Source organism: Gossypium arboreum, chromosome 3 (genome assembly GCF_025698485.1).
Source record: "Gossypium arboreum isolate Shixiya-1 chromosome 3, ASM2569848v2, whole genome shotgun sequence".
In the NCBI taxonomy this organism is placed as follows: Eukaryota; Viridiplantae; Streptophyta; class Magnoliopsida; order Malvales; family Malvaceae; genus Gossypium; species Gossypium arboreum.
Genome location: NC_069072.1, coordinates 19,904,661 through 19,976,749, shown reverse-complemented (window position 1 = coordinate 19,976,749; position 72,089 = coordinate 19,904,661). Strand labels below are relative to the sequence as shown.

At 32.8% G+C, this 72,089-nt stretch overlaps 3 long non-coding RNA genes across 6 annotated transcripts; 2 read left to right on the top strand and 1 right to left on the bottom strand.

Moving 5' to 3' along the window:
* Positions 1-27,363: 27,363 nt before the first annotated feature.
* On the top strand, positions 27,364-34,163 carry LOC108464829 (uncharacterized). The gene is made up of 5 exons (XR_001868357.2): positions 27,364-27,626; positions 27,903-28,254; positions 28,337-28,698; positions 28,822-28,909; positions 32,723-34,163. It is a non-coding gene; the product is annotated as an uncharacterized LOC108464829 (long non-coding RNA).
* A 4,805-nt stretch (positions 34,164-38,968) lies between these two features.
* LOC108464836 (uncharacterized) lies at positions 38,969-40,387 on the bottom strand. Of its 4 annotated transcripts, none has more exons than XR_008279979.1 (4): positions 40,071-40,387; positions 39,657-39,884; positions 39,448-39,504; positions 38,969-39,359 (listed from the first exon to the last, which is right to left on the bottom strand). It is a non-coding gene; the product is annotated as an uncharacterized LOC108464836 (long non-coding RNA). The 4 variants fall into 4 exon arrangements; XR_008279980.1 differs by having other exon boundaries at positions 39,657-39,880; XR_001868360.2 differs by having other exon boundaries at positions 39,442-39,504; positions 39,657-40,387.
* A 10,725-nt stretch (positions 40,388-51,112) lies between these two features.
* On the top strand, positions 51,113-52,204 carry LOC108464830 (uncharacterized). Its single transcript, XR_001868358.2, has 2 exons — positions 51,113-51,517; positions 51,936-52,204. It is a non-coding gene; the product is annotated as an uncharacterized LOC108464830 (long non-coding RNA).
* Positions 52,205-72,089: the final 19,885 nt, after the last annotated feature.

Here is a 72,089-nt window from a genome sequence, read left to right as displayed (position 1 = left end):
GGAATATATTTCCAAGTTTCATGTACATTTAATCACATGTTACAACATTCACATCGACTGTCATATTTGTAATTCATTTGCCTCATCAAATATCTAATAATACACACCTTTCACATTTGGTCGTTCGCCACAATATCCTTTATCGCCTACATATTTCACACTAGCCATTCGGCTTTACCACATATATGCATGTTCATATTCACCACATTGGCCATTCGGCCTTATCACACATATGCATGCTCACGTTCATCACATTGGCCATCCGGCCTTATCACATATATGCATGTTCACGTTCATCACATAGGCCATTCGGCCTTATCACATATATGCATGTTCACATTCATCACATAGGCCATTCGGCCTTATCACATATATGCATGTTCACATTCATCACATAAAATCCTAAATCAAAATATAAATTTTCATGTATTCCCATCACAATTATCCAAATATACTTCACATAACACATATACTATCATGTATACACTTTGTCTTGGCCGAATCTACATCAATCATTTTCCAATGAATAATTCAATTTTACGCCATACTATCATTTCATATTCGAATACTCATAAACTTACAATTTCACAAATTTTAATATCGAAGATCCGTCTAACACTCATATATCGTTTTACAATATCACGATTTAGAATTCACGTATGGGTTTAATCAATAGCTTATGAGCAACTAAAACAAGTTTTATCCATGTTTACAACAAAATCACATATTCACTACGAGCTGTTTTCCTGAGCAATAGTCACTAAATTATTTATAACTGGAGCTACAAAACTCCAAATCACTTGCCGTTAATTTTCCCTGAATATAGACTCGTATATCTTCCATCCATAAAATTTCCAGAATTTTAGGTTTGGCCAATCAGTACCAGATTTTTCTTAAAGTTTCCCTTGTTTCACTGTTTGACTAATCTGACCACTCTTCACTACGAATCAAATTTTTCATTGTACAGAATTCATAATGTGTTATATTTGATTTCATTTGAAACTAGACTCATTAAGGAGTCTAAACATATAAATCTTATCTTATAACCATTTTTGTACAAATTATAATGATTTTCCAAAAACAGAACAGGGGATTTCGGAGTCATTCTGACACTGTCCCACACAACTTTAAATATCTCTTTATAGGAAATTTCTTTGCTTCCACGGTCTCTTTTATAAGAAACTAGACCAACTAAGCTTTGATTACATATTTTATTCAGCCTATAATTCCACACCAACAATTTATAGTGATTTTCTAAAATCACATTACTGCTGCTGTCCAAGCAAATTATTACAATTTGCTCTTAAATTTCCAAGTCCAAACACTTATGAACTTACCATTTGAGTTTAAGACATATCATGGCCACATCATATCTTATTAAATCAACTCATTATGTCCTATTATGATTGAATTTACTCAACGTTTAATCACTTAAAACTTACCTTGGAAGTGGTCGACGACTAGATACCCACGGCTATTCATTTACTTTCTCTCTTCCCTTATCCGACTTTGATCCTCTAAGCTCTTGAGCTAAATCAAACAATTTACTTCCCAATCAAACACAATCACACGGCATCCATATACATTTTAGAACCATTCTTAACATATTTACTACTCATTTACAAACAAAATACTCATATCACATTTATAAAACTACCTTTCATAAACACTATGTATAAATATGCATTTCTTCACTATTTACTAAGTCAAGCCAAACCACATGATTTATTAATCGTTAATATATATATACAGCATTAACAACTTCACTTAAGCTTAAGTATAAAATTTGGTCTTACCAAATTTTGCACATTTTACCAAAATAATAACTACCAATTTTACACATAAGTGCGAATCAAATCATACCATAGTTACAATATCACTTGACTAATGAAATATCCAAAATATCAATCTATCATTTACCAAATTCATAAACCACATATAAGGCACATTTTAAACTCAAGCATGTAACTTAACAACTTAACCATTAGTTACCGAACCACAAACAAAACATATTCATACGTTAACATCTCAAACCTTACTTTAACAACCAATATGCAAGATATCACATATACATAACTTAGCTTATAAAAGCATATGTATTATATCATAAACACATCTTTTACCAATTACCTCACTTAAGCCAAATTTTATAATCAACCACAAAAAAATATACCACAAATCATACTTCCAAAATGAGCTACTTCCATGGCCGATTATATTTCATCATTAACATATCTCATTTTGAATCATATAATCAATATCACATACACATCACCCAAACACAAATCATACCTATCATATAACAAGCATAACAAAATAAACCAACCATGTCAAATATAACCATAATTTGATCAAACCTTGAAACCGAACTTAACAAAATAAACAAGCCATTGAATGATTAGAACTTGAACTAACCACCTTCTTTATACATAATTTTCCAAGAATTTCAAGGTACTTACCTCTTCCAAACCTCAAAATTCTAAGTTTAATCTATGGGATAAGTAGAGTTTGAACTAATCATCTCAAACATGCATAGATTTTCAAGAATCATTCAATACATACCTCATTCTAGCCATCTTCTAAGCCAAAAATCAAGGCAACCAAACTTTCTTCTCCCTCCCTTTAGGCTACGGCAATGGAGGACAAGGATCAACCAACTTTTGATTCAATTTTCTTTATGACCGAATGCACATACCTCAAATTTTTAGCTTGCTATCTTGCCGAAATCCTCAAAACATATTTCTTCTTTCTTTCATTTTTTTTTTCGGTCAAGAAGAACAAAGAGGATGAAGCCCTTTTTTTTTTTTCATCATTTTCCCTTCCATTATTTTATTACCATGCTCCTTATTTTATCATTCCTCCCATGAAACACCAACATAACATGTTATGACATGTTTTGCCCATCACACTTTGTCCACCCTATTTGTCATGGCCGGCCACTACTAATTAGGGGGGAAATTGACATGCAAGTCCACCCTTTTTATTACATGCACTAATAGATCCTTATGTTTTGACCTATCACTTTTCAAAAGTGTCACACATAAGTCCTATTGACTAAATTCACATGCAATTTACTAAATCAAAGCTTAAAACTTTCACACATTCATATTCACATATAATAAACATAAAATATGACGGCTAATTATTTTTATGACTCGATTTTGTGGTCCCGAAATCACTTTTCGACTAGGGTCAAATTAGGGGTGTCACAAGAAATCATGGTTGATAACCTACTTTGTATCATACGGAGCTTATGGGAGGCCCACATTTGACTCGTACAACGAATATGTCCCTAGGGAAATATTTCAACATTTGGGCCCACACGGGCTACTTGGCTAGCCCATGTGGCCCACACAACTTGGCACACGGTCTCACACATGCCCATGTGGCCCACAAAGCCAAATTGGCCCAAATCGTGTGTGGCTCACACGGTCTGGCACACGGCCTACACATCCGTGTGGCGTCGACAGTCCCAAATTTTGACTTTCACCTTTCGTTATTTTCTCAGATTTTTGTTACACACCTTATCTCATTTTGATACGAAACCATCCACAAAACTTCCAGAACCTAAACACGACATATAATACGTTTACTCAGTAATGATTTTCCCAAAATTAAACCTTTTTCTCAACCACAAACTTTAATCAATAAACCCAAGCTACTAATTAACTTCAATATTGGTATCAATTACTTACCTAAAACGAATCAACAACCTCCACAAAAAACTAACTTGCTGTAGGATTGTTAGTCTCAAAATCCTCACTTAAATCCAAAAGAGTTCTCAATTAAACAACCCTATTACATAAAAAAATAACAAAAACAAATACTTAATCCATCATCAAAACTTTCCATAACTTAATATTGAACACTTACGCGTATTGTTCGAAAGATTGATAGCACGATAAAACTTAAAAAACAGAAATGAAAGGAAAAATTATGGTAAAAGTCACCAACGATTGGAATTGGAATAACAAAACAAGAGAAAAGAAGAGGAAAATGCCAGAAAATTTTGGGAAAAAAAAAAAGAAGGAAAATTAGATGATAGGAGTAGTTGAACATCATAAAACTAGTATATTTTTAGGGATTTTTTTTTACAAATTATTATTATTATTTTGATAGGATTCTAACTCAACCAACTATCTAACCATTTATCAGAATCTGAATCTAGCCCAAACACTACCACTTGGGTAAGCACACAGTAAATTTAGCAAAAATATTATCACTTTGCTCACACAAGGATTTGAACACATGACCATAGGATAAGTTAATATCTTACCACTGAACCAACAAGTTCATTCTTGCCAAACTTACGCAAGAATTAAATTTAAGTCAGACGTTCATAGATAAAAATAGGGACAAAAATAACAAAAATTTCAAAGGGATGGATTTAAACACAAGTCCTCAAACACACATTCAGAGCACTTAACCACTAAACCAAATTGAATCACTTGACAAATTTTTTCACAATCTTAACTAAAAATTCAAAACGTGATCACTCTTGGTTTCAGCAACCCAATTTCTTCTAACCCAGTTTTTGGGATGTGATAGTATCGGTACAAAGAAAGCTATTAGACCAGTTGACCTAAGAACCGAGAGGTTGAATCAATTTATTTTATTTTTTAGAACTTTTTATTTTTGATGTTTTGTTTAATTGAACTGGACAAACCAGTTGAATTAGTAAACCGATAGCTTGATTGGTTCAACCACCTATTTGGTTCTAAAAACGTTGGTTAGAACATTTCATTCTGACATATGCAAATAGTTGGATAATTAAATTTTATTTGATAGTATCTAACTATATCAAAAACACTTTATACCATACACTTAGCAAACAATTTGCAACTTTTCAAGGTCCAAACTACTGTAGTACTATACTTCAAAAAATGGAGATAAAAAATTTTAAAATAGAAATAATAATTTATAAAAAAAAGGGGGAGGCTCTCACAATTATTGTTTTATTTGTGGAATATTGAGAAATTTTTATTTAACATGAAAATGACCCTAACGAATTGATGACTATTCTCATTATCAAACAGTTGGTGTTATGTCATGTGTTCATTATAATTTAGGAGTTTAAATTTTAATTTTATATTGATGAATGTCTTATTGTTTTAATCCATAGCTAATGTCGACCCAAATCCCTCGAAAAACAAAGGAAAAGATAAAGTTGTCGACAAATAACTTGGAGTTCACGATTTGTATTTCTATAATCCGAGCTATTTAAATTGTTGTATATAAACATTGCTTTATATGGTAAGCTTATAAGGTGAGTTAGTTCTTTGGAAATCTGTGTGAAATGCTAATTGAATTGAATGGATGTGATTGAATGTTTAGTTGTGAAATTAGACTTAATTTGATAGTTATGTAAATAATGTACATTGAATTATATACTGAACTGAATTGATTTAAGAAATGAACAATGTTGACAGATGCATGATAATAGATTGATGGAAACTTGACTTTTGATAGTGAGGATTTGGTATGTTGAATCAAATTGAGAAATAGGTTACCTTATTAACTGTTCGGGTAGGGTCAGGTATAAATGGCATACCATAGGATAGGAAGAGTTCAGGGTTATACGGCTATGTGTCGAGGATTGCTGGGCATTCTATTTGTTGGTTATACAAACCAGTGCTGGGCACATTTATTTGTCGGTCTTAACCGGCCAGTGCAAGGCACAATTTATTATTACGAATTTATCCGTCATGCATTGGGTTCCAAATTGGTGTGTTGGTTAGATTTGCGTATCCGTCCAAGTCTGAGTCAAGTTAATAGGGAATTAAAAATGAAAATCGGAACCACGATGGTGGAACATTTAAGTTAAGGATGGTTATGAACTTTGAATGTATTCAATGGTAAACTTTTAGATGGAATGTGTTAGCATATGGTCTAGTTAGCAAATGATATATGAACTGAATATGACATATTCTAGTATTAGTAAATATGTGATAGTTTTGAGAAATAAATAAGTGAATTGGTATATGGTAATGTCTATATTGCATTTTATTATTTATGTTAACTTATACATCATTATATGTTAGATTAGTTATTAATATTCGAATTATAGAAATACCACTAAGTTACTCAACATAAGGTTTTGTTTTCCATGCGCATGTTAGGTACTTAAGGATTTGATCATCATTATAGCATCCAATGACAATCCCGAACTCAAGTGTTGGTGAACGATTCTTTTTAGTCTTGGCATGTACCTAGGATGTTTATATATATAAAATGGTTGTTGTGGCTTGTTCATATTTGAAGATTATGTATATATGTATAGATGTAATGGCTTTAGTCATATTGTTGATGGCTTGTTTGGTTGCTTGGATTATATGTCTAGTCTCCTTATAATTGAGGAAGCACTATACTATATAACATGTTTTGGTTGATGCTTGGATGTGGAATGATGCCTAACATGCATAGGTTATGTTTAGGTGCTATGTGGTAGATTTAATGCTTAAATCATGAAATTAATTTTAAGATTATTTATGTTTAAGTCAATGATAGTAGATGTGTCATTAAATGTTTAATGAAATGGTATATGAATGTTGTATGATTGATATGGAGCAAAATATGATATTTTCGAAATGGATGAATGAATGCTTGTTTGTTTGATTGTTTTGAGGTGTCATTGGAGGTATAATGTATGACTAAATATGATAATTTAGTTAGTTTTGATTTGTTGTTTGAGGTGCCAATTGTGGCATATTGGTTAGGCATTTAGGATGGTTGTTGAAAAATGATGTTTTTGACTTGAATTAGATGAATTTGAATAGGTTGAAATGTGGTTTAGTTGATAGCTTGTGGCATAGGTTTTTTTTTTTTTTGATTGAATAGCTTGTTTAAAAAAAACATTTTCCAGGTACACACAACTGTATGACCCCTGTATGCTAATTTTTCCTACCTTTTTAAATTTGTTTCAATTTGGTCCCTAATGATTGCCTGCTTAGTTCTAACCTTTAGGAAACTGGATATTAAATTTAAATTGAGATTTTTAATTATATATATTGTTGTAATTGTTTGGTATTTATTCGTAGCATCCTATTGCTCGGGTCCAGCGACAGGATTGGGTGAAGGGTATTACATTCACAATAGCATGATAAAGACCATATGAACTAGTTCATACAAGCTTAAAGGGTTGATATGAATATATAGCGAATCAATAGGTTCAATACGGAAACGGGAATATTATACATTAAAATGGCTTGAATTCAAATAAAATTGAATGTGTTAATGCTAATAAAAAGTAAAAGGTTGATATGTTTTATTGATATGATTAATTGGTGACACTTGAGATGGAAATATATGTATGATTGATAATAAGTTGATAACATGATGTGTAACAGCCTGATTTTGGGCCTAGCCAGAACAGTGGATTTAGAACCAAAAATTCGAGGTTAATAAATTATTTTAATATTATTTTATGTATTATAGCATGATTATATGAGTGCATGAAAATTTTGCTGAATTAATTTTAGTGTTTGTGAGCTTAATTGCGAAAAAAGACTAAATCGCATAAAGGGAAAAAATTTTGTTTTACTACCCAAATATGTTATACAGATAGAGAACCAAAATTTTGGGTGTTTAAAGTGCAAATAGACCCTAAAAAGGGTGCTTGGCCGGCCATAGATAGAAAGAAATTGAAAACTCAAAATTGGTGGGTATTAGGTAGCTTATTTGGTAATAAAATAAAACAAAAAGAAAAAGATGCCATCTTTTCATCTTTCTTCCTTCCTCCACCAAAAATACAAGCAAAATAGGGGTTTTAAGAGCTTAAAATTTCAGCAACTTCTAACCCTCACAAGTAAGTGGTTTTGATGACTTTTCTTAATGATTTTTACATTTTTGAGACCCTTGTAGCATGAGCTAGCTAATGGGGGGACTATTTTGCAAAATGGTTGAAAGTCTAGGGTTTTCCCATGAAAACATTTATGTTGTTTTCTAAATTTTTATGGAAGAAAATGAGTTTTGGTTGTGTAATAAACAACTTTTGCGAAAGGATTTTCATGAAAACACCTAATATGGACTACTTTGTAAAGTTTGTTAAATGGATGGGAATTGTGTGAAATAATTGGAATTGTGGGCTATTTTAGTATAAAAAGAATTCGGCTAGGCTTGGGTAGTGAGGAAATTCGATAAAAATCGATTTACAAGCCTAGGGGTAAAATCGTAATTTTTGTGAAAGTCTAGGCGTAATCGAAATTAAATTATGGAATGTTTTAATTAATGTAATGATTAAATGAGTGAATTTCATCATGTTAGATCAATAAAATCAAGATTTGAGCTTAAATCAAGAAAGTACGTGGTTAAGGGCAAAAAGAGAATAATTAGCTGAAATTGCATTCGGGGTAAGTCTATATGATAATAATAGTGCAATGTTATGTTTGAATTATAATTCTTTGCTATTATTTCATATATTGTATGATTTAATATATTGGGAAAGTTGATGAAATGGTGTATATGATGTGGATATATGACATGGAAAAATATTACATGAAAGGCAAGAAAATGATGATCCATGACAAGTGATATATGCAATATGTGATATATGTTATGTAAAGTCTTAAAAGCTTATTTTCTGTTTGAGTTATGTCATATTATGCTATGAATGGGCAATTGATACTATGATAGTGATATCGACACTTCGAGTAAGCTCAACAGAGATAGGGTATTGAAAATACCATCTGAACCTTAGGAATAGTCTATGGTACAAGTGACAGGTCACTAGGAATTAATAAATCAAAACTTGTCGAGTTCGTCCAAGTTCGTGATATATATGAGGCATCTAAGCTCGTTGATTTGGTTCGAGTTCACTATAGATGCGAGCATCCGAACTCGTTGAATTGGTCCGAGTTCATAATGGATGCGATACATGTAATTGGGTTCCAGGTAATGGTCTTGTGTGTTCCGCCGAATGCTAGGTGATCCTTGAATTGGTCAGATACCTGATAGCTTGTGTGAGCAGTCCGTGTGGCTACACCTTGACCAATATCTTTTATAGCCAAACCCGTGAGTAGCTCCATTGTGAGCGTTACATGGTATGAGGTAGCTTTGGCCACTTATGTATATGTAGCACTTATGTGCAAGTTTTTCACGTATCCAATAGTATTCCGAGGGTTCAACGGGTAATACAATAGATGTGATGAAAATTCTGAGGAGGGCATGTTAAAGATGTATAGTTATATGATATATTACGATGAGTATAGGTATATACACTATGCTTATGGTTATTGAGACTTTGAAATGTCGAGACATCTGTGAGCTAAGATATATGAATTATGATTATAAATTTTGTTGCAATATCATGTTAACTTATATTTTGTATTTGAACATGGAATTCATGAAATGGTGAGTTCATGATTAGTCGAAAGTGAACTTATGATAGATATTATTATATTGCAGTAAAATAGTGTTGGACAATAATAGTTGGATGAATTTGAAAATCCACCAAAAATTGTGGAAAAGAGTTAGAAGCTAAATAAAATATGAGATTAAAGTTTCATGAGTCTAGCTTCGTATAGAAGAAATGATGTAAGCAAAAGAGTTTCAGATTATATATTTAAATTATGGTGAGACAGAGTTAGAATGATTTTTAAATCCCCTGTTTCGATTTGAGAAAATCATTGAAAATTGTACAAAAATGGTTATGGGTTATAATTTATATGCTTAGAATTCTTAATGAGTATTTTTAAGATTAATAGATGGGAATGTCATCCGAGTCCCTCATTACGAGATAATTAAATTTTAATGAGGATGGGTTGGAACTGTCCGATAGTGAAAAAGGGGTAACTTTAAGGAATAAAATGTACTTATTGGCTAGACCAAAAATTCTGAAAATTTTATGGTAAGAAGATATGTGAGTTTAGTTTTAGGGAAAATTAACGGATCTTAATCTAGAGTTTCGTAGCTCCAGATATAAATTATTTAGTAACTATAACTCGGGAAAATAGCTTGGCTGAACATAAGTAAAAATGCAAATATGGTTGTATTACCTTGAGAAGCATGCTGGCATATTGTTTATTATTTTCATATGGACTTACTGAGCTTTAAGCTTACTCCCTACTCTTCATTTCTTTAGTGCTGTCAAGTTGGCTCGAGGTTGGAGATTGTCGGATGCAGCATCACACTATCAAGTCACTACTTTTGGAATAATGAAGCATATGTTACAAATTTTCAAGTGAGTGGCATGTATAGGGATCTAGTTTCATGGTATGCGTTATTATGGTTTTGGCTAAATGTATTGGCTCATATTAACTTACATGTATATAGCCATGAGAGGTGGCTCATATTGGTTTTGGTTTGTAAATCTAGCTATTCATGTTATGTCTAATGTTTATGATGTGACAATGTTTGGTTGCCATGCATAGTTGATAATATGATATGTTTGTTGGATGTATGCTCTATGACCAATTGAGGTGGTCACGGCCATGTAGTAATTGCATGTTATAAAATCAATGTGATAATGGTTGAACATGAGTGCTAGGTGGATAAGTGGATAACCATAATATAATGGTAAGTGATCATCAAAATGACAAGTCTTATGAATGTGAATGAAGGAATCTAGACTTGATATTGTATGAGTAGATGCATTGCTTGTAAGAGGAAATGTTAATGTGATGAATATATTTTATTAAAGAGTGCTTAATCACTAAAATGATGCCATGATTTGTGGTTTTAATATGTATAAGGTTGTAAGGGTTTATTAGTAACATGAAGGCTTGAAAAATAGTCGAAGTGTTGGCCACACGGGCTGAGACACGGCCATGTGTCTTAACCTTGTAAGGGGCACAGCCTGGAGACACAAGCATGTGGCCCGGCTGTGTGGTTCGATTTGCATGCTGACATTACAAATAGAGAGTTACACGGCCTGAGGACACGGGAGTGTCAAAGACACATGAGAGTGTCTCTATGTCCACACGGGTGTGTGACCCTGTTTCTTGGGAAAATTTTTCAAGTTTTCCTGAAACTTTTCAAAGCTCTCAGTTTAGTCCCAAATCAATACTGATATATGTATTGGGCTTCGTAGACCCAATTAAGGGATGACATACATGTGTTTGAAAAGTTTGAATTAAAAAAATTTTATGGCCCGGTTTTTGCATGTATTTATATGTTTAAGTTTGATAATGCCTCGTACCATGTCCCGGTATCAGACACAGGTAAAGGGTGTTACATTTAGTGGTATCAGAGCTATGGTTTAGCCTGTTCTCAGACTAACCTAGCATGTATAATAGTCTAGCTATGCATGCCACAAATTTGCGATAGTGTGATGTCTCCCGACGCGAATGAGGTCTATCTCGCTTAGACAGAGATACTCTTCAACCGAGTTACATTCGACCATGTTGGAAATGATGCTAAAGTATCTTAGTTTAGTGCACTTATGATGAAATGAGACTTACGAAGGTATGAATAAAAATCTACGATTAGTATATGATGATGTACAAAATGAAATTTAGTATGTGATGAACTCATTCGTAATTGTTTGACATTCTTATGCTGCTCTGTGCCTGACGTATTTTGATTAAGTGAATGTGATGAATAAATTGACCCGAATTTTATAAAATGTATATATTAGTGCACTTGTGTGGATGAGATAATCAGAAAGTTTATATTACATAAATATGCATGTTAATCAACCTAAAATGCATAGTATAATTGTAATGACATTGCTATGATAATGATGAATGTTAATCTACAAACGTGTAATACGAAAGTCGAGTTAGAGGTTTTACGACCTCACCCCCTTACCAATGAGGTGTCCCATAGTGAAATTTCATGAGATACTATTGAATAAGTTCCCAAATGTGAAACCGAAAAGTTCAGTGGTGGTATAATTATAAATGTGATCCAAGATAGAAAATGGGTTGTTTAATAAAGATAGTATTAAAAGAGATAACATATTGTTTGAAAGATTATTCGGACTATGCCATGTCACAGTTAAGAAAGAAGCGATTAACCGATCAGGTCAGGTATGTTATTATAGGGATGAATTACTTGGAATCTCTACTGAAATAATTTTCAGTAATGAATGGAATGATGCCGAGTTAGTGATAACAGGAATAGTTGAGGGAACAATGTTTGAATGGTAAAGATGTCTGAATATGACAGTTCAGTTAAACAGATTTTAACGATCTCTTCTGAGGTATTCATGTGGCTATCCATGTTCCGATAAAATTCTTATCGTACGAGAAAGTTGTTTAATCATGATGATAGTCAAAAGCGTTGTCCATTTGATTGGTTTATCATCTGCATCGTTCTATTTCTCTCTAGTGTCCTATTTTATTCTGTCTGATGAAAGTTGATAAGGGATTGTGTGTGATGCTATGACTCTGTTTCTTCTAATTGGTACTCTGTTCCGGTATGTATATACATATAAATAGTGCGTGGTCCTTGTTGTGTTTGATTCTAGTGGGTCTGTATGGTATCTTCTTCTGGATTTCTTTTCCCTGGGGGATTGTTAAGCTCTTTATTATTCCACCTGGGTTATGATCTCGAAAATTCTGTATGTCTTTATATCTTGAATGTAAATGTCTCGGCTCTCTTGTTATTCTTATTGTTAATATGTATCAGACATGGTTCATTGTATAGGATATTCTTGGGTCAGAGCTAAAAGTGTCTATTATGATTATATCTTTAGTCTGATCACGAAAACATGGTGATATTGATGTGACGTTTTCTAGTTTTTAAAAAGGTGTGAAATTGGTCAGAGTATGGATTGTGGTAGCCTAAATCCAGATGGTGTTTTGGGTTTTATTTACTGATAACATTGCTTTTCTATTGGAATTAGCAAGAGACCATATGATCTGGTTAGACTAAAACAGTTTATAGTGAATGTTGGAAGACATTGTTATGAGTTAATGTTGTCCTAATTGATAGAATTATCGCCTTTGTGAAAGTTGGCCTGGTCAACTACATGTTAGCAAGGTTTTGAATAATCGAGAACATTGTTAACCGTTAGATTTGGCTTGGCCTACAACGGGCAAAAGATTCATGATTTCCAGTGATGTGTTATTAAGTGGAATAACATGTGTTTTAAGACTATAAGGTAATGTGATAGCTTAAAGTGTCCGATGTCATATAAAGATCTGAGTCTGAGGTAGGGTAGATGACTGGGACGGTTGCCAAACTACGAGATAGTTATTGTCTGATCTTTGAGTAAAGCGAAAGGCAACTACCAATACTTGGGTAGAAAATCCTCAATTTCATTGAGAATAATGGTTATACGGTCTTGTCTATTGACGGTTTGGTCTTACTTGAGTACAAGGCTGAAACTGAAGTTTTATTGTAAGTCTGTGCAACAGAGAAAGGTTATGTGATTTGTTGTCATATGTTTGGCGAAACTGAAAATCGTTGTGGTAGGTACAGAACTCTTACTTGACGAGTAAATGGAAATTATGTGTCTTCGAGGTGGCCAGACTTCTTTGAATGTTAGTCTTCATTAACCGGATTGAGATTTGAGGTTTATATCATGACCTCTTGGGAAAGCTAAAGGAAGCTCTGAAAATTTACATGCAACTGAGAAATCGAATTTGCAAACTATTGGACTGTATGAAATTATAGAGAGTATAAGGTTGAATTTGAAAAGATTCAAGTGTGTTATGTGTATACATGCTATAACGGTGTAAAATGTACCCTTTGTGTATATGAGTTGTCCGATATAGGTCAAGATCCAGTTAATGTGTTGTATGATGAAGAATCGCTCATGACTTTGGTACGAGAGATTGAAGTGTTAAGAACTAAAAGCTCAATCTTAGTAGAGGTTTCCAAAAAAATGTTGTGACTAATGGAGCCTATGCGAATACTACCTCATTTTTCGATAAGACTTTTAGGGATGAAAGTCCCTAAGGGGGGGAGAGTTGTAACAGCCTGATTTTGGGCCTAATCGAAACAGTGGTTTTGGAACCACAAATCCAAGGTTAATAAATTAATTTAATATTATTTTATGTATTATAGCACGATTATATGAGTGCATGAAAATTTTGGTGAATTAACTTTAACGTTTGTGAGCTTAATTGCAAAAAAGGACTAAATCGCATAAAGGGCAAAAGTTTTATTTTACTATCCAAATATGTTAAATAGTTAGAGAACCAAAATTTGGGGTGTTTGAAGTGCAAATAGACCCTAAAAAGGGTGCTTGGCCAGCCATAGATAGAAAGAAATTGAAAAGTCAAAATTAATGGGTATTAGGTAGCTTATTTGGTAATAAAATAAAACAAAAAAAAAGATGTCATCTTTTCAGCTTTCTTCCTTCCTCCACAGAAAATACCAGCAAAATAGGGGTTTTGAGAGCTCAAAATTTCAGCAAATTCTAACCCTCACAAGTAAGTGATTTTGATTACTTTTCTTAATGATTTATACATTTTTGAGACCCTTGTAACATGAGCTAGCTAATGGGGGGACTATTTTGCAAAATGGTTGAAAGTATAGGGTTTTTCCATGAAAGCATTTATGTTTTTTTCTGAATTTTTATGGAAGAAAATGAGTCTTAGTTGTGTAATAAACAACTTTTGTGAAAGGATTTTCATGAAAACACCTAATATGGACTACTTTGTAAAGTTTGTTAAATGGATGGGAATTGTGTGAAATAATTGGAATTGTAGGCTGTTTCTAGTATAAAAAGAATTCGGCTAGGCTTGAGTAGTGAGGAAATTCGATAAAAAATCGATTTACGAGCCTAGGGGTAAAATCGTAATTTTTATGAAAGTCTAGAGGCAAAATGGTCTTTTTGCTGAAATATAAATTATGGAATATTTTAATTAATGTAATGATTAAATGAGTAAATTTCATCATGTTAGATCAAGAAAATCGAGATTTGAGCCTAAATCAAGAAAGTACGTGGTTAAGGGCAAAAAGAGAATAATTAGCTAAAATTGCATTCGAGGTAAGTCTATATGATAATAATAGTGCAATGTTATGTTTGAATTATAATTCTTTGCTATTATTGCATATATTGTATGATTTAATATATATTGGGAAAGTTGATGAAATGGTGTATATGAAGTGGATATATGACATGGAAGAATATTACATGAAAGGCAAGAAAATGGTGATCCATGACAAGTGATATATGCAATATGTGATATATGTTATGTAAATTATTAAAAGCTTATTTTCAATTTGAGTTATGCTTTATTATGCTATGAATGGGCAATTGATACTATGGATAGTGAGATCGACACTTCGAGTAAGCCCGACAAAGATGGGGTATCGAAAATACCGTCTGAACCTTAGGAATAGTCTAGGGTACAAGTGACAAGTCACTAGGGATTAAAAAATCTGAACTTGTTGAGATAGTCCAAGTTCGCGATATATATAAGGCATCTAAGCTCGTTGAGTTGGTTCGAGTTTACTGTGGATGCGAGCATCCGAACTCGTTGAATTGGTCCAAGTTCATAATGGGTGCGATACATGTAATTGGGTTCTGAGTAATGGTCTTGTGTGTTCCGCCGGTGGCTAGGTGATCTTTGAATTGGTCAGATACCTGACAGCTTGTGTGAGCAGCCCATATGGCTATAGCTTGACCGATAGCTTTTATGCGCAAACCCGTGAGTAGCTCCATTGTGAGCGTTACATGTTATGAGGTAGCTTTGGCTACATATGTATATGTGGAACTTATGTGAAATTTTTTCACGTATCCAATAGTATTCCGAGGGTTCAACGGGTAATGCAATAAATGTGATGAAAATCCCGAGAAGGGCATCTTAAAGAGGTATGGTTATATGATATATTACGATGAGTGCAGGTATGTACTCTAAGCTTATGGTCATTGAGACTTTGAAATGTCGAGACATCAGTAAGCTAAGATATATGAATTATGATTATAAATTTTGTTGCATGTTAACTTATATTTTGTATTTAATGGTGAGTTCATGATTAGTCGAAAGTGAACTTATGATAGATATTATTATATTGCACTAAAAGAGTGTTGGACAGCAGCAGTCGAATGAATTTGAAAATCCACCAAAAATTATAGAAATTGAGTTAGAAGCTGAATAAAATATGAAGTTAAATTTTCACGAGTCTAGTTTCGTATAGAAGAAACGGTGTAAGCAAAAGAGTTTCATATTATGAAATATTTAAATTTTGGTGAGACAGAGTTAGAATGATTTCTAAATCCCCTGTTTCGATTTGAGAAAATCATTGAAAATTGTACAAAAATATTTATGGGTTATAATTTATATTCTTAAAATTCTTAATGAGTCTATTTTTAAGAGAAATAGATGGGAACGTCATTCGAGTCTCGCATTACGAGATAATTAATTTTTAATGAGGATGGGTTGGAACTGTTCGATAGTGAAAAAAAGGGTAAATTTAAGGAATAAACTGTACTTATTGGCTAGACCAAAAATTATGAAAATTTTATTGTGAGAAGATATATAAGTCTGGTTTTAGGGAAAATTAATGGATCTTAATTTGGAATTCTATAGCTCCAGAAATAAATTATTTAGTAACTATGACTCGAGAAAACAGCTTGGCTGGAACATAAATAAGAATGCAAATATGATTGTATTACCTTGAGAAGCATGTTGGCATATTGTTTATTATTTTCATATGGACTTACTAAGCTTTAAGCTTACTCCCTCCTCTTCATTTCTTTAGTGTTTTCAGGACGGCTCGGGGTTGGAGATCGTCGGAGGCTCATCACACTATCAAGTCACTACCTTTGGAATAATGAAGCATATGTTAGAAATTTTTAAGTGAGTGGCATGTATAGGGACCTAGATTCATGGTATGTGTTATTATGATTTCTTCCAAATGTATTGGCTCATATTAACTTATATGTATATGGCCATGAGATGTGGCTCATATTGGTTTCGGTTTGTAAATCTAGCTATTCATGTTATGTCTAATGTTTATGATGTGATTATGTTTGGTTGCCATGCATGGTTGGTAATACGACATGTGTGTTGGGTGTATACTCTATGACCAATTGAGGTGGTCATGGCCATGTAGTAATTGCACGTTATAAAATTAATGTGATAATGGTTGAACATGAGTGCTAGGTGGATAAATGGATAACCATAGTATAATGGTAAAAGTGATCATCAAAATGACAAGTCTTATGAATGTGAATTAAGGAATCTAGACTTGATATTGCATGAATAGATGCATTGCTTGTAAGAGGACATGTTAATGTTATGAATATATCTTATTAAAGAGTGCTTAATCACTAAAATGATGCCATGATTGGTGGTTTTAATATGTATAACGTTGTAAGGGTTTATAAGTAACATGAAGGCTTGGAAAATAGTCTAAGTGTTAGCCACACAGGCTGAGACATGGCTGTGTGTCTCAACCGTGTGAGGGACACGGCCTGGAGCCACGGGCATGTGGCTAGACCGTATGGTTCGATTTGCATGTTGACGTCATAAACAGAGGGTTACAAGCCCTGAGGACACGGGCGTGTCAAATACACACAGGCGTGTCCCTATATCCACACTGGCATGTGACCCTGTTTCTTGGGAAAATTTTCCAAGTTTTCCTGAAACTTCTTAGAGCTCTCGGTTTAGTCCCAAATCAATACTAATGTATGTATTGGGCTTCGTAGACCCAATTAAGGGACGACATGCATGTGTTTGAAAAGTTTGAATTAAAAAAAATTTTATGGCCCAGTTTTTGCATGTATGTGTATGTTTAAGTCCAGTAATGCCTCGTACCATGTGTCGGCAGTGGACACGGGTAAGGGGTGTTACATGATATGTTACATTAACTGATTTAATTCAATAACTTTTATTTACTCAGCCTCTTCGATCCATATGTAACTTATAATTATTTTATTTTAAAATATTTATTAACTCGACTCAATTAATTCAGTTTGAAACCAAATTTTATGACACCATCAAAACCCAAATCATTACAACTATTGACTTTTGAGCAGAGATTATTGAACACATAATTAGCACCTACATTATGCATATATATATATATATTGACTTAAATATTTTTATTAAAATATGTAAGAGATTTTTAGATTATTTTAATAAAAAATATATTAAAGAAACTACTTCCTTCGAAGGAAGTTAAGTAAAAATTATTTAGGCTCCATTTGTTTCACTGAAAATGACTTTTAGAAAATGATTTCTAGAAAATGATTTATTTTTCCTAAAAAGCTAATATTTTCTAGTGTTTGGATGAATCTGTGAAAATATTTTTGTTGTTTGGTAGATTTCTTAAAATATTTCATAAAATAGTTTTCAATTAAACAAGCATACATTTGAGATTTTCTTATTTTTCATTGTTTAATTGAATTTATTTTTATCTATAATTTTATATTTTATATTGTTTTTGCATATATTAAAAATATTATGTTAAATTAAGATTCATTACAACGTCATTTTTTAATTACATGACTACTAAGTGAGTATTTTTATTTAAAAATGTGATATCAACAAAATTGACAAAAAAAATTAACGATGTCAACAATTGGACTTGATTTTCAAATTTAAAAAGTAAATGGGCTAAATTCTTTAAAATAAAAGTACAAAGACTAAATTACAAATCAGAAAGTGTACATAGACTTATGACATATTTTAACTTTTATACTACAAAGCATTTATTATTAATATATTTATAATTGTAATAAATATTTATTATTAAAATATTAATATTGAATATTTTCAATAATATGTGAATAATAATTATTTTTAAAATTTATTATTAAATAAAATTGAAATATTAAATAAGTTATTAAAATAATAAATTATATTTATTATATGACTAAATATAAATAATTAAATATTCATGTTTAATAATAATAAAAAATATAATATTTTAAGTATTTTTAAAAATAAAAATAAAATTTATTATCAATATAATAATATTAAGCTTGATTTAAGTTAATTTTTATAAAAAATAAAATTATCTATAAATGAGTTCTTTTCCAGAAAATGGCTTACGCTTTTCAAAAAGGTAAGTCATTTTATAGGAAAAAGGACTTATTTTACCTTGACCTGTAAGTCATTTTCCGTTAATAAAGTTATTTTCTATGAAACAAACACAGAGAAATATAAAAAACATTTTCCGTAAAACCTAATATTAACTTACAATTTTCTTCAAAGGAAGTTAAAAGAAGTTACTTCCATCCCGTAGTATAAAAAGAGGTTCATCATCTCTATTTTATTATCTATTTTTAAAAGCAAAACCTTTTAAAAAATTAACTTTAATTGTTTTAGTTGAAGAGTATTATTGTGGAGAGAAAAATTAAGTTAAATTCTATAAATTCGTAGGACTTCAATAGGTATGCGATTCTTTATGATGGTACTGTTGAAGTCATGAAAGGTAATTGCATCAAAATCGTGTGCATTAAGTGACGAACAATTTTACCTTAAGAGCAAAGGGTTTAATCCTTGACAACATTGTTAAGCTACTCATAATTCAAATCTATTTTCGATAATTCCAAGTAAATTTATTATTATGCTTATTTAATTTTTACAAAAATTTATATTTATGATTAAAATACTCCTAAGGGAGCAAAATTGAAATAAATATAAAGGAATAGAAATAGATGCAAGAGGTGGAAAAATTCTCTCATCATACATAAAAGTTGTCAATGTGTGAAATTGTATTGAAAAGGTGGAAAAATTGTTTAGTGGTACATAGAGATCCCAACTGAATTCCAATATATTTCTCAACTCCTAGAATTCTCGAAAACCACCGCTAGTGTGTATGAAAAACAAAATGCTGAATGGGAGTACCAAGTGGTGAGTTGTAATGAGAGTCTCTGAATGTCGACATTTGGTGGGAGGCTTAGCTAACATTTAACCCAAAATCTACGAGACTTTCAAGGACAAAAAAACAATCAATTGAGCGGCTTGGCGTACACGATGACCACATTCTTGCACCTAAACTTCTTGCACCCATTTAATTACATGGAAATGGTCCCTCACTTCAATTGCATATCTTTATGGATCCCAACCTTTTTCATCTCTAATATTTTATAAACCGAGGCACACAAGCTTAGGATTCGTCTTTACATTTTCTTCATCCATCATTATATATAAATTACTTCTTACAATACACACTTTCATATATATATATATATATATATATATATATATATATATACATTTAAATCTAACACTCACCAAAAATAAATTTTATTTTGATAATAAGATTATCGGTGTGAAAAATTATATTTGGTTAATTTTATTATTTATTTAACGGAATTAAAAACAATTTATTAATTATTTATTGTTATAAAATTTGTTTTCCTGTATAAGTAAAAAGTTAAATTTATTAGAATGCAAATTATTATTTCACCGTCAATGGATTTTATAACTTATAATAAAATTAGCAAGGTAGCATATATCTCTCAAGCTGAATTTATAGTTATGATATTAAAAAATGTATATATATTCTTAATGCAAATGTGAAACTATATATCCTACTAAGAAGTAAAATCTTTCGGTAAAGTCTATTCAATCCAAAGATAATAAAAGTCATTTTAAAAATATCATTCAAATTTAAAATTGCATTATTTAAATTTTTGACCAACAAGAACAGTCTTTGATCATTACTATGCTAACATGGTTGTTAATGACAGAATGACTCAATTGTTATGATGCTAACATGACCTTTCATGTCAATAATGGTTGCCAACATGAACACGTCATTGCCATGTTGATAAAAAATTCAAAAATATCAAATATAAAAATTTTCAAAATTATTAAAAATTTAAAATTCAAAAATTTAAAAATTATAAAATAATTAAAATATTATTAAAATTCAAAAATAAAAATTTAAAAATTATTAAAATATAAATATTTCTTAATTATTATAAAATTTTATTAAAATTTGTGAAATAATAAATAAAAATAAATTTATAAAAAGTCAAAACAATTATAAATTGTTTTTAACCCAAAAATAAAAAAAAATGAAAGTTATTGGTTAGATTTTTTATAACACCCCAAAATATTTAGGGTTGGATGAATTAATTAATTAAGAAATGAGCTTTAATCTTGATGGTTAAGAGCTTAGCATATTTTTTAAAGAACTAAGGTTTAAGTTACGCCACACTCTCTCCCCATTTTTTTTTTTTTGGACGGCAAGAAAAGTTATTTACCCAATCAGCCCCTTAAATTTAGAAAACTCTAAGTGTTTAATCTCCTCTCCAAATCAAAATAGAACTCTAATCTATTTTCCAATTGAACCAAAATTTTACTTTCTTTTCCATTCTCATCTTTGCAAAATTTTTCTTCCATTACTAAAAATTTGTTCTTGAATAGCTCAAATTAAATCAACTCGTGATTAAACCCGTTTCTTCACCAATTGTTGAATTTATTATCGATACCATTCGAAATCTCATCAAATATTGGTAAGGTTTCTTGTTTCCAATTAGTTGAACCCATAAAATCTGGAACAACATCTTTCTTGTTAATCTTCCAACTCGAATACAAATCTTTTACGCATTTTCCCAAAAATCTTGATAATTTTGATAAATCTTGAAAACTATTGTTGATTCTTGCATAAATCCCGTTTGAAAGACCCATTTTAAGTACCTCGGACCAGATCTAGGCACAAGGAACAACGTTTGAGATTCTAGCGATAGGTGTGTGTTCTTTCATGAGTAAATAGGGTGAAAATCGAGTCTAGAATAGGGCCACATGGCTAGCCACATGGTCGTGTAGGGCACCCATGTGGACCACACGACCCTATACACGGCCATGCCACCCTTGAGACCCTAGGATGTTCAACTTTCACATGGCCTAGGACCCTCTACACGACCTCTCACACGGCCATGACTCCCCTGTAAATTGATTTTTCAAACATCACACGACTATAGTCTCTCACACGGCCTGTACCCCCTACACACGGTCTAGGGCTTCCTACACAGTTCGATCACACGACCGTGTGTCTCTTGGAACCAAGAATTATAGTTTTGACCCAGAATTTTATGTTTTGACCAAATTAGTCCTTGAATAAGTTCGAACTAGTTTTAATGAATTAAATTATGCAATTAGTCCTTAATAATATGAAATATGTTAAAAACCTTAATTGATCGAATTAATGTGATATTTATTTGATTATATATATATATATATATATATATATATATATATATATATATTTGTATCAATCATGAACAATATATGTTACTATTTTATCCATATACTTGCAATCGTATGAACGACATGCCCTATATAATTGTTAATATGAATACATGAAAAGCATGATTTTGTTACCGATTTGTCATATGTTAGTACATTAAATGCTACCATATGTGATTTGTTTTAAATATGTCCCATTGCATTGCATGGGATGGGATGATATGGTCAGAGGAAGTCTGGCAGTTTATCTGTATTAATTAGTTTTGTTGTGCACCCACAGACGAAGCCAGAGTCCATATCCAGGTACTATTTTGTATACATAGCCGAAAGCATATTCCAATTACAGGTTTATACTATATAATTTACAGCCAAAAAATAGGTTTTATCTGCAGGACTTACTGTTGTGAACCCAAAAACGAAAGCATATTCCAACTACAAGGACTTGTTATGTGTCCACAACCAAATGATAGTTATTATTTATGAACCAGTAATGGTTTATCCATATTCTACTGTGTTGGAGAATGGAATTCTAGTATACTCTCATTATAGTGCGTAGCGGTGGGGTAGGATCTATTCTATTAAAAATCCAAAACTGTATGGCATCTTTCAAATCATGTAACACCCCAAAACTAGGCCCAGAAGTTTCGACCGAATTCCAGAGGTTACATTGGCCACCGAAATGGCCCTAAATCAAATTCTGATACAGCTTGTCAAAAACCTTTCAAAAATCCATATTTGTTCATTCTTGACTGAAACCATAATTAAGCTTTGCTTCTAATTTTGCAGAAATATAAAATTTTTACCACTTAAAGTTAGTTTAAAATCAAAATTCAATTTATTTGTAATAATCTTGAAAACAAGTCAGTTTAATAATTTTGTTAACTGAGTTTGAACAAAAATAGTAATACTTTAGAAAATCCGCCATTTACTTCTAAACTAGAACCGTAAGTCATTTCTTAAAAAAAATAGTGTAATCATAAAAAAAAGGGTAGTAAATTGATTAGCTAAAAACCATGCATGGAAATCACAATTTAAATCAATACTAAAACTGAAACTTACTGAGAGTCCAAAATAAATTCCATACCACAGTCCATTTAAACTTACTTACAAATCCAATGAAAAATAATTTATGTAAAACTTAGGAAGATTCTGTTAAATCAAACCAAAGTGCTTAACTCTGAGACCACTGGTTCAACGAGTCTATGCCTAATCTCATGGATTACTTGAAATGGGAAAAAAAAAACTAAGGAGTGAGCTACGAAAGCTCAGTGTGAGTCTTAAACAAATGCAAAAAAAAATGGGTAGTGACAGAACGACATAACATAAAAAAACTAATTAATCGTATAAACTTTCAATAGCAAAATTTGAAACACATTCTGATAACATATCAGAGTAATGCATAGCATTAATATGACTTTTAACAGATATGCACAACAAGTTCTGATTAAATGTGGTACAAATCCCACCTAGCCAACCTCTACACATTAGCTCTGCAAATCCTACAAACACACCATTAAGGGTATAGTAAACCCTTTCCAACCTATACATACCAATATTGGTTTATGGTGAACCCATCCAATCGATACACACTATAAAGTGGTCGTATTCCACATGATTGTAAAGCACTCAAGATGCTTACAATATTGCGATTTTAACAACAAATCATAACAATGCATTTAAACTACTTAAAAACAAATTTCTTTCTCTTCATCATTAAATCCCAACCCAAAATGCATATGCAAAATCCTCAATACAAATACGTTTATCAAATTAGAATTTCACATAATCAATTATAAAATAGCATAATCAGTATGCAAAATTTTATGATCATCATGCACAAACACTTACATATACCAAAATATTCATATTATATACATCTTTCCAATCCATACGAATAACAGAACTAAACCTTACAAATATTTATTAATAAATTATTCTAGCAGTATTACACCAACCGTAATCATAACCAATGCTCCAAACATCTCTACAGAGGCTTAAACATGTACGAAATCAACCAGAGATCAAAATGAATCATTTTACAAAAATAATGCAAAAATAGGACTACACAACTATGTGAGAGGGTCCAGACCATGTGACAGGGATACACGGCCGTGTGGCTGAGAAAAATGCCCGTGTGATTGAGATATATAGCCGTGTGGACAGACTGTATGTCTAAGTTTCATAATTTAGGAGCAGGGGAAACACGATCATGTGGCTGAATATCATGCCCGTGTGACAAAGGCATACGATTGTGTGACTAAAAGACACACTTGTGTGCGATCGATAAATATTTCCCTACAGAGGTCACATGGTCGTGTGGTCAATCCGTGTAACACACCCTAGGCTATTTTACTCGCAAATTTACCTAATTTCTAAGTGACACACGGTCGTGTGAGCCGCCTGTGTATAGCACATACCCGTGTGGTTCGTAAACCATCCCAAAATCTATTGTGATTCACAAATTTCGAAACCAAAATGATCCCTAAATTACATAAGTTTAAGAAGCACACCTTAAATTGTGATTCAAAGCACCAACAAATGATCGAAACGTCTCAACTCCACCAATTCTGAAACTCAATTACAATTACACACCAACCTATAAGTAATTAACCAAACTGGTACAAAAGAGTCGACTAAAACTGATCTTAACCTCAGGAAACACAATACTCACACTACTCCCATTTCAATTCTTTGTTGAGTGTAAACCCAAAAGACAGACAAACTCTAAAGAACCAGCAAAGATGAAATCTTAAAACACAGAGAGAGAACGAAATGCCACAAGAATTTCTAAGATCTTAGGAGCATCAATTGTCAAAGGAAAGAAAGAAAAATTGAAGAAGAGGAACGAAAGAGAAAACAAAACAAAACTGCACATCAAAAAGAGTGGAAAAAAAAGAATGATTTGTAGGAGAATTTTAGGGATTCTTTTATTCAAAAGGAAAAAATAAAACAAATAAAATAAAACACGATTCAAGAATATTTAAACCAATCAATTTTTTTTCTTAGAGTTGGAACCAAAAATTAAAACAAAATTTTCACTTCACTCACACTAGAACTCAAACACAAGACCAAGGGTAAGTAGAATAACTAACCACTGAACCACTAGGCTCATCGTTGTCTCTCAAACACACAAGAAAACATAAGAATCTAACCGAATCCACTTAACTCACCCACTAAACCTTAATAATTCTAACCCTAATTTTAGGTTGTGACAAATCATGTGCACGTGAAACCTGAAAATAACCTAAAAATTTTGTTATGATATGAATATGCATGGATAAATGTATATTGTGGGGAAAAAAATCTGAAATTTTGGTTATCTTGATATCTACCATTGTGAGTTCCGATACATGTTAATATTGGTTGCGTTGAGATACGATACTCCAAATGTTGTCTAAATTATGGCTAATTTGTGAAATTTATTTAACATAATTATCAACCTTTGCACTGGTTTCCTTGTGATGGAACTCACACTGAGTATCATAGCTCACTTCCCCTTAAATTTTCATCCTTACAGATAACCTACAAGGTTAGGACGCGGACATGGCATCCGAAGGGTCTTTGTTCGAAAGGATTTATTTTATTAAAGAATTTTAAGTTTATTGTTTTATTCGAAGATTGTATTATTTTATTTTCGAACCATGGCATAAGACTTAAGTTTTGAGATTGATTTATTTGCATGACATTTAAATTAAATTATTAGGATATTATATTATGATTATTAGACAATATGCTTGAACCTCTAATTTTTCTTAAAACCAATAAATATCATCTTTCAGCTGTTAAATTAAAATTAAGGTTTTAAAGAATAAAAGAATGGTTTGCAACTAAGTTTCCTACCAAATTAATAAATTTTTAAATTAACTATTTTCAAAAACTATGATAACCCTACAAGGCCAATTCGGTGGCTAATGTAATTTTCTGAATTTAGATCTAATGTCTAGGTCAGGCTGGGGAGGTTACAGTTTTTTTTTTTTTAGGTTTTCAAGGTATCTACTAGAGCGAGTTTAGTAACTAATCATTCGCATTTGATAGGCCCATTAAAAGGTAGATGCTGGCCATTAGTTTTAAAACTGCTCCATACCCAAGATAAAGATCAAACCCTCTACCATTAATTAAAGTAAGAGAAATCTTTATCAACTTATCTAACTTTTATATTTTAACAATAATACAAATGAAAGTTACGGGTTAAATTTTGGCGTAAATTAATAAAATAGAAAATGTCTATCATAGGGCTAAAACCGACAATAATAATTTAAAAAACCTTATGCTTTTATCATTAAATCTAGACAAGCTTGTTATATAACTTGTTTTCTCATCTATATGGTTTAAGGGGAAAACAGCTCATATAAAGTTCATCCAGTAGAGACGGGACAACTCATAGCTTTTACTCATGTGGGCCTAGATTTGAGGCTACAAGAAAGGATAAAATTGTCATAAAATCAGCATTACTATGGAATCTTACATCATCTAGGAATACTGGCTCAAAATCATTTGTGAAATCTAAATAGAATAATATAACTCCAAAATGTAAAATAATACATTGAAACTTATAACATACAATAAGCATAGTAACTTATTAGTTTGGTGTTAGTCATACATATAAAACCCACAAGTTAAGTCTTGAAAACAATGGGAAAGTCTGGAATTCTTATGTCTCCAATAATTCAGGTGTAGTATTGATAAATCTTAGCCAGCATGATTTTCTAAACTTGGACCTATTCTATCAATACCTCAATTTTTAAAATTTTAGGGTTATTTTACATGATTAAATTTAAACATTTTTAGACACTAAGGATGAATTTGAGTTTCATGGAAAATTTAAATCACAAATCAACTCACCAAATCTTAAGAAATTTTAATAATAATTTTTAAAATTTAATTATTATAAATATAAATGTATATTTAAATAATTATAATATTGAATTAAACTAAAAGACTCATGTATCGTAAATTATGAATGATGTAACGAATACTCAATTTCATTTGGTGAAATGGCATAGCGCCCAGCTATGATTAGAAATCAGCATAATGGACAACTCATAATTCGTTGGAATATAAAGCATTTAAACATCACTCTCTGGCAAAAAGAATGTTTTCTTGTTTATTTTTAAATGAAATTTATGTTATGAATGGCTTGGAGGGAAAATAACAAGTATTTATTTATTTTATTTTATTTTTTTGAATGGCAACTGGGCTTTTATTATTAAGATCATAAAAACAAAAACCCAAAATTTTCATGTCCAATTGGAAACATAAATAAACAGAAATGGACATACCTTTTAACTCTGGTAAGGAGCCCATTCTTGAAAAAAACAGAAAATTTAATGCAGAAACTAAATAATTGAAAAAAGGAAACCTAATTGATAATCCCAATCAAATCGAATAGCTTGGCCAACATTAATCCAAACGTCTTTTCATGTCAATAGTTACGCCTGTTTCGAGATAGCTTTTCTCAAAGATTTTCCATGTATATGCTATATTGACTTCTCATTTCTCTATCCCGAAGTAATTTCAGTCCGGATTTTCTCTCCATCTTCTTTCCGGATCTGTTACACTGCGGATCATCGCTTCCCCCACCAGGTATGATACTTCTCTTTTCTCAAGTGCTTCTTTTGCTAGATTATGGGCTTGAGCATTCTCCGTTCTATGAATAAACTCGAAGGTAACATCTTAAAGACTTTTTCTTTTATTCTGAATATCCTGAATAATCGCTCCAAGAACTGATTTGTCCACTTCTGTCGATTGACATTTCTTAATAACTATTTTTAAGTCTCCCTTTATTGTTGCTGAAGATAATCCCATTGATATTACTAACTTGATGGCATCTAACCCTGCATGAGCTTCTGCTACGAACAGGGATGAGATATTTTCATGGAGAATCTTCTTTAAGGCTTTTAACACACCCATCTGGTCCTGAACCACTAAATTCGAGGCCAATCTAAAATTTCTTTTGTCGAAGGCTGCATCAAACTGTACCATTAAACTCGTTATCGCCCCTGTTTGGTTATGGGTTCTATCAGTAAAAGAGGTAAGTTTCTTTTCTCGAATCCCTTCCAGTTCTGCTATATATCTTCTAATTTTCTTTACCAAATCCCTATCTGAAATGGTTGTTCTTTCATGGACATACTGGTTTCATGAGCTCCATATGAACCATAAGCCATAGCAAAAAATCCAGCACTGTTCCTTAGTACTTTTTTCAAAAACCCAGGTTAGCCATTCTCAAATGTTTTGATTCATATGAGTTGTAACCCAAGAGAGATTAAGACTCTGTCACATTTCACTGATTGCAGGACATTGTCTAAAGACATGGTGATTATCCTTTTCTCTAGAGCTACAGCGTGGACTACTGACGTTAATGGCCACTCTCTTGTATCTAAGATTGACTAGTTTAAGGATGTAGTTCCTGGAGATCCGCCATATTGTTAATGTAATTTTTTATGGTAGTTGAAAATCCCATAGTCTCCTATAGAAACATTTAGTTTCGGTCTATAATAAGTAACTATTAAGATCCATGCTAGCAAATTGTAATAGTTTGTAGGCGCTTCGTACTGAGAAATCTCCAAAAAGTTCTTCTTTCCACACTTGAAAATCTTCATGGTCTACTTCTGCCAAAGGGATCTGCAAGATCTTTTGGGCAGTTTCCGATTGAAAGGTACTACTGACTAACTCCCTTTTCCATTGTCTATTTATGTTATTAATTAGATCCGAGACTAACTGCAAATCACCATTTCCTTCTCTGTTTTGCCAACCAACTGCTACACTCCCTGGAATCCAGCAATCATTAGTACCTCTTCCAACTCTTCAGCCAAGTCTATCTGGAAGGAGCCTCTTTGCTGCCCAAATGCTCTTCTAGTTAAATAAAGGTAAATTTCTCAACTGTGCATTTAAAAAATTTGAGTGTGGAAAATTTTTTTCTTTAAGAACTCTGGCTAATAAAGAATTTGGACAACTAAAAATACGCTCTACTTGGCTAATAACAAAATATTAAATTGACAAAAAATTTGGAAACCCAAACCTCCTTTTTCTTTTAAAAAACACATGTTTTTCCAAGAACACCAATGCATTACCTTCTTACCACGTCCCTTTTCCCACAAAAATTTTGCAATAATACCTTCTATTTCATCACATAATGATTTTGGTAATAAAAAAGGCCATTGAATATGTTGGTATAGCTTGCGAAACAGCCTTAATAAATACCTCTTTTTCACCTTGAGACAGAAATCTGATACTCTAGCTATCAATACGCTGCGTTAGTCGATCTTTCAAAACTTGAAAAGATTCCTTCTTTCTTCTACCTACTAAGCTCTACAGCCCTAAATACCGTTCCAGATCATTTAAGCTTCAAACTCCCACTTGATTTACCACCAATTGTCTATCTTCCTCCGGTGAATTTCTACTAAAAAAGACAGCTAATTTATCAAAATTTACACATTGACCCAAACCTTTTTTATATTCTCGTAGAATCTCATTGATTACGCAAACTCCCCTTCTTGTTGCCTCTTCGAACAATATGCAGTCATTTGCAAATAATAAATGAGACACCATTTCTACTAACCTTGACACTTTTAAGATCTTTTCTATTATTGCTAATTTCATTAGGAATAAAAACGGGCTCAATAGATCGCCTTGTTAAAGACCCTTGTTTGGATAAAGGATTTCTCCAATATTTCCATTAACCACAGTCGAATAAGAAACAATAGACATACACTTCATAATGGATTCTATCCATTTTTGAGAAAATCCCATTTGGCTTATAATTTCCCCAACAAAGTTCTATTCCACTCTATCATAAGCCTTACTCATATCTAGCTTGATTGCCATGAATCTATTTTTCCCCAATCTCTTCTGTTTTAGCGAATGTAGTATTTCATATGCTAACAATACATTATCCAAAATAAGTCTTCCTAGCACAAAAGCACTCTGTGCTTCATCAATACAATTATCAATAACTCATCTAAGTCTGTTAACAATAGCCTATGCCAGTATTTTATAAATAACATTGCATAAGCTAATTGGTCGAAATTGTGTCATATTAGAAGGGTTGGTGATTTTTGGGATAAACACAATGCGTGTTGAATTTTTTGAACTAACCTCCATATCTCCAGTCAAAAGGTGTAGACAAAAATAAACATCATTTCCAACGATATGCCAGCGTATTTGATAAAATAGGGCTGGAAATTCGTCTTCTCCTGATGCCTTTGTAGATCCCATTTCGAACAGTGCCTCTTGAATTTCCTCTCTGGTATATGACGCTATAAGCTTTCTATTATCTTCCTCAGATATACATCGATGAATCCCTAAAAATAAATGTTCATTGAAAATTGTATTCCCTACTGTGAATAAATTCTGGAAATAAGCCCGTGCAATACCCTTCATTTCCTAAAAGTCCTCTGTTTCCCCTCTACTTTCATTTTATAGCTTATTAATCTGATTTCTCCTCCGTATCTGTGTTGCTTGGCTAAGAAAAAACGTTGTATTTCTATCGCCAAATTTCAACCATTTCAAACGGGCCCTTTGCTCTCAGTAATATTCATCCTTTTCAATCTCAAAGTTTAACTGAATCTTCGTGTCGATCATCTCAGCCAAATTCATATCATCCCTTTCAGCTTCTACTAATTCTAATAATTTTCTGTTAAAAACTTCTTTCTCCATTTTCTGTTTGTTTTATTTGCCCAGCCCATTTTGTCAAACCCTTCTTTAATAAATCCAACCTTTGCAATAAGTCTCCTGCTGGCGTTCCTCATATACGTTTGACTTCATCAATAAAAGAATCCTCCAATGTCTACCAAGCTTCAAATTTAAAACAATTTCTTTTTCGCCTTTCATCTTCTCTTTTTGTGATGACTAAAAGAGGAAAATGATCAGAAAAAGAATGAACCAGGTGCTGAATTTTTGCCTCTGAATTTTTGCCTCGGGAAACATTAGCATCCATTTCAAATTTTCCACTCCCCTATCAAGTCATTCTTGTATATTAGTCTTTGGTAAATTTCCTCTCTCCCATGTAAACCACCTACAAGAAAATCCGGCATTATTTAATTGACATTCCTCTAATGTTTTTTGAAACAATTCCATTCTTTTTTCATCTCTAGGCAGACCTCTCTTTTTTTCAAATTCATACATTATTTCATTAAAATCTACACATGAAAACCAAGGGATATCTTCATCATGATAAAGATTTTCCAAAACAGCCCATGAGTCTTCTCTATCTTAAGCGCATAGGATACCATAAAAACCTATAAATCGCCACTTATCTTTAATTTCAGTATCTTCCACTGTCACGTTAATATGTCTTTTGGAAAAACTTTGAAGCGTGAAATTAGTATCATTTCTCCATGCCAAACACAATCCTCCTCTAATACTTTTCAAACCAGCTTCAACACTATTTGCAAAACCACAGCTCCTTCTAACTCTCTCCATCTGAATTCTACAAAGTTTAGTCTCCATAAAGAAGACTATTTGGGGATTATAGATCTTCAGTTAATGCCAAAGTCTTCAAATTGTCTGTGATCTCCCCAAACCACAGACATTCCAGCTTAGAATTTTCATTGTGGCCGGTCGGCTTGCCTCATGGTAGCCACTGATGATAAATGATTTGGATCCCCTATTTTCTTGTTTCTTGACATTACCTTACTAACTTCATCTTTTTCTGATAAGTCATCAATTTCACCTCTAGACCTCTTCTTTCCCTTCTCTCCTATTAATGTTGTATCCTCCAGATCATAGTCCATCGTAGTGTGGATCTGATCTAACAAAATGTCTTTGATCCTTTGGCCAAAACCTGATGATCCCCCTTCTAAATTGAATCTAAGAACAGGATCCACATTCTTTTCGAAACTCTTTTTATTTTCAGCCCTCCATTGCCCATTCCTTATTCCTTTATTGTTTTCACCAATACCACTCATTGTCCCATCTCCATCCTCACGTAGCCATATACTATTCATAGCTAGAGTTCTTCGAGATTGAGCTCATAAAGATAAATCCCAACCCATATCAGCAACTTCTACACAGAGTGTCATCTTTGCTTCACAAAAAGAATCACTATGACCCAATCTTCCACAATAAAAATAAAGTAATGATAATCTCTCATATTTAAAATCGACATATGAATGTCTCCCACAAAATAAAATTTGTGTCTTTCTTTTTAATGGACACCTTATATCAATTTGAACTCTAATTCTCATGAAGTTTCTATTCTCCTTCCCCAGATTTGATCCATCGTATTCTAGAAAAACCCTATAAAATTTTCCATTTGCACCGCTAAATTCTCAGAAAATAGACCAATAGGTACATCATGGATCTGTACCCAAAAAGGTGTCATGACTAAAAGCACTTGTAATGGATCCTCCCCCATTGCAGTTTATAAAGAAGCAACAGATGATTATTAAAAGTCCAAGGAGAACCCTTAAAAACCCTTTCCAAATCCATAGTGTGATAAAATTGGAACAAATATATTTTTTCTCCTAGATCTCAGATCTGAACGCTTCGAACTAGATGCCACAGATTTGCTAAAGTACTTTTCATTGCTAGAAAGTAAATGATACTGGCTGTCGAGAAACAACCCACTAATTGAAAATTCTCCCCCATTCCTTCCCTGGTCAGATCCAGTTGTATTTGAATAACTTTGTCTTCTTCTTCATTTATTGAAAGTTGAGCCAATTCGTTTTCCATTTTTGCAGATGTAGATCACCAACTTTGTTATCTTTCTTCGGAATGTAGGAGCCAATCACGCAAGGTGCACCAACTTACAAAAAAAAAACAGAAAAACTAAAGGGAACAACAGTAACCCTAAAACTCTTGCTAGAGATAGCAAACAATAGCTTGCTAGGGTAGCACACTAGAAAATGCTTGAATTTTAAAAAAGTAATTTTATAAAAGTTATAACAAATATTTATTTTAGATGGTGAAGGACAAGCTACATCAACACAATAGAGGCTCTAACCTTAGAATCAAGTTAATATTATGGCATGTTGACAATTCTTCTATCGCAACTCAAACATGACATATTTGGAGTGATTATAGACACTTGATACAATAAGGAAATTAGCTTTACATGGTCCAAAGCGATGGGCAAAAATCAACAAAATAACCAAGCATCCACCAAACTAAAGAGGACGGTGAAAAAATCATCTTTAAAATTACTTGAAAATACAAGACTACATGCATAAGCAAGACTAAAAAAAATTCTATAAGAGTAGACAAAAAATTTTAAAAGTGAAGACCTATTAAACAATAGCAAAAAAACAAATATATATAATTTAATATAACACAGGTCCAAACCAACTCGTGAAATCATTTATTATTTTTAAACACTCAACACAAAAACAAATTAAGAAGTGGACGAAGAGCCAACCATATTCCCAGAGAAATTATCGGTATCAAGTGGAGTTTCATTGACCACAAGCATCGTCATTTGTCCATCATAACTTGTGAAGACAACAAAGATACCCATAAAATATATCTACAAACTAAAAAGAGAACAATTGTGGGTATCTTTATTGTCTTTACAAGTTGTGGTGTTTGTCGTCATTGAAACTTCATCAACCACCAATAGTTTCTTTTGGAAAATTGGTGGATCTTCGTTGATTTCTTAACATGTTTCTATTTTGAGAGTATTTTAGAATGATAAATTATTTCACAAGTCGATTAAACCCGTGTTGTCTTAAGTTATATATATATTTTGTTTGTATTCATTTGTTTAATAAGTTTTCACTTTTAGAAGTTTTTGTCTATTCTTGTAGCATTTTTTTTAGTTTAGCTTATGCATGTAGCTTTTCTTTTGCAAGTGATTTTAGGGATGATTTTGTTGTCGTTCTCTCCAATTTGGTGGATGCTCGATTTTTTTGCTGATTTTTACCCGTCGCTTTGGATTATCCGAGGTTGATTTTCTTATTGTATTAAGTGTTTGCAATCACTCCAAATATATCGTGCTTGAGTTGTGATAGAGTTAATTATCAACGTGCCATAATACTCATTTTATGTTGAGCTTGAAACATTTGTTGTGTTGATGGAACTTGTCTTTCACCGCATCTAACAGATTTTTGTTATTTTTTCCCCAAATTGTATAGTCTCATTTATAGAATAAATTAATGAATTTCAAATAATTAAATAATTAAATAATAGTTTGATATTAATATTTATATATTTTTAATTAAACTTTAAATAAAAATTTTAATTTAAGGTTGAACTATGAAAATGGACTATTCAACTTGTGAAGGATCTATTTAATAAGTGTGTATACATTAGTTAAGTATTATTTATTTATCATTAAAAAGTAACTTTTATATTTAATATATTACCTTCATTGAATTAAAAAAAGAGAAATCGGTTGAGTTTTAGTTTTGTTGGCATCAACATTATTATCAATGTAAAAGAATGTGAGTTTCAGTGCGCAAAAGCATATTTTTATTTAAGGGTATGAGACAGATTATGTGAAGTTTTGATGAAAAATAACTTAACTCATAAGGTTTGATGAAAAATCTATCATTATTTATTAAATGAATTTCAAATAAAATTATAGATTTATCGTATTTTGTTATCTTCAATATTTAATTAAAATAATAAAAATATAAAATTTTGAAATTACATGTAAAACCACAATTACTATTAATGCATCCAAATAACTATAACTGAAATTAAATATTATAAAATACGATGATATTAAAATAAAAACATATCCAATCCATTAAGTTAAATGTATTTTACGCTAAACATAAAGGAGTAAATGTCTTTTACTAAAAGAGCCAAGAGTGCTTTGCTTAGCATCCTAGTAAAAATAGTCTTTTCTGTGGCTTGGTATGACAAAAAGTGGTGGTGTCGACGGTTTCAAAGGGGAGGAAATCTCCCTCCTGACAGAAGAACTTATTCAATTATCAGTAAAAAGCTCATTGGTTGTACCAAGTGAAAAGCCAACTCTACTCTGTACTATCTGGACAAAGAAGTCCTATAATCCGGATAGCTTCAGGGCACAGATGAAAAGTACATAGAAAACAAGGAAAAAATTTAAGATCCGATTGGCAGGACAAAATTTATTCTTGATTGTGTTTGAAGATGAGGAAGATTTGGAGATAGTTTTGGAGGGGCAGTCATGGTTATTTCGAAAGAATTTAGTGCTTTTTAATTGGTTGACTAAACCGATAGAGGGAAGTCATATCCGACTTAATTCATCCCTGTTTTGGATTAAGATTTGTCCATGTTTACTAGAATTTGACAAACAAGATTTATTGCATGCTATTGGATTCACTTTTGGGGGCGTTCTTAGATCTGAAGTTAATGGTGAGTTTTTCGTATTAGAATTCAATTAGATGTGTAGAAACCCTACGCAGGGGTATCTTCGTCTCAATAATAGTTTTGGATCTCTTTCAAGTATGAAAAACTACTTACATTCTACTTTGGCTATAGGAAGATGGGGCAAGGTCTTTAAGAATGCATTGAATTAGCCCTTGCAGAAAAATAAAATTAGAGATAATCCTCGTTTCTCTCTAGCATTAAAGGCAGAGTTAAATTTAATTGGAAAAGAGAGTTTAAAGTTTAATGCCATGCAACCTCAATGTTCATATGTGGGTACTTTGGAGAAGATTCCTGGGCTGAATTCACAAGAGGAGACAGCAAGTGATATGATCCAAAATAATCCAAGATAGTTCAAAATATGCAAAATCGGAGAAAGAGATAAAGTTGCTAAAGGAAGAGAGGCCCGTGGAAAAGAAATTGAATGGGAAGCAGAATAATGTGTAGAATTTTTGAAACCAGCCAAGAAATCTAACTGGAAAAGATTCGAGGCAGTAAGAATGGTGGATCATTATAGCAAAGATAGCTTATTGAGAAAGAGGAAATCAATAGATATGGAAATTGGAGAAGAATGCACAGGACAAGCCGGTGAAGATGCAGCAAAAAGGTTGAAGCATGACGAACTAGATTTGCTCACCAAAATAGACACAGACTTGTTGGCTGAAAATCTTCAACTAGTTAATTCTCCAACCCAAAACAAATCGACAGCTGCCAAAAGGCAAACTGACCGAGCACAATGAAAACCATATGCTGAAATGTCTGTGGATAGTGAAGTCCACGGGTAGTACGGAAGCTTTGGTATTTACTGAAGCAACACAAGCCTGAATTGGTCTTCTTGATGAAAACCAAAATTGATGAAAAACACATGGAGAAAATTAAGAGAAGATGCAGTTTTGTATATGGGATCGATAGGAGCAAAAGGTTTTCGAGGTGGAATTTGTCTAGCATTAAAAATAGAAATTACTGTATGTATTAAAAACTTCTCAAAAAGTCATATTGATGTGCTAGTCAAGGAGGCCAGTGTTGATGAATAATGGAGATTTACAGGGTTTTATGGTTCACCCTATGTTAATAACAAGAACGCTTCATGAGATTTGCTGAAGAAGTTGAGTCAAGAGCAAAATCACCCTTGGCTGGTATGTGGCGATTTCAATGAAATAAGGTACTCTTTTGAAAAGAGTGGAGGTCAACCAATGGAGGAGAAAAGAATGGAAGTGTTCCGAGAGGTTCTAGAAGAATGTCAATTAATGGACTTCAGCCATTCGAGGGTATCATTCACGTGGGAAAGAGGGAACCTACTAGAAACAAATATTAAAGAAAAGCTAGATATGGGCATTGCAAATGAAAAATGGATGCATCTCTTTCCAAAAGGTAATATTCATCATTTAACATTCAATTTCAAACCATTGTCCCCTTCTTATCAGTCAGTTCTAATAATGAGAAGAGGCAAAAAGGGTTCCCATGTTTTAAATTTAAAGCGTTGTGGACTATAGAGGAATCTGTCGAACGAGAAATCAAAAAATCTTGAGAGTCATCAAATGGGTCCATTATTGAAAAACTTGAGCGGTTGCAAATTAACTTGACAAGATGGGCAAGCTCATTGAAGAAAAGTCAAGATGGTTTGAAAAATATGATCACAAAGGAACTTAAAGATCTAATGGCAAGGGATAGGGATGATGACACAATGGCAAAGCTAATTGATACCAGAATTCGGCTTAATATGGAGATTGATAAAGATGAAATGTATTGAGAACAAAGGGCACGAGCAAATTGGCTTCAATTAAAAGAAAAAAATTTTACCTTCTTCCACAATTATGCCTCAGTTCTTAGGCGAATCAACACTATTACTAGGTTGAAATCAGAGGAAGGAAAGGAAATTTAGAATGAGTCAGCAACAAATAAAACAACCTCTAGCTACTTCTAGAATTTATTTTCATCTAAGAGAGTTGGGGATTTAGCCCACCTGCTAGAAGATATAAATACTAATATTTTGTCTGATATCAATACAGATTTGCTTGCAAAATGTACTACAGAAGAGGTTTTTTCAGCTTTGAAAAGGGTTAAGCCCACTAAAGCTCCAAGATGTGATGGATTTTCTGCATTATTATTTTAAAAGTTCTGGCACATTGTAAGAAAAGATATTGAAAGTTTCTATTTGGGAATTCTAAATGATGGGAAGGACTTCGACTCTCTAAACCTTACGAATATTGTGCTTATTCCGAAAACTCAAAATCCCACGAGCCTTGTTAATTTCAAACCCATTAGTTTATGCACAGTCATATACAAAATTATGGCTAAAACAATTGTCTTCAAAAGTCATTAAAAGATGTATTGACAACAAGTGTTTTTGTTCCTGGAAGGTTAATCTTTGACAATGTGCTAGTAGCCTACAAACTCTTACACACGTTACGCCAAAATCGGATCAGAAAAAAAAAGATTTTATTGCAGTCAAATTAGATATGAATAAGGCTTATAATAGAGTTGAGTAAGGTTTTCTAGAGAGAGTTATGCTTTGTATGGGATTCACAAAGGAATGGGTGAATCTACTTATGAGATGTATCTCTACAACCTCTTACACAGTAAATATTAATAGGATAAGAGGTAATGTGTTCAATCCCACTAGAGGATTGCGTCAAGGTGACCCACTCAGCCCTTTTCTTTTTCTAATATGTAGTGAGGGACTTTCAGCTTTAATAAGAATGGCAATAAATGAGGGACTGATAAAGGGAGTGAAGGCTAATAGAAGGGGATCGAAAGTATGGCATTTATTGTTTGCAGATGACTGCATTCTGTTTGGCAAAGCTACAAGAAAAGAAGCCACAATTTTAAAAGAAATTCTAAATGAGTATGAACAGTGTTCAAGCCAATTCGTGAATTTTAACAAATCATAGATATTTTATAGTTCAAATACAATAGTAAGGGATAAAGAGGAGATATCAAGTATACTAGGTGTGAAATGCTTTACCAATTTGGAAAAATACCCAGGACTCCTAACGTGGTAGAAAGACAAAAGAAAGAAGCCTTTCAGAACCTTAAAGATAGAATTAATTCGAGAATTGAAAGCTAGAGTACAAGGTTATTGTCACAAGAGGGAAAAGAGGTCTTTATAAAATCAATGCTTCAAGCAATTCAAACTTATGCTATGTCTTGCTTTCTATTACCAAAGTCTTTATGCGAGGAGTTAGAAAGTATTTTTGCTAAGTTTTGGTGGCAAAAAAGAAAAGGAAGGAAGGGAATTCACTGGTGCCAATGGAAGTTTATGTGCCGATCAAAAAATGAAGGGGGAATGGGCTTTAGAAGTATGTCCCAATTTAATGTCTCTCTATTAGCTAAGCAAGGGTTGAGGATCATCAATAATCAAGATTCTTTGGTTAAGTGTGTTCTTAAAGCCAAATATTTTCTGAATGATCATTTTTTACATTCTCATTTGGGAAACTCAAGTTCTTATATATGTAGGAGTTTATGGGCAGCAAAAGGGATTTTGGAAAAAGGAACATGTTATAGAGTTGGTACAGGTACAAATATTTCAATAATTGATGATGCATGGATTCTAAATACAGTTAATTTTAGATTACCTTTCGTGGTTAATTTTATGCTAGATTCTAAAGTTAGTGAGCTGATCGATAGTAATGAGAGACTTTGGAAAAAAGAACTAATAAGCAATACCTTCTCAGAGGAAGATGCTGGCAAAATCCTTCGGATCCCTCTGGCACGCACGCCTCACGACGATCTTATTGTCTAGGGAGGCGAATACTTAGGAGATTTTTCGGTTCGTAGCATCTATAAACTATTACAAAATTTGAAAGATAATCCTAGAGCTTATGCTTTACAAACCGCCTACAGAAATTTTTACAAAACACTTTGGCTTTCTTAATCTACCAACTAAAATAAATGTTACAATCTAGAGAATCTCATGGAACTATTTGCCTACGAAGGTTAATATGCATTACAGAATGCTCGTCAACAATACTAGATGCCCCCGATGTAAAGAAAGAACAGAAATGATCAACCATATTTTTCGTTAATGTCCTGTGGTAGTGGAAGTATGGACAATATTAAAACTCTAGAATATTCTTATGGATAATAGTAGAGATTTTATTCAGGGGATTACCAGGACCTTTGATCAGTTTACACCAAGCCAACGTCGCCTCTTCTGTTGCAGACTTTGGGCCATCTGGGGAGAAAGAAACAAAAGATTGCATGAAAAGAAAAATAGTACAGACCAAGACATAGCTAACTTCATCACCAACTACATAGCTGAGCTTAATGGTCTTGAAAGGAAAAATCCAGAAAAGAGCAAGGAGATTAGAAGATGGAGTCACCCACCTAAGGAGTTTGTAAAGATTAACTTCGATGGCGCGTATGATGGGACTCTCCACTAGTCAGCTTCAGGTATTGTGGTCAGAAATGAAGAAGGGGCAGTATTATTATCTTGCTCGGAGATTCATCAAGGGGTTTTTTTCTGATTTTGCGGCTGAAGCAATAGCATGCCGAAAAGTAGTCCAAGTGGGTTTTGAACAAGATTGGCCGAAGATCATAGTCGAAGGTGACTCCCTCACAGTAATAAAGAAATGTAAAAGTAAGAGTCAAGATCGATCACATATTGGAGCATAAATATCTAATATTGAAAAAGAAATAAACAGATCTAGAAGATTCAAGTTCAAGCATACACCAAGATCTGCAAATGCTCTTGCTCATATTTTGGCTACTGAAACATTGAAAAGAAAAGAGATGATTTACCTGGAAATGAGTGTCCCTAGGTATGCTGAAAATCAACAAAGGATAGAGTGGCAGCGTGAACCAAACTAAGGAAGGATCGAAGAAGAGGAGAACGAAGAGGAAAGCTAAAGAAGAGAAAATGAATTGGTTTTTTAAAAGAAACAACTTTCCCAATAAAACTGAACCGTGAAAAGAAAAAGCTGAAATGATGTATCAGATGATAGTAAAGGTTTCAGTTTTCTGATTGGGCTTTAATTATGTGCATTTATTTTTTGATTCTAGACTCTTCGGAAATATTTAGATATTTTATGTTTGTTTTGGGCCATTTTAGTTTGGGGTCGGTTATTTAGTTTTAAGGTTTTCTGTTTTCGTTTTTTAGACCGTTTCTATGTATAATTTTATTATTATTTATTACAAAGCCTAATCTGGAAGTTTTTCAAAAAAAAATGTCTTTTACCAAAAATAGCAATGAAATATTTTTACTTTTTTTCTCTAACTTTATCATTTTCATCTATGCATTAAGCACCTATATATTGTTTTCTTTTTGAATTTCGTAATATATAGCTTAATAGTAATTTATCTCTATTATAATAAAGTCCGTAATTGAGTTAGTATCACTTATCAATAAGGCCACAATTCAATTACAAAATTACCAAAACACCATTCTTTTTTACAGAATAAGTAATATTATATGGGAAGAGTTTTTGTCCTGTTATATTTTTATAAATCAATAAATGTAAATATTGTAACAGGCCAAAATTGTCTGGCCCAAGCCCAAAGTAGACAACCCAAAATACTTTAAACGAATAACAGTCCAAAGTTATTACAGTCCAAACTCGGGCCCTAAACAACCTAAACAAATGACCCATTACCCAACTACAACCCAGTAGGCCCAATTTACAAGTGGCCCAAACACAACCCAAAATCCCTAATCCAATTTCTATCGGCCTAATAGGCCCAAAATATTAAACCAACTCAGAAACCCTAGGGTTTCTGAGCCTCCTCACATGCACCACCACCCACATACCTCGGTGCAAGCACTCACTTTGAAGGTCGACTCTCCTTGCACGGAAGTGGAAACTCCCTCGTCCATTGACCTTCCATGGACCTGCAAACATGCAAAAATGGAGAAAGCAAATAGAACAGAAGCAGCACGCAAAGGAAACAAAACAAAATAACTAATATATGTATTATCTTTCGGCTATAAAGCCCCAAAAACTAGAAATGTAGTTTTTTACAAGCATATTAAGCAATCAAAGAAAAAAACAAGGTTGATTTTGACTTCTCGTGCTCCTTTCGTTCTTTTTATTTTCGCTTTTATTATTATTATTATTTTATTTTTTTATAAATTTGTTTTAAACAAAGAAATAGAGGAGAAGGAACACTTACCTGAACCCCGGGGTCGTGTCGTCGGAATCCCTGCTCCGTCGTAGTCGCTGAATCCCAAGGGGAAAAAGGGGATCTTCTCTCTCAGGCCTTCGGGCACTTTCAATTGGGGTTAAAAAAACCCTCTTTTCGCGCGATCTCAACCACCACCCACGGTGGCGTTGTAGCACCCCAAACCCGGCCCAGAAGTTATGGCCGGATCCGGCATGCCACATCAAAATGTAAAAAAAAAAAATTTCCATTCTAAGTCCAGAAAATCGTACTTGATGTTCAAAAGATTAATTCATTAAGGGTTAAAGTGAAAGGAAGCTGTGCACCAGGTAGGAAACCGGAAAAGAGGTGGTGAGTCCATCAGACTGCTTAAGTACCAAGCTCCCTTCGGATCCAATCCTAAACATGCATACCTCCATTGCCACACCTTAACGTCATGGATATTTCTAGGAAACCGATTTGATTAAGTCATTTTTAGGAAAAGTGATTAATTTTGGAAAATACTTTCATTGCGGAAGCTTTGCTTGTTGTCGTGTTATTTTGAAATCAACTGTTGTTTTTGAAAACGCGCCTAAAGCTATCCAATTTCAACAGTTAAAATAAATATTATCTATCTTAATAAAACATATAAAACCATCAAAAATAAATAAGCGGCCTTATTACATTTAAAAGCCCAAAACCTCAAACGTAATTAAAAGGATGTCCAGTTCACTAGAAGAAAATCAAACTTTCGAGCGGGTGGCCACTCAAATTCCCTCACAACTCTAAGCCCACTATGGTTGGGGATTTCTGGTGGATGAAAATAAAAGGGGTGAGTTTGGGGAAACTCGGTGTAAGGAAAACCCATTCAAAGCCCAAGTCAGCTCAAGCCTATTGGGCCTAAGCCCATTCAGTAATGATGGTATCTGGGCCAAAGCCCTTTTCAGATTACAATAAAGCTGGCGTTAGCCCTTATTCAGATAATGATATGGCCCATAGGCCCATTTCAAAATACATGCAACATCAAGAAACATATGCAAGCCCATTTGGGGAGACTACTCAACCCACCAACCACTACACTCCACCCGTACCAGCCATACATTCCACGTGGGAATAGCTCAACCCACCCACCCAACACTCCACAGCTTCTGACCTTGCTGCTCGATTAACGATAAATTGAGGCAAGGCCTCCAAGATCGTGGACAAGCCACTTTCAAGATACTTCCTCCGTCAATATCCCAGTCCCATGCATCGATAATAACAACATGGCATGCGATAAATAACAACGATCAAACATGCATTTAGGTCAATTTAACCCTAGGGGTATTTGGTAATTTATCTCCTAGGGTAAAAGCGTAAATTTTCCACTTTTAAAGGTATTTCAGTAATTTATCTATTTTAGGGTTTTTCATGCATATTCCTACTTTTCACGTACTAACGAATCACGTACCAAGTGTTCTTACGAATTGGGCAGTTGGGCCATCATTCCAATTTTGGCCCATTAAGCCCAAAAATACGAGGGCACGTAAATCATGCACTTTACGGTCCAAATTTTGCAGCTTACCAAAAACATTAATCGATTTACCTCACGAGCATTCGCTTTTCGCAAATCTACAAAATACCGATTTTCGGCATTTCGACTTTTCGACTTTTGCCGATCCAGACTAAGAAAGAGGGTGTTAGTTACACACCTGTTTGCGACGATATGCTGACGAGATCCACACACGAACCGCCTACAATTGGATTACTAACACGTTAATCTAACTATTCAAATACAGACTACGTATTAACCCCTTACAATATTCGGTCAACCACACCTACAGATCATAGTAAGCTTATAAGAAATCAATAAGCAACTCATTAACAAATTTTTGTCAATGTTTACCACATAATCATAATTTCACTGCAAGCTGTCTTCCTGAACAACAGTCACTAAATCATTTATAACTGGAGCTACGAAACTCCAAATCAAGTGTCGTTAATTTTCCCTGAAAATAGACTCGTATATCTTATATCCATAAAATTTTCAGAATTTTTGGTTTGGCCAATCAATACCAGATTTTTCTCAAAGTTTCGCATGTTTCACTGTTTGACTAATCTGACCACTCTTCATTATGAATCAAATTTCTCATTGTACAGAATTCAAAATATGTTCTCGTTTATTCCATTTGAAACTAGACTCATTAAGCTTTAATTACATAATTTATGCAGCTTCTAATTCATCTCCCACAATTTATGGTGATTTTCCAAAGTCACGTTACTGCTGCTGTCCCAAGCAGATTTATTACCAAATCACTCTTTCACACATAACTTGCATGCATGTTATTTAAACATGTATATCACCAATCAATCATCACATATCTATGATTTTACTTAAGTATAATCTCCATTTCATCATTTTAAAGCACAACATGTTAGCTGATTTTTCCCTTTAACATCTAAGGCACATGCATGCTCATTTGTTTGGCTCAACTTCACCTATCTTCCATTTTTCATCAAAAGAACATGAAACAACAACCATTTCCTTCATTTTAATTCATGACTAAATGCTCACAACACAACTAAAAATCAAAATATACTTCAAGAGTTAAGGTAGAATCAAGAAGAACTCATGAACCTCAAAATAGAAGCAAGGTACCAAGAACTTACCTTCAATTTTCCTCCTCTTAATGACCGAATACTCAAGAGCTTTCTCCTCTCATTTCTCTTCTCTAACTTTCAGCTATGATGAACAAAGATGGACAAAACTTTGTTCTTTTCACCCTTTTTTCTTTTAATAAAACTTCATATTTCATCCATTTAATTCTTTAATACAAAAGACATGAAATTCTTATCATGAAACATTTACCTAACCCATTATCATGAAACATTTACCTAACCCATTATCATGGAACATTTACCTAACCTATTATCATTGAACATTTACCTAGCCTATTATCAATTTGTATCAATTTGTACCATAAATTATGGATATCAAGTGCACATTTTGTCTACAACAACATGATGGCTGGCCACTTCATGTAAAATGGGAGGTTTGTCATGCAAATCCTCCTATTTTGCACTCCTATTTATTTGGTCACTTCAATTTAGCCTATAGCATTTTCAAACATTTTCACATAGGTCCTCTTTCATAATTTCACCCCCTTTTTCTTATGGAACAAAAATTAACTAAAATTACCGGGTTCTATCTTAAGCTTGGGCTTTCTAGAGGCCCACTAACATAATTAAACCTATGCCAACATTCACAGGATTCCTGAAAATTGGGGCGTTACAGGCGTCGCGACGACGACTGCGATGATGGGTTTTTGAAACCTTAGTAGAGAAAATAATGGAAACGGGGGGTGTTCTCTGATTTTTTTAAGAGAAGGAAGCAAAAATAAAAAATAAAAAAATTTAACTTAAATACAAAGGTGAAACGGTGCCGTTTTGCACTAGGGTCACTAGCGCCAAAACGGCACCGTTTAGAGTGACCTGCGCGCGATCCGACCCGCTCCAAGGGGGACTCGCGCGTTTTCACTAAATGGGCTATTTATGCCCCCAGTCCTTCCCCATTTTTTATTCTTTTAATTTAATCCTTTTCTATTTTCCTTTTATTTTTTTAATTTGACCACGTAAATTTGCTTGGTGTTCAATTTGGTCCCTAACGCGTGGATGCGCTGGGTGATGGACATGTGTCCAGAGGCTGAGTTTTTTACCCGTTTAGTCCTCAAACCTTTCGCATTTTTTATTTTTGACCTCGTGTTTTTATTTTATTATAGTTTTTTATCTCTGATTTCATTTTTATTCCAATTTAGTCCTTAATCAGTTTGGTTTTTATCCTTTTATAATTTATTTATTTATTATTTATTATATGCATTATTTATTTTGGTATATTAGTTCTTTAATCGGATTATGAACTATGTATTTAAATTTGCTTTACCGATTTTATATTAAACTCACTTATTTTATTTATTTTAAATATCCCCATATATTGATTATTAATTTTATTAAATTATTTATCTTAGATATTTTTATAAAATTATTTGTTTTAAATCATTTCACATATTATCTATTTTAAAATTTCACGTGTAATATTTAACTTAAACTATTCTATATGCTATTCATTTTAAATTTTATATAATATTCATATTAAATTATTTTAATACATATTATTTTGAATTTTTTATATTAATTATTCTACATTGCCTTATTTATTTATTTTAAACTCTTTTTGTATATTATTTTTGAATTGTTTATTATTATAAATTTATATATAATTCTTATTCTTAAACTTCCTTTTATATAGATTATTTATTTCCAAATTTTTGTATATTGATTATCTTAAACTTTTTACATTATTTATTTTATTTTTATAGATATTATTTATATTAAATTGTTTTTTTGTTTTATGTATATTATTTACTTTAAATTTCTTTTTACATATTATTTATTTTAGACTTTCTTATTAATGGTTTTAAATTTTTTATATTATTTACTTTAAATTGCTTTTATAGTATTAATTTTAAACCTTTATATATATATATATTATTTAAAATTATCTTATTATTTGTTTTAAGTTGTTTTATATTATTATTTTATTTCTATGTTTATTAATGTGGATATTAAAAATGATGTACGTCTTGTGAATATTGTCATTACATGTTATTGAAATTATTTATTTAGCATCTTCATATTGTTGACATTCATTAACCTCGCATCTAATTCGTGTTTTATTATTCCATGCTCTATGTTATATTTTTGTTTTATTTCGTTCAAATTGCATCGTGTATGAAGTTCGAACGTATTCATCCAATATAGATCGTTTCGTTTTAGTTTAAACAAAATAATGCACACCATTAAATGTCATGCTCGTTATTATTCAAAAGGAAAATCTTCAAAATAAGGTAATATTTCGCGTTTCGGGAATTTGAGAAATCGTACCCTAACTTACGGGGTTTCGGTTTTCTTGTTAAACATAAATAGCCAAATATCCTTTTAGGTTTCAAAACACACGAAGTTTTGATAAAAATTAAAGGCAAACTTGTTCCCGAAGACTTAAACGTTGCATCCTAACTCACAGGATATGACATCTTGCTATCTCGGGACGAGCAAGCCTTTGATGCTCATTTTCACTTAATTCAAGTTTGTTTTTTATGAGCGTTAATAAAAAGGAATCGTATTTTTTTAAAAAAAAAACCTTTTCAAATTTTCAACTCTCAGCATTAAGACATTAATTAATAGATTAGGTACTAATTTTGGGCATGATGAAGGCACTAATCCTTCCTCACACATAACTGACTCCCGAACCCGTTTTCCTAATTTTCGTAGACCAAAATAATTTATTTTAATAAATCGAAATATTTTATTAAAATGACTAAATTTTTAGGTGATCCGATCACACCTAAATAAAAAAGATTAGTGGTGACTCCTATTTTTTTATTTTCAAAATCAAGTCGATCCTTTTTCAAAAAATGGTTTCAACAAATGTGATAAGATTTAAACAAATACCTTCATTGCTAACATTTCAACCAAAGTATTATTTAATTTTTGCAAAAACTAATAACATATATATTTATTAAATATAAAAAACGTTAACTAGTAATAATCGTAGGCACGCAATTTCTGGAACCCTGATGCTTTTATTTGTTAGATGACAAAAAAGGTTGATATGTTCCCAGGAAAGGAACCGTCGGCTGATTTCACATGTTGCACCCTCTCTATAATTTCGCTACTTTAGTGTTTAACAATATCGGGATATTTCATTTTTATGTATGCAATTATCTATGAAGAGAGAGTAAAACATTTCGAATTTCTACTTTTACCATTCTTCCTTTTTTTTATATCTAAAAAAGAAATTAAAAATATTATTTCGAATCACATACTGAATTGTCTTAAACCTTCAATTTTTTTTATATTTTGTGTAAATTTAAGATGATTTTTACTTGCAGTTAGTGTAAAAATAACAATGGCGATAAAATTAGATATTGTAACGATATTATACCGTAAAATAAAATATACACTAAACATACTGCATTGTACCCCACCGTCCATTCAAACCTACCATTAATTTATAAGACTTAATCCAAAACCTCCCCAATTTAGTGTGTTTGATAAAAATGAAAATCTAGATAAATTAAAATTAAGATTTGCAAAAATAAACAGTGGACGTTGGTTGCAGTCTATATAAAAACTTGGTTATTTATTACATTTTCGTGCAATAGGTTAAAATTCTTGCAAATAATGGATGATGATGCTGACCCCATTTACCTCTCATCTTTAGTATGCCAAAATAGCAGCAATGAGCAAATGACAAGTGTATAAAAAATAAATTAAACCAATCGTCTTTCGACACATACTTGACCATATTCTTACACACCCAGTTTTTTGTTTTGTTTATTTGATAATACCAACACAAGATGCCTAATCAAGTGTTTAAATAAATCAATAAAAAAGTTCTTTCAATCTTATTGATTACATCACATTTCAATACATAAGTTCTATCACAAGCTTAATTAATAAACGACATTGCATTTTATAATAACTTTTTGGCTGGAGGATAATTTCCTTTATAGTGAAAATTTCACTATAATTATTAATAGTATGTTTCATGCATTTAATATTTTCTAGATAATTTTTTAATTTTTTAATAAACAAGCTTTGAATAAAATAAATATACAAGTATTGGTCAAAAAATAAATTATTAGGTTTTGACATAAAAATAATAAGTAGGTAATTATCTTTTAATGTTGAAAATATTAATTTTTATTTTATTTAAAAATACTATATTTAAAATAAGTTATATTTTTTAAAATATTTAAATTATCATATTTAATATTTCAAAATAATATAAAATATTATATTAATAAGATTAAAACTAAAACAAATAATTTTTCAAGAATCAATATTTAATTTTATCAAATAATATAATTATATTCAATACTTAATTTTTATTAAATCGCTACAGCAAAACAGGTTTTTAGAGGCTTTTTTTGAGCTTATAAGCGCAGCTAAAATTATTTACGGCGTTTTGATAAGCGCCGTAAAAAACGCCGCTAAATTTTACAGCGTTTATGGAAAAAAGCCTCTATAGAACATGACCTTTAGTGGCGTTTCTCACAAAAAAACTCTATAGAACATGACCTTTAGCTGCGTTTTTTCACAAACGATGCTATAGAAGAAGATATTTAGTGGCGCTTTTCCCACAAACGCCGCTATAGAACATGACCTTTAGCAGCGGTTTTCCCAAGAACGTTGCTAAATATCATGTTCTTTAGTGGCGTTTTTAGTAAAAGCGCCACTAAAATTCATGTTCTTTGGCGGCGTTTGTGGAAAAAAGCCACAAACTTTAGTAGATTTTTAACAACCCATTTTCATTCATATAGAACCCTAATTGTCAACATAATTTTGTGTAACATCAAATCCAACAAAAAACTGTAAATCTAAATGATACTTCAAATCCAACGAAAGAAATATGTATATGATCTAAATTAATAAATGAAATAACAAAATTTATTATATTCAAAAGTTATAATGTTAAAATATTCTTACAATAAGAAAACAAACGTCTAAGATGGTGGATTCTGCGACTGCTGAAACATCTTTACCATATTCTGAAGTTGTAACTGGAGTTCGTCATATTTTCTGCTTGCATTTGCTTCTCTCGCTGCTGCCTTTGCTTTAAGTTGAAGCTGGAGTTCTTCATATTTTGTTTGAGCCTCTGCTTCTCTCGATGCTGCCTTCGCTTTAAGTTGAGCAATTTCCTCAACTGTGCTCGCTTGCATCTGAGCCATCTGGTCTCTGTCGAAACCATTTTTTTATTTTGGAAAAAAAACGGGGATCGACTTTTAAAACAAAGTGTGGAGTCGCCACCAATCTTTTTTTTTTAGGTGTGATTGGATCACCTAATAAAACATTTTATTCCATTTAAATCAATTTTGGTCAACGTAAATTTAAAAATGGGTTCGGGAGCCGGTTACGTATGAGGAAGGGTTAGCACCCTCATTACGCCCAAAAATTGGTACCAGATTGATTAAGTGTTGTCCTTATGTCTAAGATTTTAGAAAAAATTTGAAATATGATTCCTTTTAAAACATTTGAGTGGTTCAAGTTGGTCGTCAAAATTCTCTCGTTTCAAAGGTATTCAGCATCACATCTAGCATGATAGGACACGATTCTTTATACATTTGAAAACACGATTGATTTTTAACTTCCAAAAGCTCATACGTTGAAAATTATAAAAGGGATGTCCAATTATTTAGTCCAACAAAAAATTGAAACCCATCACAGTAGGGCACGATTTCCCAAATTTTCAAATATTGGACATTGCCTTATTTTAAAATTTTAAAATAAACAATTGTAAATTAGCTCAAAATGCATTGATTTCTTTTGAAACAAACATAATTGATTTTAAAGAGTTGGAAATTATAAAGCAACCTTTGTAAACCAAAAGAAAAATAATAAACATGGGATAATATGCACACATAAAATACAATACTTGGTGAATGAAGATTATATAACCTTTTTAATCAACTAACAAAACAAACAATTAAATACAACTAATCTAAGAAAAATGTAACTAAACTTCCAAGCATGAATGAAGGATAATTGCCAAGCATGAATGGAGGATAATTGATATAACAATACAACAAAACGAATAAATAATATGCGATAACAATATTTAAGGAATAATATAAAACAATCAACATAAAATGTACAAAACAAAATGGGAATTAGAAGCCAATGTGGTATAAGACAATTTTAAAATAATGGTGAACTAATGAACACATAATATATATAATATATGAATTAATGAATTGATGAATTTGAAATAATTTATATAAGAAAACTAAGGATATATATATAATCATTAAAATAAATATTATAGAATGAAGACATTTGAATCAAATAATATGCAAAGTGTTAAAACATTTATTTAAAGTTGACAATATACACACAATAAAAGATAACTTTAATATTACATAAAATATGGTAGGATAGCGAAAAAAGAAAAAAGATGATCTTAAGGAATGAACTATATACATAATAGATTTTAAAAACATATATATATATACACATAGATAAATTTAGAAGCAATTATATCTAAAATTAACACGGAATTAACAATGTATGTAAGATTAAATTAATTTTACGCCCTAAATAAAATATATAATATCAAAATTGAATTTAAAAGAAATGAATAATATATAAATAAAATTAAAAGAAAAGTATATGAACATGTTCGAAAGGGATAAGTAATTCAGTGTAAAATATATATATATGCATCTATAAATATGAATGTATGAAGATAAATATTGTATAAAAAAATTTAAGCATAGAATTATATGGAGAAAATTTTAAAATAATAAATTATATAATAAAACAATTCAACAATAAAAAAACAAAATAAAATTAATAAAATAGTTCAAAAATAGTATGTTAAAATAATAGGTTAAAATAATAATAAATAAATCCTCAAAAATATAAAACATAGACTAAACTTGATTGAAATAAAAACAAAATTGAAAGGATAATCTATAAATAACAAATCATTAAAACAGAACCAAGGATCAAAATAAAACACGCACAAATGAGCAGGGACTTGGAATGAAAATATACCAAATCTCAAAACGCAGCATCAAATATGGATTAAATTGTAACAACGCGAAAATCTCAGGGAAAATGTAAAAAATGAATAAAACATGATTGAGGCCTAATTAAAGATCGGCGTAGGAGGGTAGGGACTACGTGCGAAAATATTCCTTTTAAACAAGACGCGCGGATCCTCATGGTAGTGGATCGGGTCGCGGCTCATGCTATTATACGGCGTTGTTTCTTCCCTTTTATCAAACCAAACATTTCCTTCAAAAACAAAGAAAACAATCAACCATTTCTAAAATAACCCTAACCCGCTTTCTTTGATTCTCCCTCAACCGATCCCAAATCCCTACCCTCAGTCGCCGTACCATCACCTCTAACAGTGGCCGACGGTGAGTAAATCTTCCCTTTCTAACCTCCTTTAGAAAAACATTTAAGAATCTAACACCTTCAACCATAAAGAATCAAAAGAACGTCTCAACCTTGGTTGGATTCGATTTTAACGCAGGAGAAACTCCGACGATATTCCAACGATTCAGGTGAGCCCTTATCCTTTATCCTCTTCGTTTTATTTGTAGTAGATGCAAAAATGCAAGTAAAAAAATCGACGAAAAAAAACAATCGGAATATAATAAATTACATTCTCCTCTTTTGGTTGTTTTTTTGATTTTCTATTCAACCTTACTCCCTTTTTACTTATTTTTTACATGCATTGAAAAAAGATTGAGGAAATAGAAATGAACAATCGAAGAAGAATGTAAAGTAGAATCACCTTAAAAACTGATTTCAAATTCTTCTCTCTTTTCAATATGCGTGTGTATTTCTGTGGAAAAAAAGATACAATTTTACATTATTTTCATTCGGTTTTATAGCCAAAAAAATAAAATAAATAAATAAAAAGAAAATACAAATTTTTCATTGCTGTCATTTGCTGTCCATTGCTCTGTTGTTTGTTAGTCTGTTGCAGGTGTGCATGGTGTGGAGAAGCCGTTCATGGGCGTGGAGCGTGGCGCGCATGGAAGCCGTTGTGAAGCATGGAGGCTGGAGGCTGCGGCACGAGGCTACTGGCTCTTAGGGTTTGCTGAGTGATTCTTTGTTTTGGGCTGGGACTTTGGGTTTAATGTTGGGCTAATAAATGTAAATGGACTGATGTTTTATTTTTGTTTTGGGCTATTAAATGTGGGTGTAAAAGGACTCTGGACCTTTAAATTATTTTGGTTTTATTATTTTTGTTTTATTTTTTTGGTTTTGGTTTTGGTGTAAGCCCGGGCGAAATGGGCTTATTACAGTCTCTTAACCTTTGAACTTCAACTTGAGCTTGATTCCCCGAAGGCATGTATTGCTGCAAGCTGGATCCAAAATATTGGGTTAGGTTAACAAAAGATCCTTAAAATCGAACCCGACCATACCTTTCAGGACTCAAAACTTCAATAATAATTCGATTATCAATGTTGTCAAGATTCACAAAACTATCATTTGAAGCAATCGCTTCATACTCCACCCTTTTATTCATTAGTTTTTCCTAATAAATCAATCAAAGAGTTAGAAATGAAATATATAATAAAAACAAATGCAACATAACTTAACATTATTTGCATTACAAACGAAGAATTAAACCATTATAATTAAACATGATAAATATTTAAAATAATTTAAATTTTATTAAGTAAATATACCATAATTTCAAAAAGCTGAAGGTGTCCAACTTTTTGACTAGACGACAGTTCTTACAATATAATAGGAAAAATATTATTTAGTAGAAAATAATTAATATTTGACACAATTAATAAATTCAAAATACCTCGTCATCAGCTACACGAGCAAAACTTTTCGACCAAGCTGCGTGCGTGAATTTTTGTTTTTATCTACTTGTAGTTCCAACTCGCTCACGATCCTACATTATGAAATTACTATTACGTATATAGTAAATACTATAAACCGAAATAATTATAAGAGTTTGGAAGTATGTAATACCTCTCCTTTTTTTGAATTCCAAAATCTAACTATATTTTTCCATTGGTACCTCAGCATTCCCGGTGAGCCATTTCGCAATTTCTCTTCGAGGTTTCTATTTTTCTTAAAATATTCCTTCTTTAAAGCACTTTTATGGTCTCTCCATTTTTTTCCTAATGCCTTCTTCACATAATTATCCGAGACCTCTAAAGCAAATCTCTCCTGCAAATAACACTAGTTTAGAAACTTAATATAAATGAAACTTAAACCAAAGTATTATAAATTGCATTTAAGTTATTACCTTAATATTATCGAGAGCTTGATTTTTGTTACTATCAGACATATGATGCCATGCCTCGTAGTTGATAGGCAACATATTGGCATTTTGTGCTATAATGCCCAAGTATCCTACTAAAAGTCGAGCTTTTGATTCAATAGGCTGACCATGACTGTTTCTAGTTATTTTGACACGCTCAACAAAATTTAACTCGTATAAATCTTTTAATAGCGTACGTTCTCGAGTTTTACGCGTCCCACCACTTTCAACTAAAAAAATGGTATATTATAATATAAGAATTTGAAATAAAAATCAATAATAAAACTCAACACGCATTTAAATTAAAGTTAACATTACTTTGAATTTTTGCAGGTTCGTCAATTGTATTCGGAACATTCAAAGATCCAATAGCAGTCGTTCACTATTTGTTGCTTCCGAATTTGGAGAATTTTGAACGATACTTAGATCTTGCACTCTTTTTCTAGACATTTTATCTGCAATACACATAAAATAGTTGAAATATTAGTAACTAATTACAACAATAATAGTACATATAAAATAGTTGAAATATTTAACAAGATCAAGATTTAAATTATAATATTACATATAATAAAAAATCGTAAAATCTTACTACATCATGATTCGTAAATATCTTCATCCACATTCAGGCCAGCCTATTGAAATTGTGTACTAGTACTAAGGATAGTTTCATTTAAGTTTTGTTCTGGAAAAGACAAAGTTTCTGATCTTTCGTCGATGTCATCTCTACTTCCATTGCCCATGTTAAACAAGTCTCTAGGGGTGTTACGGAGTACAACGTACCAACCCTCATCAGTTGGATCTTTCAAGTAAAAAACTTGTTTGACTTGAGAAGAAAATACATACGGCTCGTCTATCAATTGTTGTCAAGTGTGAATTAATTGAGAGAAGTTCACCATTGTAAAACCAAATTGATCTTTTTTAATTCCGCGAGCAGTATTAACATCAGCCCAATCACATCGAAATAAGACAACCTTCTGTTTGCCATAGTAATCTAACTCAATAATGTCAGTAAGAAGTGGGTAATTCTCCACATTTCCCTTAACAGGATTACTATCCCTCAACAGGATTAATATATATAAAGTTTATCTATTATCTCTTAAATAATTTAAACTATAATAATAATTTTAATATATTAAAATTAATATTATCTCTTTACAATTATATAAGAAATTAATTAATATGTAAATTAAAAAATCAATCATATACCCAAAAACTTTAAAATTATTTTAAATAATAGTATTTAAATTTTTCATTTTTAACGATATTTTTCTATGTTTTTACTTTCAAATTATTGCTTACTTTTTGCAGCGTTTTTATCATAAACACCTCGATGCTTGACTTCTTTACAATTTTATATTGAATTATTATATCTTTCACATCAATTTTAAATAAATAATTTTTGAAAATTTAATTAACATTTAAAAGAATTAGATAAAATTTGAAGTTTTTATATATTTTTTATGTAAGAAAACAAAAACAAAAACAAAAATTTCAAAATATGAAAAAAAACTAAAATGTTTAAAAAATTGTCTTTTGTAATTATACATTCTCTCAATATTTTAGGAAATTTAAATAACTTTTCAATTTACTAATTAATTTTGTTTCTCTAGAGATGCATGAGTTAACAATTTTTTAATTTTAATATATATAAAGTTTATCTATTATCTCTTAAATAATTTACATTATAATGATAATTTTAATATATTAAAATTAATATTATCTCTTTATAATTATATAATAAGTTAATTAATATATAAATTAAAAACAATCAGTCATATACCCAAAAACTTTAAAGTTATTTTAAATAATAGTATTTTAAATTTTTCATTTTTAACATATATTTTTCTATGTTTTTACTTTCAAAAATTTTTACGTGTCATTAATTTTTTTCAAGATTTTAAATATTAAATTAAACATAAATTGTATTTTAATTAATATAAAGAAACTAGTTAAATAATAAATAGAAGAGGATGAAAGAGTGCATGAGTTGGGTTTAGTCACTTGGATGATGGGTGAGAATACAGGGAGCAAAACGGAGTTTTTCTCATAAACGTTGCTACTGCTTGACCTATTGTAGCGTTTTTCTAATTTACTACTTTACCTATTGCAGTGTTTTTCCATTAGCGCCGCTAAAACCTTAATTTCCTGCAGTGAATTATCAAACAATTTTCTAACAAAAATTCATTACTAAATTCAAACAATATCTAGCTTTTTTTTGTTGGTTGCAACCACGTATCCACCACTAGTAACAATAACAAATCCCTTTAAGTTAAATAATTAATCATGAAATGTGCTTTATTCTCATAAGTGAACATGGAATCCCTAATCACATAATTAAAAAATGAGATAAACTACCACAACCTATTATAATATCTAGCTTTTCTTAGAAAAGTTTTACGGATTGCATTTAAATAGCCAATCCAAGGATGGGATTAACATGCGGTCCAATAGGCTGGATTTGTAAGGTATGGATTGAGTTTTGGATTTTTTTTTCAGATAATTCAAGTTGATACAACGTGAACTACAGTTTAATAATAAAAATACTTTATTTTATTTAAATTAATTGTAAAATTTATAAATAGTAATATAAACATAATTTTATAAGTACTCTATTCAAGTAGATGAAGTAGTGTTCTGTCTTTCAGGGGAGTTGAAACATCATGAAAACTTTTTTGTTTTCCTTTAAACAAAATGACAGCTAGTGTAGATGGGTATGTTCTTTTAAGACAAATATGGAGCCATTGATGGAGAGCTATCCCATCGAAAGCTTCAAAACATATTTTTTATTTTAAGTACTCATTTCGGATGCTAATGAAATGTATTTTCTGTAATTTCTCTCTCGAAAATACATGTACGAATGGTTCCATGTTATTGAAATAAGAAAAATGGTAGAGGAAGAATTGACTGTTCACTCGGTGGTGAAAGGTTATGTGGAGAGTCGAGGTAGCTGAGGATAGTTGCGCAGAGTTTGGGTATTCTAGGGGATTCCTAACCATAATGGTGAGGAGAGGGATATTTATAGTTGGGTTCAATTACCAGCTATTCTCAAACCTTAACATGTGTACATGAGGGTCTTGTCTAGGTATGCCATTTAGGAGGCAAGATAGTCTCCTAGCCAAGTGGTGATTAGATTAATCGGTACGGCGACCAAGCATAATTAAACTTGAGTGGACATGGAGTTTCACATGTTATCCATGTAGAAGGGAGGCTCGATACTTGTCTTGGCGAAGTAAATGGGTGAAGTTTCACATGTTAAGTACACTATAAGCCAGCGAGGTTCATGGTCTTAGCAATGTGCAAATCTAAAGTGACTTAGCATTGGGCATAAAAGAAAAAAAGTTTCTCTGGATGAGGCTAATGGAGTTATGCATGTATAACAATTGCCCTCACTAGTGAGTTGATTGTACAAGGACACGCGTTAGATGTATATGTGGTGAAAAAGTAACACGTGGTGTGCGTGTGCCTTATGCGTTGCCTGGTCCTTGATTTTGATTTGGTGGTGTCAATTTCTCATTTTTGTTTTAGTAAGCTTACAGCATGTTTGCTTGTGATTTGTTACACAAATCGATGCTTTACACTTGGACAAGTTTCAAGATTGTGATAAAACTAATTTTTTGTACCCTTTGAATAGTGTTTTCTATGCCTTTAGAGAGGTTTTGAAAGGGGTTTGGAGAAGTCTTGTACAAAACCTTCCACTCCCCAGCTTATTAGTTCTAGTATTGTCATAACACTAGGATCTTCGTTTGGTTTTGGTAAGTTCAATCCTCTTTGTTTGCTTTTGCTATTTATAGGATATTAGTATAATCTGAATGACTGGTTTGATTTGGAGGTGGAACTTTTTCGAGTTTAATGGTTTGTGAATAATAAAATTATTTATCTTAGATAAATCACCTTTGGTAAGGTTTCATTTTCTTAATCCATATAACCTAATGAGATGATACCATTTATTCTTTTATTGAGCTATGATTTCACTGTGGTGAGTGAAGCCATATCATACAAAAGTCATGCACCTACCATACCAAGTTTCGACTCGCTACTATAAGAGCACATGTTATCAACAGATCAAAGGACATAAGTTACACATACATGGTCATTCACTTTCTTAGGATTTAGAGAAGCCACACCATGTACATCACAAGTGAATAAATCCATAAGAGGATCCAAGATTAATTCAACTTGGATCCTGCCCAATATATTATTAGTTCAAGCAATCACATCTAAGTCTCTATCCCTAAAAATAAATCATGCTCCAATAGTCAAGACAAGTTATCTCCCAATTAGAATTATAGATGACATAATAGTCCCTATTATTTGAACCATTTGCTCAATCTGATTCTATGGACCATGATCAATTTAGATTACCTACTAATTTAAATTATCTTCTAGCATAATAATTCATCCACATAATACAACTTAATATTAGTATTCGTAATTTAAAAGAAGTTTACAATAATTCATCCAAAACAAATATTAATTTCAGAGAGAAATGAAAATAAATCTAAGAAATGAAGATATTGTTATAAAATAAAGAAAGATGTAGAGAATAAGGAACAAAAAAATATGAAAGTAATAGAGAATGTACTTTATTGATCAAAAAGGGTGATTACAATGCTTCATTAGAGTCTCATATATAGGCATAATAAATATAAAAGAAGTAGAGATCTAATTCTAATAACTATTAGAATTTAAAGTATATTAAAACTTTATCTTGATCATAATGGACATCCACTTAATAAGATATTCAGAACACTCCCCCTCGGATTTCTGTAGACACTCAATTTTTCCCGGGCCCAGAAATAAGTCCAAAAACAAAAATAATAAACCCCAAAAAAAAACGGAGTCCAAGTTCAGTCCAGAATTACAAATATAATTTGGCCCGATCGGAATGACCCATTACTTGAAAAGATTTAAGGTCCATCGAAAAGCTTGACTCATATGGAAATATAATCTTCAATGATATGCAATCTTAGATATGATATGCAATCTTAGATATGATTGCAATCTTAGATATGATTGCAATCGTAGATATGATATGCAATCTTAGAAGATATGATTTTGTAATCTTAGAGATTTAATTTGTAGATACCTTTTAATCTTAACCGTTGATGTAATTGATCTGTACCGTTGGATTTGAGGAGGTTCAACTATAAATAGAGGCCTCTTCCTTCATTGTAAAGACACTGGAGTTTTGGGAAACAATAAAATTTTTTTGAGAGCTTTTACTCAAATTTCTCTCCCTCTTACGTTCTTATTTTCTACGGTTTGTTCTTATTTTATTCTTTGTTCATCTTCGTTTTTCAACCCTTTTTATTTTGATTTAATCCATGTTTCCCTGATTTTTTATATATTTTAATTTTTAATAATTTTAGTATCATATCAAACTCTTTCATTTTTAATAAATTTTTTAGTATTACTCTTAGTAAATTATTTTTAAATTTTACTCAAATCATTATTTCAAAAAAATATATATATTTCATTTAATTGTCATATTTTATCCAAAAGTTTTTCTAAAATGAGGCAATGTTTTTTTTATTTAGGAATTCGGGAAATAGTGCCCTAACATGCTGGGTTGCGATTTCCCGTTTCTCTAAATGCCTAAAGTATCCTTCTAAATAGATTTTGTAAATCACGAGATGATTTCAGCTACGAGAGTTTAAGAATATCGTGTCCTATCATGCTGGATGTGATGTTTGTATTCTTTCAGAACTAAGGAATCTCGATTTTTCAACTTAAATAATTTCGGTTTTAAAAAAAGGATCCTATTTTTAAATCCTTTCAAATTTTTGACATTAAGACAGAAAACTATTCAATTTGGTACCAATTTTGGGCGTTGCGAGGGTGCTAATCCTTCCTCGTACGTAACCAACTCCCGAACCTATTTTCTTAATTTTCGTAGACCAAAACGTTTTATAAGGTGATCCAATCACACCTAAAAAGGTTGGTGGCGACTCTCGTTTTCGTTTTTCAAAAGTTAATCCCCATTTTTCAAACATCACTTTAAAAAATGGTTTCGACAGCTTGGCGACTCCGCTGGGGATAATAAGAGAGTTAAGCCAAAAATTGATAACTTTTTGTTTTAATGTTAAAAATTTGAAAGGATTTAAAGATAAAGATCCCTTTTCATGTATTCGCTACATATGTTTGTTATATTATTTGCATACATTGCATTTGCATGACCTTTGTGGTCGCACCCTTAAGTGGGAGTGAGAAGCTACGCTTTCGTGAGGTTTTCACCTTCGTATGAGCTAGTGGATTGCTTCCGGGATACTGTACCTATGTCTTCGTGAGATTTTCATCTCCGTATGGCCATAGGGAAATGTATCCTCCTAAATCGAACTTGGTCCATATGAGCCTATAATGGGTGAGGATCGAGGAATCTGCTGGTTTAGGTACCATTGCTTTAGAACTGAACTACATACAGTGAACTTTAAGTGCTTGCTCTAGGTAGTATGGTGATGACCTTTTGTACCTACCTTTATAAGTGCTTGTTTATTACATCTTTTTATATGATACTGCCTTATTTTTTTTATTTTGTCATCATCACATATCATTCATCATTAAAAGGTGTCGATTCAAGGTTCGATTTCTGAGTTAGGAAGTTTTGTAATAAGGAACGAATATCTTAAAGTGGAGGACAACTCTTCCGTTTGTGTGTGGTCAGAGAAAACCCAGTTAGAGAAAGGAGATAGTGTCACTAAGGGATATACATCAGAGTTGTGGGACTTTACTTGTATCAATTTAACACAAAACATTTTTGGGAGATGAAGGACATTTGGGCCGAATGGGATGACGAGGCTAGACAGCTTTTCTTTCAGACTTATGGAGATCTTTCTTATTTGCTAGACATTAAGGTAGATAAGCATCTGTTTCGAGCTATGGTATAGTTCTGGAACCCTGCTTATAGTTGCTTTACATTTGGAGAGGTAGATGTAGTGCCTACTTTGGAGGAGTATACAACCTTGCTTCGTTGTCCGAGAATTCAAGGTAACAAAGCTTATGTTAGGCCTGCTAGTCTCCCAATTTTTGTGAGGAAATTAGTGATGATCACAGGGATGAGTGAGCAGTGGGCTGTAGCTCGAGTGCAGCAAAAGGGCGATAGTAAGTGCATTCCGAGGGCCATTTTGAGGGATCTGATATTGACACACCCAGATGTGACGAAGAAGGTCAACGTTTTGGCCTTAAGTATTTACGGCTTGGTTATTTTCCCGAAGGCGATAGGGCACATAGATGAGACAGTCGCAGATTTGTTTGATCGTATTGGTAAATAGAACACACCGGTGCTAGTAATCCTAACTGAGACATTTAGATCCTTGAAGTACATGTCGGTGAGCCAGTGAAGTAGATTCATTGGATACGCACAGTTGTTGTTAGTATGGTTCCATAGTCACTTTTGGAAGCTTGAGAAGGTTCCTTGCTGAGTGTTCTTTGAGGGTTATTCCCCCTTAAAGGAAGCAGCAACTACACCAAGGAGAGACGATATTACAGAAGAAAGGTGGATGGATATTCTTCAGAATCTTCGAGAGGAGGAGGTTTTGTGGAAAGCACATTGGATGACTCCTAATGAAGTCCTTTATCGCTGCGGCAGTTTTGATTGGGTACCTCTTCCTAGGATTTGGGGAGTTGTTGGCTATGCACCATTACTCGTCCTAAAGTAATATAAAACGGGGCAGTTCAGATAGAGGTCGAGAGTTAGCTTTGTTATTAGATAGGGTTAAGACTCTGGGCCTAGGAGCGAAAGCGTATTTGTAATCCATTTTATGAAAAGACTTTTGTTCCTTAAATAACGTTTTCTAAAATGAAACTGAATCAAGTCGATACGTTTTTGCATTCATGCATTTGCATTACATTACATCAAAGAAAAGAATGTGTTGATTCAAAATTCGATTCCTAAATAGAATAGTTTGTCATAAGGAAACGAATTTCTTGATAAAGTGGATTATAGTGCGGTCGTCTGAATATAGTCCAAGTAAACATGACGAGAGAAAGCTGGTAGTCCACGAAAGAATACATGATGTAATTGCCAGAGATTTAAGCCAACAAAGGCATGATGAGAGAAAGCTGAAAGTCTACGAAGGAATACATGACTTGATTTAATTGCCAACGAAGATTATCCAAGAGCTGGCATTTTTTGATGAATATCATGGAGATAAGCGAGCAAGAGATCGAGGCTCAGATTAAGCAGCAAGGAGCTAACAAATGCATCTTTTGGAGAATTTACAGGATTCGACCATGAAGAAAAGATCAGCGTTTACTTGGACTATGAAGGGCAAGACCGCATATGTAAATCTATTTTCATGTAAAGAAATTTGTTTTCTAGAAAAGTTATTCTAATAGAATTGAATTCAAGATCAATATTTCCTTTTCTTTTGCATTTATGCATTTGCATTGCATCACATCACATGCATTTAAATCCATAAAAAGACCCTAATTAAGGTTAAAAAGAGAAAGAAAGAGAGAAAGAGAGAAGAGGGTCACGACTGAGCGAAAAGAAGACGCTCCCTTACATATTGTAGACTTTTGTATCAGGAGGGATAGCTTACCTGGAGATGGGGGTGTTTGGAAATGAAAATCATTCCATCAATGCCATACATGAAGAAGGGACTGATTAAGGAAACCTTGAGGGCATTTGCCCTTACGAACCGGGAAGCTCTCTGAACAATTGGACTGCGGAGGAACTTCCTGTAGTCTTTAGGAATTTTTTAGAATAATTCTCGAAACATTCTTGTTACTCTAGGGCCTAGGAGTAATAGGATTACATTTGTGGAATGGGTTTACGGTCATCTATTATTTTTTAATAAAACATAACTTTTATCAATTTGAACGAGTAATGTTTCATTTTTATCAACCAATTTTCGTTAAACTTTTGCAATTCTTATTCTTTCATTCGTAGCACATAAATAATCATTCTTAAATTCATTCATTCTTTGTATATTCTTTATATTTCACAGGTCCCTAGATATCAATGACATAAGCACTGATATTACAAATCCTGATTTCTCTTGTGAGCAAGACATGTGTTTAGAGGAATCTCAGGATTTTGAAGATGTCCAAGATTGTGATGTGTCTCCGGATCTGTTGAGGATGGTAAAACAGGAGGAGAAATAAATCATGCCCCATGAGAAAGAGGCAATAGAGAATGTAGCCCTAGAGGAAGGGAAAGAGGTGAAAATCGGCATGCATATTGTCGAGGACACAAGGCAAGGACTAATTGAGTTGCTACGTGAGTTCAAGGATATCTTCGTATGGTCCTATCAAGATATGCCAAGGTTAAATACCGATATTGTGGTCCATCGTCTTCCAATAGGACAGGATTGTAAGCCAGTCCAACAGAAGTTGCGAAGAATGAGGCCAGATATCGTATTGAAAATAAAGGACGAAGTCAAGAAGCAGTTCGATGCAGGATTCTTACAAGAGGTGAAGTATTCTAAATGGGCAGCTAACATTGTACCAGTTCCTAATAAGGATGGGAAGGTACGAATGTGTGTTGATTACAGGGATCTGAACAAAGCTAGCCCAAAAGATAATTTCCCTCTACCTCACATAGACACTTTGGTAGACAACACAGCGGGATATTCGTTGTTCTCCTTCATGGATGGTTTTTCAGGGTACAATCAGATAAAGATACATCCTGAAGATATGGACAAAACCACCTTCATAACCTTGTGGGGGACTTTCTGTTACAAGGTAATACCCTTTGGGCTAAAGAATGCAGGGGCAACATACCAAAGGGCTATAGTGACCTTATTTCACGATATGATGCACAAGGAAATTGAGGTGTATGTTGATGATATGATTGCCCAATCTCGAACAGAAGAGGAACATATTGAGGTTTTAAAGAAACTATTCTTGAGATTAAGGAAGTTTTAGTTAAAACTTAATCTGGCAAAATGCACTTTCGGAGCCAGGTCGGGGAAGTTACTAGGTTTTGTGGTCAGTGAAAAAGGAATAAAAGTTGATTCAGACAAAGTTAGAGCCATACAAGATTTGCCTTCACCGCGTACTCAGAAAGAAGTTTAGGGTTTTCTTGGAAGGTTGAATTATATTGCTCGGTTTATTTCACAATTAACTGAGAAATGTGACCCTATATTTCGCCTCCTTAGAAAACACAACCAAGGTACTTGGGATGAGGAATGCCAGAGTGCTTTCAATAAGGTTAAGCAATACTTGTTAAATGCTCTTGTGTTATCTTCACCTAATCCAGGTAGACCATTATTCTGTACTTATCAGTGTTTAGCAATTCTAAAGTATGTGTGCTTGGCCAACATGACGAGTCGAGAAGAAAGGAGAAGGCAATATACTACCTCAGCAAAAAAATTCACAGAGTGTGAGATGAGATATTCGCCAATTGAGAAATTGTGTTGTGCTGTAATCTGGACGACTTGAAGGTTGAGGTAATATATGTTGTATCATACTACTTGGCTTATTTCAAAACTTGATCCTCTGAAGTATATGATGGAGTCAACAGCTTTGAATGGAAGAATGGCGAGGTGGCAAATTCTGCTTTCAGAGTTTGACATAGTTTATATGAGCCAGAAGGCTATAAAAGGAAGTGAGATAGTGGAATTTCTGGCTAGTAGAGCTCTAGAAGACTATGAGCCATTGAATTTTGATTTTCCAAATGAGGAGTTGATGTGTGTAGCAGCTACAGAGGATTATCCTTGGAAGTTGAGCTTTGATAGGGCATCAAATGCAGTGGGAAATGGAATTAAGGTAGTCTTGGTATCCCCAAATGGTGGTTATTATCCATTCACGTACAAGTTAGATTTTGATTGCACAAACAATATGGCCGAGTATGAAGCGTGCATCATGGGACTCCAAGTGGCTATAGAGCGAAGAATAAGAACCTTAGAAGTTTATGGAGACTCCGCGTTGGTAATTTACCAGCTTAAAGGTGAATGGGAGACAAGGGATCCTAAATTGATCAATTATCGAAAGATAGTTTTGGGGTTACTTGAGGAGTTCGATGACATCACTTTCAATTATATACCACGAGACGAAAACCAGATGGCAGATGCTCTAGCAACCTTGGCTTCAATGATTAAAGTGAATAAAGAGGAGGAGATGAGACCCATTCAGATGAGTATCTTCGAGGCTCCAGCTCACCATTGTAACATTGAGGAAGAAGAAAAGGATGATAACCCTTGGTATCAAGATATATTGCGATATGTGAGAGATCGTAAATACCCAGAACAGGTAACTGAAAATGATAAGCGAACTTTAAGGAGATTAGCCTACGACTACATTTTGGATGGGGACATCTTGTACAAAAGAAGAAAGGACCAAGTACTGTTGAGATGTGTTGACGCCGTAGAAGCTAAGTTAATCTTGGAAAAAGTTCACGAGGGTGTTTGTGGGATGCACGCTAATGGTTTCACGATGGCTAGAAAAATCATGAGATTTGGATATTATTGGTCTACTATGGAAGGGGATTGTAACAACTATGCCAAAAAATGCCATAAATGTCAGATTTATGGAGACAAGATTCATGTACCACCTTCACCTCTACACGTTATGACTTCTCCATGGCCTTTTTCTATGTGGGGCATGGATGTTATTGAGCCAATATCACTAAAAGCTTCAAATGGGCATCGTTTTATTTTTGTGGTCATTGATTACTTCACGAAGTGGGTAGAGGCTACTTCTTATGCGAATGTTACTTAGTCGGCTGTAAGTCGTTTCTTGAAGAAAGAGATTATTTGTCGGTATGGGATGCCTGAAAGGATCATATCAGACAATGCACTGAACTTGAACAACAAAATGATAGCAGAAGTTTGCAGTCAGTTCAGGATTAAGCATCATAACTCTTCGCTGTATCGCTCAAAGATGAATAGGGCAGTGGAAGCTGCTAACAAAAACATCAAGAAGATAGTGGGCAAAATGACTGAAACCTACAGAGACTGGCATGAGAAGTTACCATTTGCACTCTTAGCTTACCGAACGTCTGTTAGAACCTCTACCGAGGCAACTCCTTTCTCGTTGGTTTATGGGATGGAAGCAGTGTTACCCATTGAAGTGAAAATACTGTCTCTTCGAGTCTTGTCAGAGATAAAGTTTAATGAAGCTGAATGGATACAATCGCGATATGATCAGTTGAACTTGATTGAGGAAAAGAGGCTAAAAGTCATTCGTCATGGTCAGATGTATTAGAAGCGAATGATGCGAGCTTACGACAAGAAAGTGCGACCAAGAGAATTCCATGAGGGGGATCTTGTGCTGAAAAAGATCCTTCCTGTTCAGAAGGACTTTAGAGGAAAATGGATGCCAAATTGGGAAGGGCCGTATGTCGTGAAGAAGGCCTTCTCTAGGGGTGCATTGATTTTAACGGAAATAGATGGGAAGAGTTTGCGCAATCCAGTGAATTCAGACTTAGTCAGAAAGTACTTTGTCTAAAGGAGAGAAGAATTCAGGGTGAAAACCCGCAAAGGGCGCTTGAGTTTTCGAGAAAAAAAATAGAGAGGCCAAGGTGAAAACCCGCAAAGGGAACCTTGTGACCAAAGGGGTTTTGAGTTGAAAACCCGAAAGGGCAGCTCAAATTTTGAAAAGCACATGGTAATCTTGCTATATCTAATTCAACGAAGAGTGAAGCGCGTTGTATATCGGGGCATCAACAAAGTACTTTGGATCTTTTAAACACATGTTGAATTCAAGAAAGTCTTCATGGAGCTGGCATATAAACACTCAAGCGGCGATATCTAGGGTATCTAACTTTTGTCCTGTTTTCTATCTTTAGATTCTTTTTCTTCTCAAAGATAGGCTTTCAGATTAATTTCCTTTGTATTTTTGACAAATTTATTCAAATCTAATTATTCTCAAGATTAAATTCATCTTCTATTATTCTTAAAGTATGTTGCATTAAAATAATGATAGATGAACTAAATAATTTTCACAAACGAAGTTCTACTCATTACTCTGGAAATTTCTAGATAATACAAGAAACTAAAACAGAACAATTGTTCGAAGAATTTACGTAAGTGAGGTTTGAAAGAACTCGAGGAAATTTTTTCTTTAGTCCAAAATGATGATTGGACAAATCAAACGATTCGATCCTAAGAGAGGATCATCTTACAGACATTTTTGGTGGGTCATAACATTTGAAGAATGGTACAAACCCACAGACTGAGTAGGAATGATACTTCGAGAGAAATAAGGATAAACTTCAACGAAAGAATGAGTGGTGACGTTTGGAATAGGGGTCATATTCATAAACATTTTGCATTATAACAGGTTTAATTAGTAGCATTTGACTCACTTCGATCATAGCATCCTAATCATTAGGCATGAACTCATACACATTATATAGGTTATGTCCTTCAAGGGACAATGAAGATTGATGCGCCTTAAGCCCCTAAGCAGTAGGGTAACAGGCTAAAGCATAGCAGATTTGGCTTTCACGTGTTTACGCTGAAGCAGATCTAAGATGATTTAACATCTCTGTACTGTCAGAGAACAAATCGAAGAAACAGATTTGGCATCTCCATATTCGACGGAGAGCAGATCGAAGACATAGCAGATCTAACCTTCGGATGTTTTCACATCGAAGTAGATCCAAGATGATTTGGCATCTCTGTATTAGACGGGGAGCAGATCGAAGACACAACAGATCTGACCTTCATTGAAGCAGATCTAAGATGATTTGGCATCTCTGTATTAGACAGGGAGCAGATCGAAGACATAACAGATTGGACCTTTATTGAAGCAGATCCAGGATGATTTGGCATCTCTGTATTAGACGGGGAGTAGATCGAAGACATAGCAGATCTGACCTTCATGTGTTTACATCGAAGTAGATCCAAGATGATAGATTTGGCATCTCTGTATTAGACGGGGAGCAAATCAGAGATAACAGATTTGGCATCTTTGTATTAGACGAGGAGCAGATTGAAGAAGCAAATTTGGCGTCTCTGTATTAGACGGGGAGCAGATCGAAGATAACAGATTTGGCATCTCTGTATTAGATGGAGAGCAGATCAAAGATAGCAGATATCGCCTTCCTGAGTTGCAGTGAAGCAGATTGAAGCCGTCAAGAGGCCATTTAAAGAAGATCAAGGATCAAGAACTCAAGACTCGGCGAGCTCGGGCAAAATTGGTCCTTTTATAGTCTTTGCTCTATTCCTGTTACACAACAATGAGCAAAGAGGGGCAGCTGTAGACACTCAATTTTGCCCGGGCCCAGAAATAAGTCCAAAAACAAAAATAATAAACCCCCCAAAAAAAGGAGTCCAAGTTCAGTCCAGGATTACAAGTATAATTTGGCCCGCTTGGAATGGCCCATTACTTGAAAAGATTTAAGGTCCATCTACAAGCTTGACTCATATGGAAATATAATCTTCAATGATATGCAATCTTAGATATGATATGCAATCTTAGATATGATATGCAATCTTAGAAGATATGATTTTGTAATCTTAGAGATTTAATTTGTAGATACCATTTAATCTTAACTGTTGATGTAATTGATCTGTACCGTTGGATTAGAGGAGGTTCAACTATAAATAGAGGCCTCTCCCTTCATTGTAAAGACACTAGAGTTTTGGGAAACAATAAAAATTTTTTGAGAGCTTTTACTCAAATTTCTCTCCCTCTTACGTTCTTATTTTCTACGGTTTGTTCTTATCTTATTCTTTATTCATCTTCGTTTTTCAACCCTTTTTATTTTGATTTAATCCATGTTTCCCTATTTTTTTTTATATATTTTAATTTTTTAATAATTTTAGTATCATATCAAGCTCTCTTTCATTTTTTAATAATTTTATTAGTATTACTCTTAGTAAATTATGTTTTAAAATTTACTCAAATAATTATTTTAAAAAAAATATATTTCATTTAATTGTCATATTTTATCCAAAAGTTTTTCTAAAATGAGGCAATGTTTTTTGTATTTAGGAATTCGGGAAATAGTGCCCTAACATGCTGGGTTGCAATTTCCCGTTTGTCTAAATGCCTAAAGTACCCTTCTAAATAGATTTTGTAAATCACGAGATGATTTCAGTTACGAAAGTTTAAGAATATCGTGTCCTATCATGTTTGGATGTGATGTTTGTATTCTTTCGAGCTAAGGAATCTCGATTTTCAACTTAAATAATTCGATTTTAAAAAGGGATCCTATTTTTAAATCCTTTCAAATTTTTGACATTAAGACAGAAAACTATTCAATTTGGTACCAATTTTGGGCGTTGCGCGGGTGCTAATCCTTCCTCGTACGTAACCAACTCCCGAACCTGTTTTCTTAATTTTCGTAGACCAAAACGTTTTATAAGGTGATCCAATCACACCTAAAAAGGTTGGTGGCGACTCCCATTTTCATTTTTCAAAAGTCGATCCCCATTTTTCAAACATCCCTTTAAAAAATGGTTTCGACAATTTCCATTGGTAGATAATATGCCTCATTAAAACCTTATTAGGAAAAACTCTATAGGATAAAAACCTAATGAAAGAAAGGGAGTACACAATCTATAATACGCATAATATGCTGCCTCATGAAAAACATTACCAAGAAAACTCAATGGGACAAAACCTCGATTAAGGGAAAAAGAGTGCAACTCGTATTTACTCCCCTTAATGAAAATATTACATATTTTCTCATATTCTACGTATGCAATCTTAAATACTAGTTTTTCAAATGACTATTTGAATGTATTTGCTAGCAATTATATTATCATTCTTTCAAAAGTCATGAATGAAGGAAATTTGGGGAAATATATTTTGATTTCTTCAGGAGATTCAAGAATAATCACAATTGTAGCACCCCAAACTCGGCCTGGACGTTATGGCCGAATCTGGTGATGTCACATGGAAAGGGGTTTTGAAATCGAGATTGACAAGTAAAACAATTCCAGTTAATTAGATTTTATTTTATTCGAAAAAACGCGAACTAGCTGATTTGCCTTAAAACATGTCTTTTAAGCAGAATCTTTTGAAACCAATTATTTTACGAAACCTAAAATCTTAATTTTTAGTAAAATCGTGTTTTGTTGAGTTGCAAAAAAAAATCCATAAAAATAGTATAAAATCCCAGATTCAAACCAAACGGTCCAAAGTCCCAACATTACAATAATAAATACCCAAGAATAATATAAAAACAAAAGCTGTAATAAAGCAGTTCAATAGTGGGGGTCACTGTCGAACCCTCCACTGCACCGATTCGCCTAAGTCTAAGGATTACCTATACATATTAAACAAAAAAAGGGGTGAGTTTTCGCAAACTCAGTGTGTAATTCCCATAGTAAATATACATACAGAAACACATCAGGAAATAATCAATTGCAGTCTGGTGCCCGAGCCTATTACAGATTCATTTTGGGCCTTGGCCCATTCAGATACAGTCTCAGATATAATTTAGGGCATTGGCCCATCTCAGATACAATATGCAATAGTAGGAAATCAGAATCCTACCCACCAGCCTCTACACACCATCTCCGTCCATCCCTATACAACATGTGGGGATTAAATCAACCCACTCATCCCTACACACCATGCTGTACAGAAATGTGGCACATAATCAGAAATTTGCAGCAGAGCTGCCAGATAACAGGCTTAATAGCCTTTCAGACATTTCCTCCAAATAACAATAACCCACCCCGATGCAATGCAACATTCAAGAGATGTCATGCTATTATGTAGTTACACTACATATATTCAGATATCATAATTCATGTTCAGTACGGAAATTAGACAGACAGATCACTCATATAGGGGTCTAAGTAGGGCTTACCGACCCTTCAGTAGGTCCACAGTCAACTTGGGCGACCCATGCAACCTTAGACAACTTTTTAAAGAAATGGGCTCACACGCCCATGTGGCCTACCCATGTGGGCCCACACGCCCTTGTGGCCCACTCGGTCCAAATTGGCCTTGGCCGCGTGACCCATTTTTAATGTAACCATACTAGCTAAATATTTATATACGTTTTCACTATTTACTAATATGTTCCTTCAAAGCAGTCTACTTGAGTCATTATTACTAAATTATTTATATCTTGAGCTACAGAATTCCAAATTAAGATCCACTTGATGTTTTTCAAACTAGACTCAAATAGCTTTCTACCATAAAATTTTCAGAATTTATAGTTTATCAAATATGTACAATAAAATCTTCAAATTCATCCTCATTCTGCTGCTTGACAGCTTCAACCTTTCCTTACTAAATATTATTTATCTCTTAGTACAGAATTTGGATAATATTTCTGTTTGTTTTTATTGAAAATAGACTCATTAAGGATTTAAAAATATAACTTTAAGCCCATAATTATTTTTTAAAATTTTTTGATGATTTTCCAAAGTTAGAACAGGGGAACTCGAAACCATTCTGACCTTGTCTCACAAAATTCATTATATCTCATAACTTACAATTTCATTGCTTACACTGTTTCATCCATGAAAAACTAGACTCAATAAAATTTAATTTCATATTTATTCAACCTCTAACTCAATTTTCACTATTTTTGATGATTTTTCAAAGTTAGACTACTGCTACTGTCCAAAACTATTTTAGTGCAGAATGCTGCTTTCCAAGTTTATAACACCCTTATTTCCTTTCTTTACAATTTTTTGCATCATTTTCTCTTATTTCTCTTATTTCTCGACAGCAAACAATTTTGACTTTTCACCGAATCCCATTTTTAACGTTTCGGGTACACACCTGTATTGTTTTCGCTGCTTCCATAATCTCAAGATCACCAAAAACCTATAATCGATAATCCTAACTTTAGAATCGATCTTAAACTAAGATTAAACCGTATTCATGTACCAAAAGGTCTAAGCTTGTCTGCTCATCACTTGCCTTCTAACTTAGCACAATTCCACCACTACTCAACACGAGAGATAGCAACCGAAACAATTCGCTATTGTAAAAATAATCATTCCTCATTAACGAAGAGTTCAACAAAGTTAAGAACGAATTCAAAGCCAAAACCACTCGCCCAAACAACACAAGAAAACGCATACCTTATACGCTTACCAAACGATCACCACTTCGAGTCAAATCGATGAAGTTAAGTCCAACCTCACGATCGACTCCTAAACAGTTAACAAAACACCCCTTAATCCCTTATCCAGAGTAACATTCGAGTTTAATAAAACGGAAACTTATTGTACAACACAATTGCACACTTGCACAAAGGGGAAAAGATGAAGAAAGACAATGAAAATGGAAGGGGAATTCAAAGAAAATTCGGCAGCAATGATTTATTATTTAGAAAAAAGAGGAAAATCAAAAATTGAGAGTGGGGGAGAAGAGAGAAAACGTCAGAAAGGTGGAAAAGAATCCAAAATTTGAAAAAAAAAACTAAACAAAAAGATAATGCCCAAAAATTTGGTAACTCGTCTCCTTAATTCTCTCCCTAACCTCCCACAACAACTCGACTACTCGAAATTTCAATTTGACTAGGACTCCACCATGCCACACGGCCAAGCAACAAAAATAATTCCCTTGCTCGCGCAGGGACTTGAACTCCAGACCTCCTACCCGCCAACACACACCTTAGCCACCAAACTAGCAGGCCTATTCTGATAAATTTTTACCAACTTTTAACTATCAGCCTACTGACCAGAGAGAGGGCTTCATTCATAAAAATACCAAAATTTGTCCAAGTCAATGCTTGAACTTGGGACCCCATACACACACCTAGAACACTTTATCACTGAAACAAACAAATATTTGTGTCATATTTTTACAAAAACAAAAATATACATTTTTAGAGCGTTACAACTCTACCCCCTAAAAGAAAATTTCGTCCTCGAACTTTTACCTAATCAGAACAGATGAGGATATTATTGACGCATCACATCCTCACGCTTCCACGTGGCCTCATCAGTCTATGATTACGCCACAGAATCTTCACT